General features: G+C 40.8%; 1 protein-coding gene across 8 annotated transcripts; it reads left to right on the top strand.

The window, feature by feature from the left end:
• The first annotated feature begins 26,087 nt into the window (after positions 1 to 26,087).
• PLEKHA1 (pleckstrin homology domain containing A1) lies at positions 26,088 to 65,894 on the top strand. 8 transcript variants are annotated; one of them, XM_075717382.1, is made up of 13 exons: positions 26,088 to 26,108; positions 41,845 to 42,005; positions 44,715 to 44,771; positions 46,280 to 46,325; positions 48,439 to 48,536; positions 51,124 to 51,255; positions 52,915 to 53,058; positions 54,066 to 54,134; positions 57,759 to 57,823; positions 58,665 to 58,728; positions 59,973 to 60,062; positions 61,218 to 61,258; positions 63,421 to 63,680. In XM_075717382.1, the coding sequence occupies exons 2-13, from the start codon at positions 41,865 to 41,867 to the stop codon at positions 63,644 to 63,646; spliced, it is 1,173 nt and encodes a 390-aa protein (XP_075573497.1). In that variant the 5' UTR covers positions 26,088 to 26,108; positions 41,845 to 41,864; the 3' UTR covers positions 63,647 to 63,680. The 8 variants fall into 8 exon arrangements, with proteins under 8 accessions (XP_075573497.1, XP_075573496.1, XP_075573495.1 ...); XM_075717381.1 differs by having other exon boundaries at positions 61,218 to 61,288; XM_075717379.1 differs by lacking the exon at positions 26,088 to 26,108 and adding an exon at positions 26,473 to 26,501 and having other exon boundaries at positions 61,184 to 61,258; positions 63,421 to 65,894.
• The last annotated feature ends 6,195 nt before the right edge of the window (positions 65,895 to 72,089 follow it).

Raw genomic sequence — 72,089 nt, 5'->3', positions numbered from 1 at the left:
AAGGTCTTTTCCAACCTAAACGATTCTATGATTCTATGATTCTATACTTTAAACAATTACTTCAGAAGTGTTTGACATCCGACTGGGCATATGCTGTGCTGCTTCTGGTAAGGAGACCAAGGGCCTGTCAACCGTCATTGGACACGTCAGGGACAATGTCTTGATTACAAGACACATTGAGGCTGTTCTAGCTGCAGAGATGTCCCAAGGCTTGCCTCCCACTCTTCATCAGGAGTAGAGGTGAGGGGATCTCTGCTCCCCATTCAAAGGGATTGTCCTCAGCTCAATCTGCTCGAGCAGTTAGGTTCTTTACATTAAACGCAGGCCTATTTTTAGTCTTTTTCAACATGAATGAGTGTTTTCGGGAAGATGTATCAGATCTTGCAAACCATGACACTACTCAAAACCCAATGTAGGACCGCAGCGACTGAAGCTTTTGCAAGCTCCTGCACAGGAAACGAGATCTCAATGGCATTTCTGTCTCATTTCTGAAGGAGCCTGGCCCCGTTCCTCTTCCTTTTCAGAACACGAACAATGTGTAGAACGGTATACATATTGCTAATGTGAGCTGGGGTTTTGTTCATTGTTAAGGCAGTGAAAAATACAGACTTTTCACACACTTTTCTTTGTAAAGCCAACAGTTGGCCACAGGCAAATGCTGTGTAAGCCCAGGATGCGCATTACAGGGAAGAATGTTACTAGCCTGGCAAAGTCAGGTCCACAAAAACAATGAAATGACATGATTAAAACTTCCTACGCAATCTTAATCCAGGGCCCTTTTGTGTAAGCATTATAATAAAGCCTTATAACAAATAATTGAAGAACCATTTTTGTTCTTGCATCCCTGCTGCAGAGTGGAAAAGGGTTCAAAAATGAGGTGTCTGCATGTTCTGTCTTCTTCTTGTTGCCTACTGCATCTTGCAATATGCTGTTTAAATGCTTTTTTGAAATCATGATGCTTAATGTCACCATCAGGTTTGTGACAGTTCTCATCTCAATCTTGCCCAGTGAACAACCCAGATGTTTATTAATAATGTACTTTCATAGCAATTTGAGGTGTGAAGATTCAACTCCTCTAAAGTCCTTCCTTGGGGAACTAGAACAGAGGTAAATGAACATCAGACCTGTCCGCCTTCTCTGCTCAGCTGCTGCCTCCAACTTGGGGTTCTTTCGGAGGATTTAGAGGTATGTAGCATTTTATTTATTTCACATGCAACTTTAGCTGACCCCAGTTATGACAAGTTATTGACAGCTCTGGAGCTCTGGACCAGAGGTCTCCAGAAAATAAACCATGAATAACTGGTGACGACGTGGGGAATTGATTAAGGCACCAGGTGTTACCCAGCCTTTTTTCCTAAGCAAGCCTGACTCATGTCCATCCTCTGGGACCGGAACAGGTCCATCCTCTGCAGGGAAACAGGCAGGTGTCACATAGGAAAAAGATAAAGTAATATCATGGAACTGCTGTTCATTGGGGTCATTTATGTGAGGTTGATCTAAGGCTGAACAAGTGTCTTTCTGGGGTATTCTTAACTCATTCTCATGTTTTAATGTGCCTTTGTGTACAACTTCCCTTACATCTAGTTGTGATAACCACACGAGGAGAGCCGATGCTATCCAGAGGGACTGGGTCGTCTTTAGCACATGTGCCATTAGCAGGAGAGTGCACATTCTGGGTTGAAAAGAATAAATGTGGGAAAGACTTGTCAAAAGCACAGCTATTATACAGGATTTCATGCTGAGGAGACAGTACAGATTTATGTTTGGACATGAAACCTGGAGTGAAATTTAGCAGCATGGTTTGGAGGGGCTGGTTCAGAACAAAAGAGAAAGAGGATCTGGGACTTTTCTAGTGACACTGTTGCTGTTGCAATATTTTAAAAGGTCATAGTGAAAAATCCATTTGCTGGATACTCATCTGGGTTTCCACCACAACTCACTGGATGATCTAGCCCACATAATGTAACGAATTTCTGCCTTGGAATTCACATCTGCTCAAGAGACAGAATTTCAGAGCCTTTCAGTGCATTTCTTACTTGTTTTTCCTTAGGCTGAGATTTTTCCAGCATGGCTGCATCTTTCAGGTGGGACACATTATTTGTGTTAGACTTGAGGTGGAATTCAATAAAAACCAGCCAAGCCAGAGACCCAGCGCAACTCAAAGAGAAAAGGTGCTATGAAGCATTAATGCTTATTTACCCTGGAAAGAAGCAATTCCAACAACATGTTTTCTTCCAGAGGTAAGATGAACTTGCTGTTTAACTCCTTTGTTACCACAGGCTGCTGAATTCCCAGGCAATAGCATGGCTGAGACAAATCACCATTTCCTCTTCAGAAAATGGAAGTGGTGTACAATTGTTCTTTTTTCTTTCTTTTTTTTTTTTTTTGGTGGGAAAAACACCTTCTAAGTTCCTTTACCACTTTCTGAGCTGAGCTACAATGGGGCCCAGCCAACCATGACCTTTCACAACGTGGGGGAGGAGATACGATGGAGTTACAGCTCGTTTCTCATTTGTAATGATCCCTTTGCAAAATAGTACCTGTGTTTCCAGGACTCGCGACCGCACACCTACTCGGAGAAGCAAATGATTAATCTTTCTCTTTGATTTCCTTCAGAAGCTGCGGCAGTAGCAGTGTTCAGCCGACCCATAGATAGATAGATAGATAGATAGATAGATAGATAGATAGATAGATAGATAGATTCTTTGCAGTCAGAGCATTTTGATTGCTTTAAAATGCATCAGCAAAAGGCAGCACATGGAAAATTCTGATTGAAAACATATGGGAAGTTGCATCAGAAAGAGAGACCTTTTTCTCTTGCTTTCTGCAGATGTTGATTTGCTCCACTCCCAACTATTTGGGGAAACAGCAGGGAAAATACATCTCGGTTTTTCATCTAAGCCCTGTGGATTGGTAACTTCAACGTTACTGTGATCTCCACCACGTTCTGCCAGCTGAGAGACTTCTTTATCTTTAATCGCGCGTTTCTTATTAATAATTACTCAACAAAAGTTTAGTTATGTATTATTCATAGCGTTTTTTTGAAGTCATTGACACCACCTGCACTTATCTCTGAAAACCAGTCCTGCATCAGCTTTCACAGATCTCTGCCAGGTGTGGGTGTCACCAGATAAACAATATAACTATTACAGTAAAACAATTTTTTACTTTTTTCCCTCCTAGACCTAATTGCTTTAATTATTTACCACTTTGTTTCCTACTAGTAACCAGATGCTGCTTCTTACCCAGTCTGTAATTGTGTTTATTTGTTAATGCCAGAGACAGAAAGAGAAGCTACGGCTCTAAGAGTGGAAACAATCTTAAATCATCTTCAGCCCTGGCTTGCATCTCTCACAGTCCCAGTCATCTCACAGAGGCTATATGGGTTTGTAAATCAGACAGAGCCCTACATTCTCACACCAACAAAAAAATCAAAATGAATCAACTCCAGACTTAGGAAAGAGTGTTAATGATTACAGAAAGCTAAATTGCCGGCAGTACATGTAGTGCAGTTTTCTTTTCATTTACAGCCCAGGCTGCTACAATTCATTAATGTGAACAGCAAAATCTTAAATGTACCTTTCTCCTTTCAGTTCACAAAGAAAATAAACGTCCAATTTAACAAGGGTGGTTTACGCAATTTAATTTTAAATTTTAAATTTTTCTGCCCACAAACAAGGGAAAAAAAAAACAAGAAAAAAGCACCAATCTGGCAAGAGTGGGATGCCCAGTATCATGATGCCTGTGCCAGCTGCTGCTCCTTCCAGCGCAACAGGAATAGACGGCTGCAGCCTGTGCCGCTGGATTTATAAGCACACAAAGCTTTTTATTTCATTTCAAGCATTCAGATTCTGGTTTGTAACAAAATAGGGAACTCGGATGCCAGGCTGGAAAGCCAAGCAGCTGCAGAAGCTCCCTGTGCAGCAGGGCTGAGCCCGGGCAGGGGGCTGTGGCAGTGGGGCCCCGTGGGTCTTGGCGGGGGACGTGGTGCAGGAACGTAGCCTGAAATCACCTTTTCTAGCCACTCTGTTCATGCATTTGTCACTCCCTTTCAATCATTTTACTTGCATGGGATCAAAGATCCCATCTCGCAGTGTTTGTTCTAACATTAGAATACCTTAATAAAGACATTATTTTTCACATGTACAAATTTCTGTGATTTTTTAAAAAATTCTCTTGCTTAAAAAATTGTTTCTTTTCTTCCCTTCCTCTTCTTCCTCCAATATCGCTGGACTGAGGTGAGCAGCAGATACTACTTAGTCATAGTTTCAGTGATAGTTTGGTAACCTGGAAAGCCTCACACCACGAAGACGATGCGATTCTCAGTTAGGTATGAGAAGAAGCACTTTGTTGCGGTCTTCAGTTTTCTCAAATCCTTACATCCAGAAGAACTAGTTGCCCTCAATTTTAGAGAGTTTCTAAACTTGTTACTCTTTTATGCTCCTTCCAGAACATATACACCTTGAGCTGACAGCAGTACAAATAATTTCTGGCCTTAATATTAAAGGTTTAAAAAAGACAGAGACAGACGGAATGAATAAAGTTTTAAAAACTTTCCAAACCATTTGTCAGATCACTTTTTTTCGGCAGCAGGAGGCTGGCAGCCGTGACCTGTGCTGGGAAATGCTTAGTGCACCAGCGTGCCCTTGGTATTTGTAGGCTAATTTTTGTTTTGAGTATAACTCTTGACTCATGGAAAAATAATCTAAGTGTTTTGGGCTGGTCCCTGACTTGATCTTCCTTGAATTAATGACTGTCTGTTTCAAAATAAGCGTAGAGAAGCTCTTATGATAATGTTTTTATCCTCTTGCTCTCTCCCTCGCCTGCTCTTTGAAAGGCAGAAGTCACTGAAGTCAGTTCCCAGCAGCTGTTCGCTATGTGGGTGGTTGGGCTTTTCCAGCGAGCAAAATTCAGCCATCAGCTCTACCAGAATCCTGCTGCCGCTCCAGCACTGCTGTCTCCAAACATAAAGTGACATTTCGTGTTAAGAATTAATGCTAAGATGCGAAATTAAATCTGCCAGCTTTAACCAGAGTGCTACAACAGTTGCTTTAGGCAAATGGCAAACATCCCTCTGAAAATCAGTACGTTGGGAGGCACATACACCAAACAAAATCTAGACAGCTAAATTTAGTCGGGATAGGAAATTAGCTTGAGGTTAAGTAAAGTTTTCTGCTACTTTGTTTTGTTTTTAGATTACCCAAGAGATGTTTCTTCCTGGAAAGGGAAATAGGACAGGGATACATAGCTGTTTTTCAATCCCTTCGTTTACGTGGACTCATTTCAAGTACGTTTTATCGTGTGTTTGTGATTTAAACCTTACCGGCTCCTATTTTCAGATGGAAAGATTCGAAGTACCAGCACCAGCTCTGTGTGCAGCACAGCTCCTATCAGCACCTCTATCCTGGGCAGGGGGGCACCTTTCTTCCAAACTCTTACTTACTCTGAACAGAGGAGGACAATATAAAAGTTTATTTTAAAAAAAAATTCCTTTGCACCTAGTAGTTAGAATCGGTATTTCTTGCAAAATTATATTCCAAAACAGATGAAAAATTACAAGCTCTGCTATGTAATGTCTAAGCCAGAGGAGACAGAGGTCCTCGATCCAGCAACTCCAGCCAAAGCTCAGTAAAATCTAACCCACAGACTTTCGGGATTCATATTTTATCATCTACCCTAACATTTTTGCTTGGGTGTCACTTTGCTTAGCGAGGTGCTTCTAAACCTAAATCCTGGAGCTAAGCAGCCACAACTGGCTGTGTGTCTGTTTGCATACATCAAACCAGATCTATAATTTCTGATCTTTTTCATTGAAGATACCAGTTTTCTTTGTACACACGTAATCTTTTCCTACTTATTTTGCAATAACCAGGGTAGAAATAACTGTAGGAAAGCATACAGTTATAGGTTTATTTATCCAGGATATAAATCTTGTTGCTTAAGCGAACACAAACTGCTTCAACAGTTGTTTAAGCAAACATGAAGGACAAGGTACGCTGGAAAGGACTCTCAGAACGCTCTGAAAGTTGGGGGCTTGGTGGGGTTTTTTTTGTTTAACCAGACTATACCATCACTTCTTATAACTGCTGGGGAGGTGATGGGAGAGGAAGAGGACCCTCAGCACTCGTATAAGGAGGGGGTTTTTTTGGCAAGCCTGCTACCTGCACTGCTGGGCAGCCCTCGCAGGGAACTTGTACTCCCAAAGCCTCCGGCAGCCCAGTCCCTGCAGCCCAGGGGTGGCAAAAAAATGTGCACAGGGGGAAGCTAGCTCTGGCTGGGCCCCTCCGTACCCCGTCCCCCTTTGCTGGAAGCACAGCTGGGTGCAAATCCATAGGGAAAACTGGTGAGAAACTGCTTCGGTGGCACTGAGTGCTCGGAGACTTCCAGAGTTGCGGCAAGCCAGGTTAAATGGCAACAGAGTGGAATCTCCCTTGGAAGGCTTCTATTTATTTATGCTAAAGTTATTCTTTCAGATGAAGTGATAGGTATGTACAGTTTCAGAGCAGGAAATACCGCTGTCTTAATAATGCTGTGTGTAGGAACACAGGGTGTTAGGGCAGCATCGAGCTGCACAGGCAGCTGTTGAAGCCAAACTCTCCCCCTGGCACTCTTGCAGCTGGAAGGCTTGGAGGACATCGACTTCTTCCCAGTGCTTCGGCTGGCGGGGTCCTGGCCAAGCATCGCCATGCACTGAGGTGGAAGCATCCTTTGCAGAACAGAAACAAAAAATGTTGGAGGTTATTCCTTGAAACTCAGATTACTGCTTTTTGTATAGCATCCTTACAAAATGCCGTGAAGCCCTGGTAAGTTCTGCGCCGTGTTGTGTCAGAAGAAGGATGTCAGAAACAACCTCTGAACTGCAAAGCTTTTACTTTCCTGCTGCATGTATGAAATAGCTTTGGTGGTGCACCTTGGGCTATAAGGTACCCTCTAAATGACGCTAAAAAGTAGATGAGGACAGAAAGAAAGACATTTTTAGCTTAGTGGATAAACTATTGTTATCCTTACATGCACTTCATAAATTTTTTTTACTTTCTGGAGGTTTCTGAAGAGTGCACTATTCGAAACATCCAGCTATTCCTTCTGAGACCGAGTGTGTTCACTGGCATCTTACAAAATGCTCACTGTATTTAATTATTAATATATTTTCAAGTATCTACGAGTTTTTTCCACTCTGCAACATGTGCAAGTTCACCTCTCAAAATGGTAAGATGGAAGATGGAGCTGAGGGTCATCTTGGCCATGACACCTTTCCACTGCCTCTCTCGCCGACCTCCCTCAGGACCCTTGTTCTGACAGTCTGGTTTCATCACAGCGTTTTACCCCATGGCTCCTGATTAGGCAAGCTGAGGATGCTGCTTTTAAAAAGGAAAGGAAAAAAATAATAAGCAAGCAGAAAGTGATTGCTGAAATTAGACACTGAATCAGAATTGCATTATGAATTTCTTTTGCATGTTCTGGCTTAGCAAAAAGGTCTGTCCTCCATCTCCTTGGATCTTCCATAGTCCTCTACGCCACTGGAAAATGCCATTACTAAATGGCACCATTTTGAATAATTTTCTTTGTAAGGTGAAACTACTTTCTCTTCAGCCAGAGAATGGTGATGGCACAAGAGACCGCAAAGATTTTTCCTTGCGAGTTGTGAGATTTGGTGTGGTGTTTGAACAGGTACGTAAAGCTGAGAAACAGAAACAATATGGTACAAGTTTCAAGATTTAGCGTGCTTTTCAGAAGGTGCCAATATGCTACATGTGTAATGTGCATATTTCTGGAAAATTATGAATCACATACTTTTTTCCTGTAAAAATGACAGCTGTTTTCTAGGATGTCAATCTGTAACTCCTTCCAAATAGCAAAACAAATTAAGCAAGACTAGCTAAACTGGTAGGGAGAATATTTTGAAGAATGGGAAGTAGAGCAGATTGCATCCCATTTTGCAGTGCATCTGTGATGGGGAAGGGAAGAGAGGCCGGCTCCATGCCAGCACTGTGCGGATAACACGGTCCACGCGTGGCACTGATGCATGGCAACAAACGTGATTTACCTTCTCAGACACCAGTTCACTCTGGTGGTGACTGAAAGGGGATTTTACTAAGTATGCAGGCTTCTTCAACATGCCATGCACATCTTCCTGTTGACTTTCCTCCTGTGCACGTTGGATTAAGGCTGCAGTACATCAAGCGTCTACAGCAAAGCAGGTGAGAGCTGTTTCGGTCCAGCTGCCAGTTGGCAAGGACCTTCCAGCAAACACTTTCCGTCCCCCTGAGCGTGAAGGAGCCAAACACCAACAGTCCCAAAGAGCACGTGTTGTACAGACAGGAACAAACTCATATATACTTGAAAAAGCCTTCATGGCCTTTGCTACAAAAACATGTTGCGTGTTAGTTGCTTTGTGATATTTGCCCTTATTATTGAGATTATCTGGTACCAGTGTTTGTCTTCTTTAATCATCTTTTAGGAGCCAAATCACCACCAACAACAACAATTCCCATTTAGGAACTCTTCTTTCAGGTAGAAGCAGTTAAATATGAAGCTTCATCATACAGCTTTTATGTTGGAGTAAGAATTCCCATAGCGAAAATGGTGTTTCTGCCTGTTTGTAAAATTACCTTCATTTAAAGTAGTAATTTGATGTTGAGAAGAAAGGCAATTACAGCAATCGCTCTCTGTGGTGCAAGTACATTCATGCTTTTCCTGCCTTCTGACTGCAAAGACAATATTTACATATGCATACAAATCGTATCACGTATTCAACTAGCACCAGAACTGCAAATATTAAAACTGTAATGATATTTTGTTGATATTTTAGACACTTGACGATCAGGAAATGCCAAGGCATTGATAAAACAGCTGGTTGTTAGGTGTTTTGCAGGGCCCATCTTCAGGAATTCACTTTCTGAACATCTGCGGACATTAAGTGTCAGTAAATTTATTTCGTCGGCCCCTTCCTAACGAAGCCCCGTATCACCTAACAGGGCATGACAGAAGAGATCCATCCTGGTACTCAATGTATTTTCTAATTCTTTTCTTCCTGAGGAGCAGGTAATGCTCTAGGAACGTAAAGAGCAGCACAAAAAGTACCTCTGCCTTCGGTAGCAAGTTGCGTGTTGAGATGCTGATGGAGAAGATTATCACAGTACTCATGTTGCCATTTAATTATTCACTTTCCTGTAAAGAGTCTGGCTTTAATTAAATGGCAAAACAAAGTAAGAACTTTTCTCCAAGCCATTTTAAAGTGCTCACTTCCTCCTCTGTGTTCTGCGGTTTATTAGATTTGAATGAGTAATGGGGTGGTTTCATTTGTTTAGTAAAATTAAAGTGGTCAGTAACAATTTCCTGTCTAAGCAAACCGTGGGCCGATTAATAATATTGGTGATGGTGGTGAACAGGGTTTTTTGCAGCACACAGGTTGTGCTGCCGGCCTGCTGCTGCTCGGGGGTTTCCAGAGCTGCTGGTACTTACCAGGCTCAGTCTCAACCCTCACGGAGACAAACGTTGTGCTTGCAGGGCTGGGCTGGCACAGGAGAAATTCGAAAGGTGCCGTCGGAACTGAACACCAAAGCAATGTGGAGGAGATAATGTTTTGAACCAAAATTGATCTTCCTTCTTACCCAAACATTTAATAATTTGCATTTGCAGGACCAAGTCTGGGTGTGGTACGAGCACTGGAAGCACCGGTGAGGTGTCCGGCTTGGGAACGTGCATCAATCATTTGGGACAGTAGAGAAAGTGTTTGCCTGTTCCTCTCCGATGTGTTTCCCAGTGTTGCTGGCAGGGAGGGCCATCCCTACCAGGGAATCCCTTTACTTTTCACAGAAACACATTCTTGTTTAACCTGCATGTAGAGATTTTGCAGAACCACATGATCCTGGGTCAAAACTCTACAGCATCCCATGAATTTGAGCTAACAGCAAAAATAGTAGGGAAATGAAACGCATTGTGCAAACCTTGGCATGGGTTTCAGTATTCTTACTCCTGCTGAAAACACCTTGGAGAACTTTATCTCTGTTCAAACCTGAAAAAAGCCACATGTAACCAGGGGCTAGAGTCTCCCAACCTAAATTGCAATTACCATTTGACACAAACTATTTACCAATTAGGTTTCCCATATGCATTACCGATTTTTGCCTGAATTTTATTCATTGCCTCTTCAGAGAATCAGACACACAAACCGGTACTGATCAGCTCACCCAAAATCTGGAGTAACACGATCCTCTTGCAAAAGGCATTGGGAAAAGAATGAACTCTACTGCAGTTATTCTTGCTATGTCTAAACACTGATGTGGTATTCGTGGCAAGTAAATGCTTACTGCACGTAAAAGAGCTTGGACTCTGATATGACATAAAAAATAAAGAAAAAAGGTATAGTCCATGATTTTTAAAATGTGGTGGCAGACACGGAGTACCAGAGAAACATCAGGCTTGTTGCAACACCTATTGAGTCAATGACAAAAATGCTGTCTCCGATTATTGTTGCTCAGTTGACGACAAACACAATGCCTTTGCTATTAGTAGGCATATACAAGGGCCTGTCAGCACCTAAGACTTCAAAACCCAACATTGCCATCCGGCAGTTTGTTTAAAGAGCTGATTCAACACACTGCTGGCAAGGGTTTTTTTGGTTTTTTGCTAGGCTGACTTCTTCAGCCTTTGCCCGTTGATCCTCACATCTACTTATGACCATGAACTAACTTCCTTCTAGAAGCTGCAGAGTGTTTCAACAGTCATGGTTAGCTATACAGTTGACCAGCAGAGATTCTGTAAATAAAATACTTTGTGCATCAACACCAGTGCTTTCTACAAGGGATGGCCGTGCATGTACAGCCTCAATGAGAATCTTTCTACCCAAGGTTCAGTTTTGGATTATTTAAGTTCCCTTAATTTTTACTGAAATTGGTGTCAAAAGGAAATACTTAGCACTTCAAAGAAAATGTTAGTAGCATGTGACTCAAGCCCTCATGGAAAATGCTAATTGGTTATCTCAGGAATGTAATGCACTGAAGCAAGGTTTTCGGCTTAGAAAAAAATAAAATTACTTCTGTGAAAGAAAAAGCACATGCTAAGTAGATATCCGTAAAAAAACTTGAAAAAGAAGCATACTTCTTTCCTTAGTCATACTTCCTAACGCAGATAACACCAAGCCTTTGCACAGAAAGGAAGTCAGAGAAATGACGCTGTTCCACATGAACAAGCAGGTTGCGTGGGCGTAACCGAAATCAGAAATTACACTAATAAATAATGTGTCTCCTCTGACAACCCAAAGTGCTCTGCAAATGTTATTTCAGTTGAGCAACAGAGATGGGCAAATATTTTACAGTTTCAGAGCTGAAGGTTCAGAGAAAAGTAACAATGTAAGTGTCTTGCTTGAGGTGAGACACAAGGCTAACAAAGAGCAGGAACGGTACCCCTGTATTATGACTTGTAGTCCTGTGGTCTAACCACCAGACAAGAAAGGGCTTATTAAAATTAACAGTGTTAGAAAAGATTATGCTCCCCAGCAAAATACCAAGTTCCTGTGAAGACCTGTGAATCGCTTGCGTAGCTTTTGCAAGAAGTTATTTAAGAGACACCGTCTGTGGTGTCAGGACTTTTGAATAGTTACTCAGAAGTCAAACGTGTTTCTTTTCACCTTGTCTGCAAAACTCAGATTTCAGGTATAGATTACACCCTGTCTGCCTCACGGCAGAAAAACAAAGTGCCTAGACTTACCCCTTCCTCATTTAAAAAGAAACTTGTCTCTTTGCTAAAAGTTCAAAGCAATGAGATTGCAGCTATTTTGCCAAACCAACTACTTGGCCAGGAGTCATCTTAGAACTTTAAATTACTAATAAATTAGATCAGTTCCTCCAGTATGGATCCTGGTTTGGGTTTGGGCGTAGGTGCTGAAGCATGGCTACCATCCTTTCCAAGCCATGTGACACAAGCTCGTCTTCTACCTCCTTGAGTCAGTCAGTCCTAGTGTTTCCTCTCTTGAAGAAGTGATTTTAGCACCTGACAGGGCTGGTGAAGCTGGAGCAATCAGTTTAGCCCACTAATCATGTCTGCAACAGGGTGGAAATAAACAACTGCAGCCTTTCCTCGTGTCACGCTCATTTGAAGGGTAAATTGAATCAACAGCCCATTTCCATTACCCACAGGTTCTTGCTGAATACTGGCAATTTCTTCTGTATTAGGCATGGGCTCAGATGACAAAACCTGGCTCTAGATTATAGGAAGAGAAAGTTTGAGGGTGTTCATGTCTCAGCTCTCCTGCAGTTCCACACATGTTTTCTAATTTCTTTTTGATTGAATAATATTTTTCAAGTGGGCGCTAACTTTACAACAACCATGGATGAGCCTAATCTGGACCACTTGTGCAAGTGTTTTTGCAAATCCTTATGAGTCTACATGCTACTCTGTGCCCTCTCAGACCCTCCAGCCCATGTCCCTTCCTCCTACCCCACTTCTATACTTTGTATTTTAGTGCACAACTCTTGGCAGCCTCTGGTGCCTGCAGGTCTGACTTCTTCTGCAGCCACCCATGCAACCCTGCTGCTTCCAGAGGGGACAAAATACAGCCTGTTTCACAGCAAGGGATCTTGTTTAATGCCATGAGATCCACACCTTGGCTATAAATTGTTCTTTCCAGGATGACTCTATTCCAAAATTTCTGCTTTGCAGCTGAAATATTGTGCAACGTGATTATATACAGAGAGGCAGGCTCAGGCCAGAACTGATGCAGCAGTGCCATCCCGTACCTGGGTTATGATTAATCCTGCCTTTTGGTGCATGAAAGTTTGGCTATCAATCTCTTTCCCCTCTTCTTCTACTTTAATAATGGCAGAGACACTAGCTGAGATATTCTACGGTGCCATGAAGGATGCCCATTATTTATTTAGAATAAATGAAATGTGGTTTAATGGCGCGTGTGTTGGCCTCCAAGCCAGTCAGCAGGTTCTGGTGTTCCGGGCTTCAGTGTAGATGCTCTATAATCAGGGTCTTCAAATGAAAATCAGGGTCGACTCTTGAGAAATTTAAAAGCTCATCTTGGCTCTACCCCTGGCTCCACTGCTGGCTGAATTGCAGCCTTTTGCCTGACTCTCCCATCACATGAGATGGGAGAAAAATGGGCTCCAGCTCTAGATGAGTTCTCTATTCCTGCTGGATTCCAGACACAGGGCTCTCAAAATTGCATTTCCAGACAGGCGAAGCCTTGCCCATGGGAGCCAGAGCTGCATTCTGAGCAAGCATTTCCCACACACAGGGAGGGGCACTGTGGGGGAACTGATGGATGCGTCAGAATAGTGTTTGACCCTACCTAAAATCCGGGCAGTGCAGCAACTGCCCCCGTGCCGGCCATCACGCACATTCCGGGGGCAGGTTTTGCTCGGCACTGGGCATCCCTCCCGTGAATATGGATTGGGATGTCTTAAGGGATTTAAGCTTAAACTTCAGTGTCCCATGGCTCGCCAAGTTCTCACTGTGCTCTCCAGCAATCCCACCACCAAGGGGATGGCTCAATGGTCAGAGATGCAAAGGAGCATGTACCAAAATGAAGCCACGCCACTGGGGAATAAAGTCACGTAGCTATGGGAAAAACATGTGTCTGCGAAGAATTCCCTTGACTTTAGCACACACATTCTGCTTGTTATAAACTGACTTTTTATATAACTTGACCTAACAACATCTGCAAAATTCTTGCCTTTTTGAAACAGCTATGAATAGGTCACTGTTTATTTCTGATTAAGCCTGATTCATTTATCATTCTGCTCAAGCTTTCATTCCTGTAAATACATTTACTCTCAAAATTCTCAGTATTTAAAATCCATGTTTTGTAGTAATTCTGAGGTCAGGAAACCAGTCTGCCAAAGACCATGTGCACATTTCTACAGCATAAAGTTTATTTTTTGCTGGCTAAAAAAAAGAGGCAGTGTGCCTGCACTAAATCACAATTTTGAAAGGAAATTTAAGGCAATCATTTCTGTAAAAGTTTTAGCAGTTAACACTGGCTGAGGATTTAAGTGTAAACTGTTCCTAGACACAGTTCAATAAAACCCCTGTTCAATTAGATGTACAATTATAACATTGACATATTGTACGAAATGTAAAACATTTAGGGATAGTCTTTCGCAGGTAAATCATATAGGTAGTAAGCTCCCACGCTCATGCAGATAATTTTTCACTTGTTCTTACACAGAAGGCGATTTGAAAGTAGAATTAAGGCTAAAATACATTTTGTCAGAATTCAGAGCCCACTGGCTAATTAAAATCAGATTTGGCAGAGCCTAACAAATCCTGAAGATAAGGACATCCCTGCCCGTATGATAAAAATTGGCAGGGGGTAGGGAGGAGAGACGTGAGTTGGGATGCTGGCGGAGAGGACACATGGCCCTTGCCCACGGTCCTGCCTGCTGGGCAGCTGCCCACAGCCCCGAGCTGCCCCAGGGGACGGCCAGGAGGACATGGGAAGGAGCTGGGAGCCTTGCAGTGTGGGGATAAGGGTCAGACACAAATCCATAAGGTTATTACTTGGCTGTGCAGAGAACAGCTTGTTTCTTCGCAATATTTCCGCTCGAGGCTTTGACCTTGTGGTTTCCACGTATTTCCCAAATTTCATTTCCTGCAGCGGCACCAGGTGACCCCAAAAGCTGCCCCAGGAGGTGAGCTGCAGGTTGAACCTGCTGCGGGATGCACACGGGGATGAGCCAGGAGCTGCTCCAAGGGCTCAAGGGACCGGGTAATACCCAGCCCCAGCCCCAGCTTGTGGCCATTTCGCAGGTTTCTGCTCTAGCTGCTGTGAGGCCAAGCGACCGCATCACTTCTCCAACTGGTGCTGGACTCATTTTGGCCTGACGGTGGAGGTGAAAAATGAGTTGCCTGTTCTCTGCCCAGCTGCACTCTGATCCCGTTATGATTTCATCGGTATTTCTAGAAATCTAGACATTTCCAGAAATATCCGACTATGTAATCTCTTCATGGCTCTTCAGCAACCCCACCGGTTCCTACCACTCAACCTGTTTGTTAAAATTAGCAAAACATTACGTAAAGGCTAAGACAGTTTTCATTCGTTGCAATTTTGTCATTTTGTTGTTGTGTTGAGTTCAGCTAAAGGGTGTTTTAAGGACCACAACCTAAACTAACCTTCCAAGGAAGGTCTGTGGGCGAGGGTGGGAAGTTGCAAGAACCATGAGGTAGCTGCTAGGAGAATGCAGACAGATGGAGACATTTCTCTGTTTGTAAACAAACAAACAGCCCGACACCCAAATAGGGCCAGTCTGGTGGAAAATATCAAAGTCATGACCTCCATCAAATGAAAGAAAACAGATTACACAGCAGCAGTACTCGACATTTTCCGTATCTTTGGGTACATCGTGCTGGTTTTACAAGGCTATCCAGGGGAGCTGAACTGAAGTGACCGCTTTAGGTTCCAGTGAGGCTTTTTTTTATTTCACCATCACCATCTGAAAGGGGACAACCCAGTCTCCCATTTGTTTTTGTTTTCTTCCTGATAATCACCTCTGGTTTTATGTCTGCTCCATAATTTCCTTTCTTTTTTTTTTTTAACTTCTCCCTTTTATCTTCCTTTCCTCTCCTATTTTACTATTTCCGTTTACTTTTCCTCTGTTCAGCTCTCCAACTCCCTTAGAGCTCTGCATTTTTACTCCTTAAAACTAAGTCCTTAATCCACCCCTGTTATTTGCACACACATTTGTTCAAGCATTTGAGCTTAATATGCCACTTCTCATTCACTGAATCATATTCCCCAGCTGCAAACAGGCCCATAGCCTATTGCAAACATTAAAAAATAGATATTTTAAGCTAGCCTTTCCCATGGCTGAATTAACTTATTACAGACGATAACTCAACCAGTTTCAATTGCCTAGCCTTACCTTTAGTTCTGCTGAGTTCTGCTGAACAGTCCCATTACGCTACAGCCTCATTTATATCAGCCAAGCATAGATTGTAAGTGCCACATGGTTTTGGCCACAGCATTGAAAAAATAAACACTTATGATAGCATACTTCTAATTTTGATTTTGGATGCCTCGTTCCAAGTGATGGCGTTCGGAGGTGAGCTTCAGGAGTGGGATATTTTCCAATTTTGCAAACAGAAATCCTTTTTGCACACCTGACCTTTCATGCATCTGGATTTGTCGTGGTGATTTAATAAAGTCGGTGTATTTGTGAACAAGCGTGCAGCCAGGGCATCTCTGTTTACCTACTCTACGAACCTAAACGTGGTGACTTGGAATTGTACCGTAGCTCTTTCACAGGGTCTCACCGTGGTCCCAGACCTTCCTGGGTACCTGACTGCTGCACCACTGCTCAGACAGCAGTGGAGATGCTCCAGTGGGAAAGTCTTCGTTGCCAGCAACTGGGGACTTTCAACCCCCTTTCTCCAGCTGCCCCCGGACACCCACCTCTGGGATAACGCCACCAACTTGTACCCAGTGGCCTCAGAGCCTTCCCTGCCAGTAATCCATTCCCTACCCTCCTGGCAGTGACTCACTGCTGTCCATAGGAAAAAACGGAATCACAATCCCAGCAACTTCTGCTGACCCCATTTACAGCCTGCAACACAAACACAGGCGGCAGACCAAAGCGGAGGTGGAAAGCTGAGCTTTTCATTAAGCAAGCATATCGTAGGACCCCGGAAAGGAAGATTTGCTTGCGTGCTGCTCGCTCCGGCATGCCTGTGCGTGCTCGTGCTGCATTCCCGAGGGAAGCTGGGTTTCTGCGGGGACAGGAGCCGGAGCCGGGACGGGAGCTGCGTGGGAAGCCAGCGGCTATGCTCCTTTCTTTGATAAAGTGGTGGCTGAGTCCACCTATGAGAGAACCACTTTTGCGGTCTTTGTTTTGGCAAGGCTGCTCTGGAAGCATAAATTGAGTTTCTTGCTTTGTAATCTGGGGTGATTTTAAATCTCTTTCCGCTTTTTGAAGTTAGTCAGAATAATTAAAATTGTGCTGGCAAAGAGGGGAGGCGATAAGTAGCAAAATCGAAATTTCAGGCTACAGGCAGTCTGCATGTGCCTGGGATCTGCCTGATGAATAAAATGAAGCCAAAGGAGTACAGGCTAGCGGGGTTATAACAGCTACGGAGAGGTAAACCCAAATTATTCCTTTGCAGAAAAAAAAAGAGAAGAGGTAACATTTTGCCTCTTAGGGCTAGGAACCATGCAGATAAGGTGGAGCCCCTTGCTTTGCAGAGGGACAGAGCCTCTGACACCCTGCTGTATCTATAGGGACAGTATGGGAGCTATACGCACAGCGTACTCGGCCCCCCAAGCTGAGGCCAGCCCGGCCAGAGACCCCCCCCATTACAGATCTCCCTGTTACAGACCCCCCATTACAGACAGCACCTCCAGGACGGAGGGCAGCTCGGCAGAGGATGCAGCTGCGCTCCTCCCTCAAGTTCAGATCTTGCTACGAAGACAAAGCCTTGGGGGAATTCAGAGGGTGGTTTTTTTTTTTTTTTGTTTACTTAGCTTGTGGGAGTTTAATGTTTAATCGTTGCAGAGGAGAGAGTGGGTTAGTCATATAATTGTTAGCCATGATTTCTGCCTTTTTTCCTTTTGTCCTTTGTTCTTCCTTATCACAGCTCTTGCATTTTGTGGACTAAATTGGCTTCCTCTCACAGCCTGCTGGCCCTTGATTTCTCAGTAAACTGCAGTTTTATAGCATTCACAAGAGTCTCTTCATTTAAACAACACAAATTAAGGGCATAGGAGCCAGGGGCAGTTGGTGCTTAGGGGGCTCCCTAACCTTGAAGGAGGAGGATGCTTCCCCAGGTCGGGGCTGGTGCCCATGGCTGTGAGTACCGCCGCTCCCGCAGATCAAAGAGCCAGCTCCGTACCCTGCTCCCAGCCTTCACCCAGGAGAAGCAACGCTGAAATTCCTCAGTCTCCGGCAGCGATAGTTGCTGATTTCTCAAACGAAAGAGGCGCAAAAGGAAAAAAAGACAGCATAACTCCAAGCAAGGGAACCGTTTGCTGTTAAGCAACTGGGACACTTTTTTATCCACTAGCCTCAAACTGTAAAACAATTTAAGGACTCGGAGGTTCGTAGATAAGCGTGCCATTACTTGCAACTCCATAAGGCAACCCCGCAGGCCTGTGCCCTAAGGGGCAGGCTTGTGCCCTGGCGCGACTCGGGGCTGCCCCGCAGCATGGCTTCACCTCTGCTCTCTCCCAGCACGTGCCACAAAAACCAGCTGCTCTGTTTTGCCCATCCGTTGTTCCCTTAGAAATGTCAGATCTGGCCATGGTCTGCCACTGCGAACTGCACTGCTACACTTCTAAGGGAGAGCGCCAAATTTATTGAATGATTTTGATTACTCTTGCTGGTTAATAATTAATTACTTCAAAACAGGATCATAAGATACTCCTGTTGGGTTCTTATTGCTCTTAACAAAACTGAAAGATGCTTCTAACAAAACTATAATGCAATTAATCTCTGTAGAAAGAAAGATATGCATCTTAATTGCCATCAAATATTTATTTTACCTTTTTCCCCCTGCATCAGCTCTACCTTACTCCTTTCTAACTTTAATTCATCCTTGTGTTAGTGGTTCATAAGACATTATTTAACATCTACAGAGGTATTTTCATAGTACTGAGGTCATTCCCGGTCAGACACATGGCCCATGCCATTACAGTTGCTTTTAAATATTTCTAAGGTGTGATGAGCCTAGAATAAGTCGTTTCTCTTTTCTTTTCCCCAAGACAAAACAGGATTGACAGAACCCAACATCTTTTCATCATTAATATCAGAATTGCACTCAGTCATAAAGAAAAGATTGACGCATTTCATAGCAAAGCTGTCTACAGAATAATAATAAAAAATCCTAAACTGTCACAGAGCAGCCCAATACACCTTCTGGAAATGTTGCCTTTCCAGATACCAGGGGAAACAAAAATCCAATCCACTTACTACAGAATAGGCTCTCTACCTTTGAAAAAAAAAACCACCTGGCTAACTTAGATAAATTATGGCTGGATGAGCGCAGTACCTTGACGGCAAAGGTAACATTCGGCATAGGAACAGCCATCAACATCTGTCTACTTTAGGATGACAGATTGCAGGGAACAGAGACGCCAGCGTTGTCACCGGCTGAGCAGAGGCGCAGATGACCTGGCAATGCTGCTGTTTACACAACCCCTTGAAGCTATTGCCACAACCTGTGGAGCTGGTTTTAGCAAGAGTGGAAAATCTGTGGAGAGAAAGGAAATGCTGAAAAGCCAGACAAGCTAGAGCAATCTCTGGAGCAGTGCTGGGTGCATTGTCAGTTAAAGAATTTTCAGCAGCTGTTCCATTTCATCCATACTCAGCCCTGGGTGTACTCGTTGATGGCGACAGGACTTCAAAAAAGGGCTCCAGAGAAAAATTGTTATCTCCTAAAGCATGCTTGGGGGCCAAGAAGGAGATAGATTGGCCCAAGAAGGGCCATAATTGTCTCTGTACTCTGTGGGGCGTACTCGCTGCGCCCCAGGCACAGTGGCTAGTATCGCTGTGCAAAACCCCGTTCCCGTGCTCGGCTTGGTGGGAGCTGGCTCCAGCTCCCGCTCCGGCTGTCTCCCACACCAGCAGTCACCAGTTCAGGGTGGCTTCTGGGCAGGTACTGCTGGCCACAGGGGATTTTATAGACAATGCCGTAACTGCATCCGTTACCATAAGAACATACTAAAATAGCCCTATTCTTGCACTGACTTCAGTAAAAGTGTAAATCCTAGAGAGAATGGAATCAAGATGCAAGTATTTTAAGTTTGTAAGACCTGAGCTGGGCAGCTTTTGATGAGAAAACATCCACAATCGGTTTACATCAGTAACCCGTTGTGTAACATGCACAATGTGCGAAGACTTTCGCTTCCGATATTAAAAATTAGAGCAGTTGGAAGTTACAAACTCTGAAATTTGGTTGAGTTCAGGACCAAATTTCTAGCTGCTTTAATCCCAATGGTCAATTTTAATCTTTCCTCCAATGTAAATCAAAAGTGACTTTACTGAAGGCAGCAGAGTTTGCAGGATGACACAAAGGGAGGTATAAAAAGCAAATGATACTGGAAGATACTGGGAGCTCCTCAGAAGCAATGAGGTAGGAAAAACGGGGATTGTCCTAGAAGGATGACAGGCATCTTCTGCTCAGAAACCAACCTGAGACATTATGAAAGAGTTTTCTGAAGGAGATGTAAAACAGCACTCCAGGAACAACCTAAGAAGGGACACCAGTGGGCTAAAAAGCTGGAATTTGGGAACTTCACCAGAACACATTTTCTAAATCTGAACATTCAAAGATTTTTGCGTTCCTCCTACATACTTTGAAATGGTAACCAATGCTTCTATTTTCCTTTTTAAATGTAGGCACAGAGTTGTAATTTTTGTTATCTATTTGAAGTTGTATAATGTAATATCATGGATTTTATAGAGATATCCTTACCTTTTAATAAATCTTTAATAATTGCTTCTTGCATTTTATTTTCTGAGCTTAAAAGTTACAATGTTAGTTGTTAACCAGGGTCCCCATACACGTCAATCCTTGTACATTTTTTAATGGCCACCAGTATCAGTTACCACCAATATCACACAGCCTCAACCTGCTGCTTGGCAGAACCAGATGGAGAAACCCAGAGTGCCACCACCAAGGAATTCCCCAGCATGGGAAATATTAGCCACAGCTAAGTCAGAAGGGTGTGCCCGGGGCAGGGCATTTCAAAGTACTTTGGGATCTTGCTATAACTGAATGAAAGCTTTCATACTTCCATCCGTCATGGACCATGACTTAGACTGTCATTCCAAGACTCTGAGTTGTTACGGCAAAGTATAATGTTGTGGTTCCAGGCAAAAGTACAAATGAGAGCAGCTTCAACCATCTGTTTCGCTCCACACTACACTACCTAATATAAATGTAAATGATCTCTGGAATATAGTGCCTAGTGAAAAATTAAATAAATAAAATAGTGTATCTCATTACCTCCATCTCACTTTCTGTGTGCTCCAACAGAGTATCACTTTTTCTAGTACTGAATCATGTTTACACTGTTGCATACCTCCACATGTAGACCTCAAACCCTTCCAAAGAGGAGGTGTACGTTGCTAACCAGCATCTGGTGAAGGATATCTGCTGAAGGAAAGGCACAGGGAGGCTGCGAGCAGACCAGCATCACATCTGCGACGCTGCCAAAAAGCCAGCTCACGCGTCTTGACCTTCTATCGTCATCCCAAGACCACGATAGCACTGTGCGCTGGCTGTGCCTAGGGTACGCCGCTGCTGAGCCCAGCGACAGTAAGAAGCAAAGCACCGTCCTGAGCTGAGTAAGTGACTGCAACAACCGTGCAAGCTGAAAGCCCTCCAGGCGGTTTGCATGTATTTCAGTGCAGAATACGCCCTTTTCTGAAGAAGATTAAGCTCTCGTCTTTTAAGTTTTGGAATGAAAGAGATAGTCCTCAGCTGAGAAAAAAAAATCAAACTTTTTATTACAGAGACAGTGTGTTTTAAAGACAATTCACCTTTTTTTTTAAGTGGAAGGGCTCTGGACTAAAATAGAATAAGGAGGAAAAAAAGAGCTTTTTGTTTTTCAGTAATAAACTTTATCTCTAAAAATTATGGAAGAAAATTAGAAATGCACTGTTTGATAGAAACTGAAGAATCGTCATATAATACATTTTAATACCATGCACACAGGAATGAGGAAAACAACTGCAAAATAAGAATATTAATGTCCTAGTGCTAATGAGCTCAAAGTATGTAAATACGACTTTCAGGGAAATAGAGTACGTAACTCAAAAGGCTGAGAAACTACTTCATCACTGTGTATCAGTACTTACACAGCAGTTACATCAGGGTGCTTTTCTACCTTGGTATCAAATTAACAAGATCCAACAACTGGAAGCTGAAGCTGAATGAATTCAGCCTCCACGTGAGATTAAATTTCCAAGCTCTGTCAACATAATTTTATCAGGAGAGATGAAGTTCTGGCTCTCACTCAGAGGCTTTAAAATGCATATTGTAAATACACTTTAAAGCTGCTTCTGAATTAAACTCTCTGCTTATACGTGCAGGGGTTTTAATGCTTCTGCTCCTTTCTTCCCCCTGGGAGATGTGGAGGCATGAAGCTTGTCTGCGTTGCCCTCAAGGTGCCCATCACACACAGAGTTTTGCTGTAAGGCGATGATTGCAGGGAAACCTCCTTCCTCAGTGCTTTAGCTAACTGCCTGCAACCATCCAGGGGACATTTTGCCTTCACTGCCCGTTAACTAGTGATAGCTCGGGGATCAGTGTTACCTTCTCAAGCTTCAGAAACTGTCCATAACTGGAGGTGAACAAGGGTGTAGTCCCAAGGTGGAGAAGACAACCTTTTTTCTTAGAGTCCCTCTTGCTCATGTGTTTGCAGTCACAGCCATTGGCAACCCTGAGGTACGAAGGGGGGTTCTTCCCCAGGTCATAGAATCATAGAATCGTTTAGAATCATAGAATCATAGAATGCTTTGTGTTGGAAAGGACCTTGAGAGATCATTGACCCCAACCCCCCTGCAGTAAGCAGGGATTGAACCTGTGAACTTGGCGTTAGGCTGGAAAGACCTTTAAGATCATCCAGTCCAACCATTAACCTAACATTACCAAGTCCACACTAAACCAGTTAAGGGTAGACTAGACTAAACAATGTCCCAAAGTGCCACGTCTACCCATTTTCTGAACTCTTCCAGGGATGGTGACTCCACCACCTCTCTGTCATACTGACAGGAACCTTGAGGAACTTTTGCCTATCTGTCCATTATGGTAAATACTTCAAGTAGGTAATAAATATTACCTAATCAATCCCGTGTCATTGCAGAAAACTCAGACATTCATCCTCTGGGATAAAGCTTTCCTTGGTTGCTAACACTGGAGGTGTCAGCAAAGTAACGACCTCGCCTGATCATACATAGCCCCTTAGAAAAGTCGTCCCACTGAGTTCAGTAACACCCCTCAAAATAGTGCACAGGAGACATACTGCATGTGGATGGAATTTGCAGTACTGAACCCATAAAAAAAAGAACATAGTGAAAGCATTTTGCTCTACACTTAGTAATCCACTGGTCTGCCTTTTTCCTGTTTTTCACTGTAACATAACTGTTAGTTTTAACAAAACCGTTTTGTCTAAGGCAGAATTAATTTCTTTAGAGCAATGAAGTGAGGTTTTGTTCACAGTGCTTTATTTCTGTGTATGTATAAAGTTGCTGAACTTCCTCTGCTGGATAAAATTATCCATCATGAAAATACAATTAGAAAAGTTAAAAATTGGGATATTTTGGACTTGTTGAATGTTTCTGCTTCGTTGCCAGGACATGCAAGATGTGTATTTATATATACAGGGTATATATGTGATATGCATATTTATACCTGTATGACTTTATATTTTATATATATTATCTGTATACATATATAGAGAGATACATATTACTCCTTCTGGTATTACTGTTATACACATATGTTCTTCTGGGAGTTTCCATACCTTGTGACATAAACAGGTGTTCTTAAAGGTGCATATTGCTGCAGGTCACCCACCAAATGTTATTTATTATAGACTCGATTTTGAATAACTGGGATCCCAGCAGGAATTGATGTCCAAACTCTCTTACCTATTTCAGCGATGAGAATCACAAGCCGCTCCTGAGTAAAGGATTGGTACGGATGGGGCCTGCCAGTATTTTTTCCCAGGCAAGAAGGCTGTTTTGAGAATACCTGCCAGCTTTTGAAAACTATGAATAGAGACAACTGAAGAGGAAATAAGTGCCTGTCTCATAATTCTGCTGGAATATACTGGGCTCCGAGCCAATTTCTAAATTGAAATCAGTGGCATTCCATGGGGCAGAAGGCAGTGCAGACTTTATTCCTGAAAATGTTTAGATGTTGCAGAGTAGGTAAAAAATAGATTCTGTCCTTCGTAATCTTTGCATGCCTACTTTGTATTGCAGAAGAATGGGAAAGTAGCTGCACGATCTAATCACTTCACATCTGAAGTTTACCTGTTTGTCTCCGCAGTTTCTTTCAACTGTTACATCTGCACACTCTGCAGAAAGGAATACTGAAAATATTGAATTGCTTCAAAGTCAGTGAGCTCGGCTGAGCTTTAAGTAGCCTGTGGAGCAGTACAATATCATAATGCTAGAACTATGAGCAGCACCCTACTGAACGTAAGTTTTGCTTTAAATCGAGGCATTAGAGATGACTATATTTATGTTTCTATACACATAAGGTTGTCCTGGACATCAAAGATTGATGCCTAAATGGTTTAGCCTGAAGACATACCCTGTTGCACTGTCTGTGTAATTCAGGGGGGAAAAGCTGCATCGGTGGCAGCTGACTTCTCCATCTCACACTGGTCAATGGCTGAGCTCTTCAACTTTTGGTTCCCCACATACATATTTCATGAACATACTTTTGTGAACAGTGCAACTTACAGAATTTGGCTATTTTTAAAAGTTTGTATCACAACTTAAGCAGAGTTCTTTATATACCCAACTGTCTCCTCACTAAATTGCAAACATGGGAAGAATTAGGCCATCTCAAAAAGAAGGTTGCAGTAGTCTTCTGTGATGGAAACTACGGTAAACTACAAGATGAGGTTTGCTACCTGATTCCAATAAAATATATTCCCCCTTTTAAATGTAATCTTCTCCTTTTTTTTTTTCCTTTTCCTGAGTCCTATTATCACAACGCTTGGTTATTCAAACCTTGTTTGGGAGACAGGAGAAAGTATCTGAAAGTTAAGGCATATCAGACTGTAGACTGCCATGGTTTTCATTTGCCACCTTCTGCACGTGCGTTACGAAACGGCTTTTGATCGCACGGCTCTTTGATTGCAAAAAGAGCAGATCGTTTCTGCAAAGGGCTCTTCCACACGCGCTGCGATGGCAGGCCACATCCTGCAGCCGTTTAATGAGCTGCCACAGCCACGGCAGTTCTGTCAGCGCGAGAAATGTCAGATCAGGACCTAAGCGGGGGAGGGACACGGCGCTGGCTACCGCTAATTGTCTGACATGAACTCCAGTAGAACACTGTTAAGTGAAAATCATCAAAAAAAATGTATGAATAATTGTGAATGGAGTCCAGATTGAAAAGCTTCTGGCTCGTGCAGCTGCAGAGTGTGTGACCTAGCCAGGGTTTGATAGGAAAAAGTTGCCATGGGAATGGTACGGCATTGTTTGCGGCTGACTTCAGCCTTATTGTTGTGCTCTGATTACAGCTTTTGTTTCGCTGCGAAGTACGGTTGTTAAATGCCAGCTTGAAACAAAGATGCATTTACATCCAACGGCTGAAGTTCAAGTGATTTCTATTTTTAGAGATATCACAGCTTTAAGCTAGGAAAAAAAAAACCCTCTTATTACGATTTGGGAAAGCGCTAAGCATTTGAGTTTAAACATAGTATATGCTTAGAAGGCGATTCCCATTAAAATCGGTTAAATATCATTACTGGAAATTGTTGTTTGTGCCTAGAACCCCAGTGAGCCATGGCTTCGAAAAGCTTTGAGGCAGCACCCGAGGACAGGCCGCCCGCGAGAAGCGTAGGGGAAGAGCCCCCACACGCCCAAACCGTTCATTCCTTTTCCGTGGGTCCCTCTCCATTACGCTCCATATTAACATCAAACTAGCTGCACGTTCGAAAAAAAACCAGCGCTGCAGAAAACAGGCAGGGTCAGCCGTACCCGTGTAATGGCTGGTTACTCTGCGCGGGGGTACGTTCAGCCCCAGCTCCCCCGCCCGGGCACCACCAGGCCCCGCCGGCCGGGCAGCACCAGGCCCTGCCGCCGCGGAACTACAACTCCCGTCAAGCATTGCGCCGCAGGGCCGCGCCGCACCCCCACAAACTACATTTCCCAGAGGGCCCCGCGGCTCGGTACCGCCCCGGGGGGGGGCACGGGCCTGCGGCGCATGCGCACGGCTGGAGCGGGGCGGGGGCCTCGGCGGTGTCGCCGCGGTCGGTGGCGGCGGCGGTGAAGTTTCTTGGGCGGGAGAAGGGGGCGGGAAGCGAGAGGGCCGGCCGCCCGCCGAACCGGGCCGGGCCGAGGCGGGAGGGCAGCGCGGCAGGAGGCGGCGGGTCCCCGCGCGACCCGGCTCTCCTCACGGGGGCTCCCGGACTGCCCTGGACTCCAGTAAGTGCCGCGGCCCGGGGGGGCTGAGGCGGGGCGGCGGGGCTGAGGCGGCGGGGCTGCCCGAGGCGGCGGGGCTGCCCGGCCCGGCCCGGCCCGGCCCCGCGGGGAAGGCGGCCCGGTTGATGCTTTTCCTTCCCTGCTTGCCCGGCGTTTGAGCGGGCAGGGCACGGTCCCGTTCCCTCGACGCCGCTGCCTTTGTGTGGCTCCTCGGTCGTAACCGCTCCGTGCCTTTCCCTTCCCTCCTCCTCCTCCTTTTTCTTCCTTTGCGTTTGCCCTCGAAGCCGCCGCCTTGGCGTGGGGGCTCTCCCCGTGTTCCACCTCGGGGGCAGTGCACAGGAGGCCGTGCCATAATTGCCCTGGTAAAACAGTCAAGGCTCTGTCACATCCCCAGAGGTAAGAGGATGATCTCATTACCCGTAATGTGTTTTTTTTTTTTTTTTTTTTCTTCTTCTCTCTTCTTCTCAACTTCGGTCTTCGAGCATGATGGGAAGGAGCGATCTTATCTGGGCAGAGCCCTGCAGTGATGGTGCCGGGGAGGGTGCGGGCTCCCGGAGCACCCCGCCTGCTCGTCGGGCCGCCTGCGCTCGCCCTCGGTATTGAAATCTCAGGCTGCAGCTTCAAGGAGAGCCGAGCGTGATTGGGACAGCCAGCATTTGATGGCTCTTTTGCTTTTAGCTTTCGAAGGCGCTAGTTCTGAAGAAAGCTGTTTTGGAAAGCTGTTGCCCGTGCTAGCAGCGCGAGTCTGGGCCTCTGAGTTGTGTTCTAGCTTGGTCGTAACCCGGGCTGGTTATTTACCGAAGCAAAGTGTCTTTAAATGGATAACGTGACTATAAATGGATGTTAAACTGTAACTATTATTGTCATACTTGCAGTTTTTAGCACGTGTAAAATTCGAGGTGTGCATTTGATGTGCTACTGACTTAACACGGACTTAAATACCCTATGTATTGTGCAGTTCCCTTAGGTGTAACTAATGCATAAGCTTCATAAAAGGCATTAGATTATTGCATAAAATGTTTGCAAACTAACATCAAGAGGACAACAGTTTCTCTTTGGGGAACAGGCTCCTGTTTTGAGGGCTTTTTTTTTTTTCAAAAAAGAAAAAGTCTAATTTACACTAATCAAGGTACTATGTTAGTTTATAAGCAAGCAAAAAGAACAGTTTATTTTCAAGTGGGGAAACAGTTATTAATTTGTTAGGCTGAGCATTATGAATTAGGCATGAACAAAATGGTGTTGCTTGTTTGAGTAAAGCTGAGAGGAAGAATTGCTTTTTTTTTTTTTTAAGATTCTTAAGAGCTAGATCTCTCCATGCTTCACCTTCTTACAAAAGCATAGTATTTTTAAAGAGACTACTAGACATCCCTGTGTATAGTAAGCTGAATGGCATCAGCTTTTTTTCTGCCTTCTGACAAGTTGATTACTTGACTAAAAGAAGCCATAACGTCTGTAAAGATACATTTTCTGTCCTCTTCCCATTCCCTAGTCCCATACATGACACTGGAAGATAGAGCCGTATTTGATGATACAGTTTGGGCCTATGAGGTGCCAGCAATAAATAGCTTCTTGCTGTTGAATCCATCAGGGTTTAGGTGTGGGTTTTTTTTTTTTTTCTTTGTTCACTTCCTTTTTCTACTTGGGCTGCATTTATTATGATGCAGCACAAACACAGTCTTTACTGAGTTGGAGCTGTTCATGGCAACTTTGGCTGGTTGCTCTATGATGAGTTACTCTCTTACTGAATTTACTATACTGCACTTTTAAGGATGGGGTTTTTTAATACTTTTGGTTTGAAAGTAGTTATGAAGCATGATGAAGTCTTGTATCAGTTTATTTCACGACTGAGCTACAGGTGCAACTTTAAAGCAAATACGGTAGTCCTTGAGAAGGTCTATACATCCAATTACATATAGGAAGACTTCTTTATTGCTTGCTTTCATGAGGCTCCACATTGGATAAATTCATAGGACACTCGCTGCATTCTAGTAAGTCTTAACAGTGGGTTTGGAACAGTGGACTTGCCTTTTAGGTCCCTGCAGTCTTATCTACTACTGGTTGTTATTTTTACTTGAGAGAGTCACACAAGTAACAATACATAAAACTGTCAGGCATGTAAAGCAGGGAAGTGTAGAAGTGCTGTTTTCCTGTTTGTCACATGAATAAGTGTTAAAAGTGGGCTGAAATCTCTCATGGTAGAGAAAGATTCTTAGCCTGGTTGATATTCAGAGGAGAGCCTTTTAATTCAGGCATAAATAAGCACTGATGCTGCAGAAAGTGATAATTCAGGAGATAATACATGGGATTTTTGTGTATCCTAGATATCACTGAATGCTAGACTGCTGGAGACAGCTTTGCATAAAAAGTAAAACTTCGTGTGACTCTCTTGTGTTCTTTTTGCAGTTATTAAACATTGCAATTTTATTTTATAGAATCATAGAATCGTTTAGGTTGGAAAAGACCTTTAAGATCATCCAGTCCAACCATTAACCTACACTACCAAGTCCACACTAAACCAATCAAGGGTAGACTAGACTAAACCATGTCCCGAAGTGCCACATCTACCCGTTTTTTGAACGCTTCCAGGGATGGTGACTCCACCACCTCTCTGGGCAGCCTGTTCCAATGCTTGACCACTCTTTCTGTGAAAAAATTTTTCCTAATATCCAATGTAAACCTCCCCTGGTGCAGCTTGAGCCCATTTCCTCTCGTCCTATTGCCAACTGCATGGGAGAAGAGACCAACACCCACCTCGCTACAACCTCCATTTTGTTAGTGTGGAAAATTTCATTTCGAGTTAGTAAGTTGTAAAGATGAAATTTATTTTCTTAAGCTATTTCTGTGTTTTATAACTACAGTTGGCCTCATGTTTCATTGTATAGCTATGCATTTCAAGGGTGGAAATAAAGAAAAAGTTGCACAGTAGGTCACTGACAGGTATATTGCAGTGTTTAAATGTTTCAGAGGAGCAGATGCTTTCATACAAATTAGAGAATAGACAAAAGAAGAACCAGTGTATGAATAAAGTAGGAAGCATCGTAATGCTTTTCCTCCTCCTCCTTTCCCCCGTACTCGTTCTTCCTCAGGAGTAGTAACTGAGTGACAGAGAGAAGACGCGCGCGCACGCACGGGAAATAAAGAAGGCGCGTACATGAGGAAAAGACCCGAATGCAGGAAAAGGCCTTGGTTTCTCCAGATAGCTGTGGCTTATTTCAGAAGACAAGGAAGCTATATCAGTAGGAATAATAAAGGGTGACTGTATGTCAGAGTGTTAGTGTAGAAGAGAGGAAGTGCAAAAGTCAGTTTTTATTGACTGTAACAGATTAGAAAAAACTCGAGGACATTACCGAAATGTGAACAGATCTCTGCTTGTAATACAGTCTCCAGTGTAGCATTGGACATAGCCCAAACTGCCAGGCCTGCAAAATTCTTAATCTATTTTAGTAGATTTAGAATTCCATCGATGTCTTTATTACTAAATGTTCCTGGTTATTTAAGCTGACAGCTATCATAGTAAATGTATTTCCTTCAAAGTGCAGCAAACCAGCAGCACTGGGAAGTGAGTGCACATTGTAGGTCAGAGGTTTCCTTGCATGCCGTGGTATGCACTTTCTTGTATCTGGCTGTAGGTCAGTGTTTGTCTAAACAGCTTGTGATACAAGGGCATGTATCTTTCTTGCAAGATGTTTTGGGTTTTTTTTTTTTTCCCCTGATAACTATGAGCCATAGAAACAGTCTTAGAAAATATTTAATGAGGTTTGGAGCCAAACAAACCTTTGTGCAGTTGTATAATTGCATGAAAATACAGGATAGTAACTTACTTCAGTGCCAAAATATGGGAATTTAGGTAACTGGCTTTAACATAAAACATTTTTACAAAGTGGAACAAGTGCTGTAGATGTCACTAGGAGGCAAATAGGAAACTAGGATACAAGAAATACAACCATCAGTACATGTATTCTTTTGTTTTTGAGCCTAAATGCAACAAGACATGGCTAGAAGTGTTGCTCTCAATGCTTTATAAAATTATGTAAGAAACATAAATATCAAAATTCCAGTGAGCTGATCTGACATATAGAAATAATGTAGCTGCTTTTTAAAAATTACCTGCTGAAGAGGTCAGAGTAACAAGTATGGCTCAAGTTCAGGCTTTGAAGTTACACTTTAATGCACAGAATGAAATGAATTGGAATGGGAGATATGGCTGAACTGTTTCGAAATCTTTTCTCTCTTAACCCTGAGCTCTGAAATTAGGACTTTGAGAATTTGTAGGTCTAAGGTCATCTTGATACATGCTGTAGACTAGATTTGAGAAACATTTAGATAGGTGTTTGTATATGGCTCAGATTTATAAATAACACCTTCCTGTTAGTGCTAGGTAAAGCAGCAGGGTTTTGTTACTGTTGAGGAAGGAAGCTTGGTTCATTGTCTCAGCACTAAGCAGCATTTTCTTCCTCCAGGGACTTGCAGAAGCATCTAGAATGTGTAGGTGTTTCTTTAATCTTGGAGAAGGAACTTATTAAGCTTTCTGGTGCAGAACTGTATGAGCCACTTTTAACAGATGTTATCTGCACAAATAGGGAGTTGCAGGTCTGGTAGACATTTGTGGCATTCAACAGTTTAAACAGTTTTCAGGTTTGAACATATGCCTTTGCCTTGAAAATCTGAATACTTTCAGGTATTTTATGTAGAAGAAAGGTGGTTCAATGGTGAGGTTGCTGCTCTGGGACTTGGGAAACAGGTTCAGCTCACTGTGTTGCCAGAAGCTTCCTGTGTGGCCCGGGACAAGCTGCTTCTGTGTCCCTCCATTCTCATACTGAAACTGCAGAGCAGTAGCAGCTCTCGGCATCGCAGAAGTGGTACAGGGATATGTCAGTCAGGTTTTGATGGGTTCAGGTGCGGTGGTAACATGGGGCATAAAGCTCCCGTATGCTAGGAAGGAGAGATCCAAGAGACTGCCCAAGTTTAAAGCTAGGGGTAAGCTCCAGGCAGAAGGAGTAAAATCAGAGGGGAAAAAAAAAGTTTTGACTGGAAATCTCTTGGATCAGTTAAAAAGAGAGAAAGCAAGTCCTTAAAAATTTAAGGGGTACTGCATTGCTTTGTTTACTTAAGAAAGTACAAACACAATGCTTAAAAAAACTTGAATGAACCAGGCAAAATTTTTCTATTATGATTCTGCCACACAAGGCGCAATAGCAAAGCTGTCTCTGTTCCTCTGTCGACTGTTCTCTTCTTTGGAAAACGCTTTTAATTCTAGGTAGTCATTACATCCAAATGTTTTAGCTATCAGTTTTGTTCATTTGTTCTGCTGGCATGATAGACAGAATCTCTTAAATTCAGTCTGATTTATTATCTTTTCCTGTGAAAGAGGATGAGAAAAGATCGGCTTGTCTACCTCCCCACTCTCCTGAGGGGGAAAAGAATTTGCAGCCACCTCCAAACAGCAGTGTCTTTGGTAACTTTATAAAGCCAAAAGTATTTCGGATTTAAAATCCTTGTGGTGGGAAATACAAGATGGTGTTGTAATTGCTATAAACTGAAAAGGTAGACTAGACAGCAATTATCAAGCTTTGCAAATGTGTTTTCATTGTCGAGAGTCAACACTCCCAGGAACAGTCTCTCTATACTGGCAGGTGATAAATTCATTAGTTTAGTAAGTAATTATTTTGATGTGTATGCTTTCCATGAGTGCTTTGGTACCCGCCACATTTACATCCCATGTCCAAGAAAATATGTTTGAACTTGTTCAGACTAGCGACTTAATTAAGTGTTCTCCTGTTAAGCGCTAAAACAGTTACATGTTGGGTTTGTTGTAAGAGCGAGCAGTCCTCTTAAAAGTACACTTCAAAAGGTGTTGTTAAATATATTGGTTAACTCTTTAGGGAGGCTTATAATAACAGATGGAAACAGGCCGTACTAATAATTCATCTGGCAAGTTTTTTCTGTAACTAGTAGACTCAGTGCCTGTGTCTGCACTAGTGCTGCAAAGTTAGATAGCAGCGCTTACAGGGTGTTCGTGCTTCAGAAGTGTTCCTGCTTATTCAAGGCTTCAGGCTTTGGTTGTTTTTTTTTTTTTTCCCTCATTAACTTTTTTTTCCTTAAATCAAGTTCACTGTAGGTGCTGCAATTTATTTATACTTACACTGCCTTCCTAATTTGTGCTGGTGCCCTGATTTTTGGGTGGAGAAGCAGGATTTCTTTAGGAGGTCTATTTGTTCCCTTCTTGGGGGAGGGCTGCCGTACAGTATGTGGAAAACCAGTCTGTTGTATACTCATGGTAAGTTCAGGATTTCCAGGCATGTTGTTGCACATACACAGGACTTGGCGATTCTGCTGGAGTATTTCCATCTCGCTGTGTATAGGTCAGGCAGGAATCCTGCAAAGTGCCAGGAGCCTGGTGACTTCCTGGTAGTATTGGAATTACTCTGTAGGTGGAGCATTGTAACTCCCTGTATGCATCGTAATTTACGCTTTGAGAAACACCAGTGTCAGTGCAGAACAACAGCTGTGCAGTAAACTGGTATTTGTGTCACTGCACAAATAACGAGGAAGGGTGAAGAGGAAGGTTAACAACCAGACATGGCCTGTACCTGACGTGAGGACAATTCCTTGGGCTCACGGCTTGCTTCCATGGAGGAAGGCTGCTGGAAATGAATTGTGTGAGAAGTTATGGTGAAGTATGTGCTTCAGGTGAAGTGCTAGCTTGCTGGCACTATGCTACAAAACCTATCATTGCAGATAAGCTTTTGCTTTATGGGATTTCTCTCTATGTCAGGTGAGACTTTTGTTAAATACATCAGAGTGGGATTTCATTTTCTTAATTTAAGAAGTGTAAAAAAGCTGGGGGGGGAAGGTAATGACCTGAAACCCCTGCCATTTGATGGGAGCTTCATTTTCTCCTCCCGCCGTGGTAAAGAGGAGCTGGCATGTGTTCTGTAAATGAGTATTGGTTCGCTGACATGAGGCAGGCAAAGCCTTATTCTTCCTAAAGAACTTTCACTAAACTTGTGCTTACCGAAGAGCTCTGAAATTAGTCCTAATCGCTGTGAATCCTTGTGTAGTAGTAACATGACTGAGAAGTCAGCTAGATTCTGGAGGAAACATCTAGTCCTCGCGGTAGCAGGAATTTTGGACCCCATAGTGGCTTGTACAATGAACTGAACGTGGTCTCTACTGTCAAGTCCCACAGCATTAAACTAACAGTGAGGTGAAATCTTAATGGCAACAATTCTTCCTTCCCAAAGTATTAATGTAGGTGAACCATTGCATTTTTTGTTATTCTGCATTGAATTTGCTAAATTGGTTCTGTAAAATCACATTTGATTGTTGGTGACTTGCTTTGTGTGCTTTGGTTTCATTAAATCTTTTTACATTTTTAAAAAAGGTCAAACCAAATATTCATCTGATAGTGTTCTTTTCATTGTTTGATACTTTAAATGTATTCGGCTATTCAGAGCTGGCTTTAGAGTGTCTTAAATGTATGGTTTAATGGAATTAGTCTGAATGTGATATTCTTGCATTTAAATTTGGAACTTGCCTTTGGATCTGTATGTAAAAGGTAATATTTTACTACTGCAACGCTCTTTAAGTTTCCCTCCCTTTGGCTTCTACCCAATGTTTTCAGCACATTTTGGTGCTACTAAGGCAGCTCATTTTTAAGTAGTACTTTCAAAATTAATTTAACACACTCATGTGCATGCTGCTATTTCTTTAACACTCTGTGAAACCTGTAGAAGATATTTTCAACTTGTTAATTTCCTAACCAGCTGGCCTTTTGATTTTTTGCGTACTTCACAGGAAGAAGGTGTATGTTTGATTGTGCTGCTGAGTTTGTACCCAAGATTCAGGTGATAATCAGCAACATTGGCTCAAAAATGGCAAACTTTTTTATTTTAAACCAGCCTCACCTTTTTGTATTGAACTTCCTCAGGTCAAATAAGCTTCATCAGGATTTGTAGTTTGATGGAGAGATAGTCTTAGTGCTTCAAAGTCATTGGGATGCTTTTGAGACTCCTGCCCTTTCATATTAGAAGTCAACTTTGAGTTGAATTTGAAATAGCTGGCAGTATTTGGAGTCTGAGTTCTCAGAGTCGTTGGCCTAGATGAAACAGTTACTAGTAATAGAAATTAAACAGGTTTTTTACTAATGAGTAACTAGTAATAATAAGTAATCCTAATAAGTAATGTGCTTATTCCCTGCTTAATTTTTAATTTGGTTTAGTTGTCATGAGTGGAACAATTTCTATAGACTAATGCATGTAAGCATTTTCAAGAACAAGGATCTGATTTGTCATATTTGGAGTTTTACAGCACTTAAAATTTTGAAAAGGCCCGTAATAACATTAAAAATAATTGTAAATAATAATCAACTCTGAACCTGCATTATTAAGCATTCTAACTAGTCTGTAACTGAAATTAATAAGCTTTTAAAAATATGTTTTGAGATTGTATGAGATAAGTCAAAGTGAATTGGTGTGACTATATTTTGTTTTCCTCTGTTGTACTCATCCCTCTGGTTAAATCTCATTTTGAGTAACTTTGTGTTACCTGGACTTAATATGAAGTGCTGAAAACTGTACTTCTGACTGTTGTAAAAACCTTGTGTTATTGATCATATTCTTTCACTGTCTTTTAATTTTGTTATTTTACTTTATTGCTTTCTAGGCTAGTCATCACTTATAAGTTATTAATAGATTAATGCCGAGAGTGTCTTTTATAACGGCCTCATTGCACAGGATGCTTCCTTTTATTTGTGTTAACTTAGTGCATTTAGAGGGACGATTAAAATACTTGTTTTAGCTAGGCAAAAAACATTAATAGGTGTGTTTTTCTTGTTTTGGCTGTCTTAAGAGATTAGTGATAGAGGAATTTTGCATCCTGCGCAGTGCATTTCCTCATTTCATCATATCCCAGAGCCTTTGGCTGCTATTACAAATACCTTAAAATGGAGGAAAGGGATTAAATTGAGAGCATGACACATCACTTGCAGAAATTCCCGCAAAAGTTTTTGAGGAAGTACCGCAGAAATTCCTGCAAAAGTTTTTGAGGAAGTACCGGTCTGTTCCATGGTGGAACTTGTAGATCAGTATTTGAAATAGGCCAGCGGATGATGGATTCGGGTAACTTCGAAACATTTTCCTTAGAACCCCAACCTTCCCCTAAAACATACTGAAATTTTTACCTGGACAAAGGTAACATTACTGCAGTTTAGCCTAAAGGTTAAGAGCTTGCGCATGGATTGATGTCGTTGTCCGTGGTGGATTGCGGCTTTCTGGCGAGCAGCGTGCCTAGAGCTGAGGGGCAGACCGAAACGGCTGTGAAAAACCTTAACTGCTGATGTAGTAGGGAGGCGGGGGGTGGTCTGGGTTAATTAATTGCATCTTTTGTGGTTAACTTCATCTCAGTTTCTTGGTTCAGTTTGAGCCAACTGTTTCTCATTGGCATATTGTACCAACGGTCTTGGGGTGTTGGTGGTTTTACTGGATTCAGTCTGTACTGAAGGAAGGTATATCAAACGATATACTTCGACGCATTTCTGTTGTAAAATGTATATTGTTAATAAATGTTGGTTATATGTGGATGTTGAAAGCACCCAAGATTAATGCTGTAGCATTTAAGTAGTAGATAGTATGGAATAAAATTATAGTCATTTGGCTTAGAATCATAGAATAGTTTGGACTTGCTGAGGTGCACTGGAAAAGAAGGGAATAGTTGGCTTCCCCTGATTTAACAAGTCTTCCTGGAAAACAGCAGATCAGATGCGTTTTGAAGACAGTGATGACTGAGTAAGACTTAAGTGCAAGGTGAGACTGCTAGTTTTGTTAGATGATTCATCAGTGCAAATGATGATTCTTCTATATTGTGGCCTGGTTGGCAGTTGGATTAGATGCTGAGGGAGGGATATATTGTTTGATATGCCTCAGTCTGATCAGGGATAGGAGAGGTCAATGCTACTGGTACTTATTTCAGTTTTTTTAATTTTGAAGACTAACTTCTTATGCTTAGGAATTCTTTTCCAGGTGAATACTGGCCTTTTGCAGCTGCTTTTTTTCCTTCTTCTTGACCACTTTAGAGAAGGAATCTAAATTTAGCAGTCAGCATATCCTGGAGACTTCCAATTCTCGTTTGTAGATGTAGTTAAAATGTTGCTAATAGTTTCGTATGCAATTCATGTGCATGTGTCTTCTCTGTTTAACAGAAGCATACAATGTCTGTTGTGCCCTCCAGAACAGAAGTGAATCAGTGAAGGATCTTTGGGAAGTAGCTCAGCGTGTCATTTTAAAACAGTCCATCCTAAAATATCTTTGGTTGTTGTCAGAATTGTACCCAAGTCATTTCTCCAGTTCCTGGATTAGTGTTTTTCTGTCATGTTTTGGGTACTTAGAAAATTGTGGCTTTAAGGGGTTTGTGAAAGATGAGCAGAGACATTGTCTTTCAGCCTAAATTATCTATATGGTGTTCTGCCTCTACTGGAAGGTTTTCAAGGGGTTGAAAATAAAGATGTTTGAAGAACTGTCCTGGATGTTGTTTAAGGTTTATGTGACTTGTTTTCAGAGGCTGTTCTGAGCTGGTTGTCTCAGGGTTTGGGGGTTTTTTTTGCCCCCCTCTTCTTTGTTGTCCTGGATGTATGCAAGAAGGAAAGCTTTCATTGCTGTGTTCTTCAAGGTATAAGCAGGGTAACTCATCCCTTACCCTTGGGAGTCAGTAAATGGAGTAAATGGCCAGTAAAAGAGATGACCAACTGGAGAGTGGCTGATTTACAGCAGGAAGCTGATAGTAATTGCCTAGGCAAAAGCCAAGAGCGCTCAATAATTAAGCTGTCCCTGGAACTGCAGGAAGACTGGAGACTGCTGGGGATACTGCTTACCTTCCCTTTGCGGCGATGGAGCTGGTTTAAATAGTAGAGCTTAAAAAGGGGGGGTGGGGAGCAGGGGTGGGCATGACTCATGGCATCATTTTATATTTATCAAGTGTAGTTTTACAAATGTTGTTCATCATTTCATAGGGATGAGTAAGTAGTAGTGTATGTTTTTCAGTATTCTTAGCTAATAGAAAAAGAACCCCAAAGTCATCTCCTGTGGTAAGTTAAATCCAAAGTTCAAAATGTCCATATGCTAATAGAGCAGGAAGTAGAAGTGTTACTCTAAAGAAATATAATAATAATAATAAAATTATGCACAAAGCTTGGGGAAAACACATGTAAAATAAAGCTAAAAGGTATTAAGGAGCAGTGCTCAGCTTGCTGTATTTCTTGTTCGAGCTTTCATGTGGATAGCGCAAAGCCTATTGCACGGTCATTTATTCATACGAAGTTCCACTTTCTCTAGTAAGCCAGTGGTCTGTGGTTTATGCCTGCTTGTGGAAATCAAGCATTAGCTGTCAAAGGAGACGGGGCCATGGAAACGTTACCTTGCATGCCACTTTAATAGTCTTGTATAGACTTCGTACTTGAAAATACGGAGGCTGCAACCAAACTGTAAAGGGGGTGAACTCAAGAGCAGGTGCTGGTGTGAAACTAAAAATAGAAATTAATGTAGGAGAGCTTAAGCAGTTTGTTAGAAATGGTTAAAACGAGATGCTTGTGTACCTCTGCAGGTTCTAGTCGTGCAGTCATGCATTTACAGTTACAGACTGGGAGAAGGGGATCTGTGATTTTTATTTATAGTGGTGCCAAGGAGGCCAGGCAGCCTTCGGTTTGTGATATAAATGTTGAGGAATGTTGGTGTATGGTATACCCGAGGGGAAACGAGTGGTGAGAGGGGAAATCTGAGAGAAGCTGGGCTGATGAGGTATGTACCTACTTAAATTAGTTCACTGCCACTGGAAAGAGGGATGTAAGACTTCAAAAATAAATGAGACCTCCTGTTTGGATTATAACACAACCCTCCAAGAAGGAATTTTAAGGAGCTGAGAGTTTTCTGAATTCTGACATATGAGTGTCAATATACACCACAAAATGGGATTTCAAAAATATTTTAGCTTCTGGTGGATTATGGCGAGAGCCAAGAGGAAATGGACCACAGGGATATTTTTTTCTGAAGTAGCACTATGTCATTGACCCATGTCTCCTCCCTCCCCTACTCCAGGGAGGGAAGGCAAAATAAAATGAAGTTGTATGTAATCCATTCTAGGTTTGAAGCCTTCAGTTTTTCTCTCTTAAGAACTCATAATCTTTTTACAATATTTGATTCTAAAAGTGCACAGGAGAGTTATTACACTGTTCTGTGCTGCAGAAAATAACTAAGTGTGCAGTAATAAGAGCTGCAAAATGTACAGAGACTTGAAGATTCTTGTTTTATAGTGGCCAAAAGTAATAATTTCATGAAAAATAAATCATATCTATGTAAGACAGGATCTGTATTCTGAAGACACTTCTAAGCTGAAGTTCTGGTGAATCATTAGGCTGGTGATCTTCCAGCCAGATTTCTTGCGCTGAAGGATTAATGTTGGAGTTCTGCAATTCCTTTTATGAATCTTTAGAAGTAATGTGGTAATTCTGTCTTCGTTGCTTTTTTGGTCAATCTGGAGTTGCCAGGAAGGGTGTTGTAGCGGTGGTTTTGTCGTGTGTGTTCAGTTGCTTTAGTAACTGAAGAAAGGCGCAAATTAATTTCTTTATGTGCACTACAAATTGTGGTTCATTAATGAACGCTGAATAGAATTGGTATTAATTTACAGTGGAATCTTGCCAAGGTGTAATATGATGGAAGCAGACTTTTAAAACTGGAAAACAATTGCATGATTTCATGTTTGATTTCAATTTTATTATAAAGTTAGGTTTTTTTAATCTCTTATTTTTTTAAGAGCATCAGTCTGGTAGATGTAAGTAATCTGTGAGGAATGTTGAACTAATCTGAAGAAAACAGCAGTTATACAACGTAAGTTTTAAAATTAATGGTAGTTTATCCTGTATTTTCATCAGAGGACAAAGGAACTGCAAATAGTAGTATTTTGTAGGCGAGAAATTAGCTAGTAGTACTTTGAAATAGAAAATCTGTATGAATTTAAAGGGTTTTCTGTGAAAATTGGTTTATTGACAAATAAGAGAAAGCTTCTGAATTTTGTCTTTTGCCCTGGAAAAAAAAATTTAAACTGTTGGAGTAGTTCAGCTTTAGCTAATTGTATGCTCATAATGGAGCATTATGAGTATCCTCCTTCAGTTTTTCATAAAGTTTTTTTGAAAGATAGATGCTTTAACATCCTCTTGGTTTTATTCAAGGATTCTTAATCAGTTTGTATCTTGTTTCAAAACCAAGTTTTCCTTGTTTCATTTTCTTCAAATCTGCAGAGAATAAAGCTTAAGCCTGCTTAAACAGGAAGCCAGACAGCAATATTTGCTTTTTTTAGGCACAAGGCTTTTCTGGGCTTCATAAACTGTTGATACTAAGCTGAAATTGTGTCCCGGAAGTGCTGTATATTTTGTTGAGGGACCACCTGGCGCAATTGAGGACAATCCTGGTAAATGACAAAGTTTTTTAATTCATTGAAATGAAAACAATGCGCGATGCCAAGTTCTGCCTGCTTAGAAGTATAATTTAGAGGATAGCTACCCTTTAAGCTTGCCCCTAGCTACAGATGTGTTTATAGTGAGATGTTACTTCAGTGTAAGTGATCCCAAGAGCCAGCGCGTGAGTTGCTGATGAATGCTTGTTACCATGATGATATTGTCTTAAGAGTGCTCAAGTGTTTGTTTTTGCTGTCACTTGTAACTGTACCTCGGTTGCAGAACACATCTTAGATCTGTGATATTAAAATTGAGGAACATGCCAATAAAATTTAGATTACCTTAGTAAATTTTGGTACTTTATTGACGAACAATCCTATGCCTTTGAAGATTTAAACCATCATTGCATACCTTAAATATGGAGACTCTTTACCTTTTGGAGGTGGAAAGAAAAACACATCAGTCAGGTGTTTAATGGAAGGTTTATACACATCTCATGTCCTTGTAGCTATATAGAAAATGTCTTGCATCTCGAGCAAAAGTGTGTTAACTTTGTAATACACAAAAATGCATTTAACTTTAGAATTAATAGCTTATATTTAAAATAAAACAAACCACTAACATTTTTAGTACTCCATCATCACTATGATATTGCAATCTCTTCAACTTGTTGCAAATACTGCTGAATTGAGATTGTTAGATCTGGATCCTGATGCCAAACTTAATGTATCAGACTTGAGTTCGCACCAGAGGATTAGTTTGGTGTTGGGCACAAAAGAGGTTAGTTATTTTACAGATTGACGTAAATGACTTAAAACTGCTTACTAGAAATTCTTCTTGTACAGTATCCAAATCATGATAATAGATTTTAAAAAAAAAAAAAATCTCAAAGTGGTTGAAGCAAAATCTGACTAGTATTCTAATTAGTCATATAAAAGGACAATTGGAAATACAAGCACATATCTACATGTTTGTATATCTGATCCCCAAAAATAAATATATGTTTATCTGTATATCTGATTCCCCAAAACACTTTAAAATGTGCCTAACCATATATCATGTTTTACTGTCGTTTATCAATAGCTAGCTACAGATATTTATTAGGTGTCTGTCTCATTGTGTGTGTGTATAACTATATTTAAATCGAATAACTTTAAGCAAGGAAATAGTAAAGGAAAACAATTTCAAGAAATATTAAAAAGAAACTTGCATGTTACACAGTGAAAGCTGGAAGATGGTATGAAAAGTGTGAAGTGCTTAAACCTTCTATGTCTCATGTTAATATTTTTGGATATGTACTATTTCCGAGTTTTGTAACAATGTAAAGAAGACTGAATTCTTTTTTCCTGCTCTGGGAAAACTGGCATCAATGTGATTTTCATCGTATGTAAATGTTGGGTTATTGCCATTTTTAGATGAGCATGCAAATTTATCTTTGGTCTTACAAGGCTGGCTCTTAAGGTAAAATGACTGTCCTGTAAAATAAAAGGAAGCAAAAGAAAATGATGCAATAGCCTGCAGTAAGACAGAGCCATAAAAGGTGAAGCAGGCAAAATGGGAATAGGTGGTCAGCAGTACAGATTTTTATTTCTTTTTTAAGAGCAAAACATAAAAAGGCAAAAAGAAGGCCCAAAACCCAAAACAAAAAAAAGCCTACCACCCTCAAACTGAGTGCCACGTGGATATTGAGGATTTCAGTTCTGGACTGGGAAGTGTGTTCACATCTCTGTTACTGCACGTACAACTTCATTTTGACTACTTTAATATATAAGGATGAAAAGATGTCTGTTCTTAGACATTGTTAGACATGAAGTTCTTTTTGTAGGGGAAAAGAAAAATACGAACTATGTTCCTAAAAGCCTTTTTGCTGAATTTGCTTAAGCAAAATATGAAAAATCATGTTGGACAGTAGAGCTGCTGACAAAGATCCTTTCTTGACCATGAAAGGCAATGTCAAAGAAGGAAGTGTAAACCTAGTTGTGAAGGAGAATCTTTAATTATTCTTTAGCGATCTTGTAAAAGCTAGTCTTGATGGTTGTCTACTATTTACCAGTTTTACAAACCACATCTTTGCACTTAGGGTGTTAGATATCCTAAGCATATGCTTCAAAGAAGTAAGAAAGACCTAAAAATTCAGTGGTGGTGGTTGGGGGAAACAGCTACGCTTCACTTACTCTTCTGTAGAAACTTCTTTAAGCTACTAGCTGAAACTGCTCAAAATGTCATGGGTAGGCACAGAACAGTCTTAAAATTAGTAACAAGGAACTTTGCTTAACTTCTGTGCTTTTTGTTCTGCAGTGTGATGTTCAGAGTCAGAAATGCCTTATGTGGATCGTCAGAATCGCATTTGTGGTTTCCTAGATATTGAAGAAAATGAGAATAGTGGGAAATTTCTGCGGCGGTACTTCATTCTGGACACACGAGAAGACAGTCTGGTATGGTACATGGATAACCCACAGGTGAGGTGTTTTTGGCAATAATTATCTGGCTTCTATCAATATAAACTTTTTAGATTTTCAACAAATTTACTTGAGAAAATGGGGGTTAATATTAATTTACGGACCTGGAAGCTGGTGGGGGGAGTTACAGAATTGAAATCATTGTAAATCAGTGTCTCCTCTTTGCTAATAAGTGCAGTATTTTAAAGCAAAAATAATTCATATTTCTGTTTAAAACATTACCAATTGCAGCTAATAGTAAAACATTAAAAAGAACTCAAACATCAGTGAATTGCTGATGGGAGAATCGGGGATCAGATAGGAATCTGAATTTGATATCACAGTAAATTAGTTATTTGTTTTGAATCATGATGTGCTTGCTATATTTATTTTGTTTTCTATCAAGTGTCTTGAACGTGTATTGGAGGTTCTGGCAGGCACTAGGTAGTGCTGTATAATATAACCAGATGAGCCAAATCACATACTAGTTTCATTATTTCAGGTCACTGAATTCACTTTTAACCTGTGTGGCAGTCTGTAGTTTTCCTGGCATTGCTTGGGTCAGTTAGCAGTTTTATGTTACTTTACTTCAACTGAATCAGTCATTGAAAAGCAATTTCTAATGATGCTTGCAGTTCCAATACAGCGTGAGTGGTACGCAAATGTGAAAAGCTTGTACCCATCGTGATGGAGAGCATCCTTTATGTAAAAGTTAATTTTACAATGCACATGCATCAATGTGTTTTCTAGCATAGGGGAGAACAGATAATTGCTTCGCGTTTGGGTGCAGAGACTGTGAAAGCGTAGTATCTAGGTCAGCTGACAACAGTCTTCCCGAAGAACATTTGTGTACCATTCTGCCAGGAAGACCACAGTTAAAATGCAGTAGAAGCCTGCTGTTCAAAGAAACCAATAAAAAAAACCCAAAAACAACCCCCCCAAAAAAAACCAACCAAAAAAACCCCCAACCCCAAAACAATTAAACGATGTGTAGTTCAATGAATGTGACTTGTGACTGAAGCACTCAGAGGCTCTTAGTGAGGAGAAAAAGAAATAATTTCTGGAAATAAGAGACTTAGAACGTTTGATCTCAACAAGTGATATGAAGCAGTTCTTTTCTTCGGTTTCTCCTGTGATATAACCAGGGCATGTGGGCAAAAACTTGAATTGCTGTAGAAATTGCAGTTCATCGGAAGTTCTAAGACTACTGATACTTGCAGTGCACACATCTTAAAGTTTTTAGTTTAGGCTTTCTTTTTTTTTTTTTTTTTTTTTTTTTTTTTTATGTTTGAGTTCATGCACAAATGAGAGGGTCCCTTGCAAGGGGCAAGTTGAAGCTTCTTGATTTTCTTCCACTGCTGCTTTAATTTTGGAACTAAAGAACTGCAGAGCTTTTATAGAGCCACCATGTGGAGACCATTCTTAATCCTTGAAGTGATGAAACTCGGCGTATAGGATGAGTCTGTGGTGTGTGCAGAACTTCACTGGGCCCTTTGTTGCTGATAGAAGTGCTCTATTCCTGTCTGAAAATCAGTTCAGCTGTTCAAAGAAATAATGCTTTTAAGTCCACCATTAACCACACATTATTATCCTAATATAAAGATTATAAAACTGCTGTATGCTGGTATCAAAATCGTTCTGATGAAGTAAAACGTGAATGTATTTATTTGGACAGAGTGGGAAGGCTTTTTTTTTAATTTCAGTGTTACCAGTCCTATAGTAAACCTAACCTACTTCTTACCTTTGAAATATGAATGGAGTAGAAACCAATTATTTGTTTGTCTTTCTGACTCTGTGGGTAGCGTTAGGCTCCTCTTTGCCATGTGGAAGTTCATAAGGCACTACGGAATAATGAAGAACACTTTAGCTGGGGAAAGGATCAGCAAGCAGATGCAGTACCATTCTTACGGTCTCCAGGGAGGCCTGTAGTGGGAAGAATGATACTGTAACATGAAGGGCCCTTTTGAAAGTAAAAATTGTAATGGAAAAAAGTATATGGAAAACAATGCTGTATTTAAAGGAATAAAATCAGGAAGACTGTTTCATCAGAAACAGCTAATAAAAAGTTAACCATGGTTTGTGATGCACGGTTCTTCAACTGTTGTATTACTAGGCTACTAGCTGATTGTGAATAGTAATGTAAATGTTAAGACTAGTGTGCTAAGCAAGGATGTAAAAACAACGGACAGCTCCTTTTTGGACTGTAAATATACTTAGGCTTAACTGCAACTTTAGGAATTATTGTGGTCTTTCCCTGCAATAGCTTTAATATTAAATAAGACTCTGATTTTTCAATCCGTTTTGGAAAATGCGTGGGATGGCCTTTGAAGTATCTGACATAATAGATGAATGTCACTCCTTGTCCCTTCCACCTCCCCTGGTCAAAATACATAGGACGCCAACATCTGTTAAGGAAAAAGTGTTCTTTCCGGATTTCCTGGATGCAGCCCTGCAAGAATCCTTTTTCCTCTAGTAAAATACATAAACCTCTGAAACAATTACTATTTGTATTGTTTCTAGCAGTCTTTCTGTTTTTAGTTGATTAACAGATGTGTGTATAATAAACAAGTAGTTTAGATCCTGTTTCAAGTATGCATTGTGTATTGTCTATAAAAACACGTAGGATTTTCTTTTTGTTTGTGGAATTGAGTTATTTGCTTTTTATGCATAAACACTGACTGTGATATGAAAATAAACGAGTTTCACTTTGTAACATATGATCTGTTTCAGAATCTTCCTTCTGGATCTCCACCTGTTGGAGTTATTAAACTTACCTATATTTCAAAGGTAAGATAATATGTAAGACACTTGTTGCTAAATTTTGGTGATAACTACCAAGGGCTCCTTTTGAAAGCCTCAACTTTAGACAATTTTAAAGCCCTTTATGTAGCGCATGGGAATCTTTTTGCTTGTGTGCTACTCGTGAACTTAAGGAAAGTGTTAGCAACACTTCAACAGTATCAGGTTAAAAATAAGAACAGACTAATTACTGTGTTATCTAGGTTTGTTTTGTGATTTCAAATGGCAGCTCTTTGTGCTGCATAGTGTTAATATTTCTGAACTGTATGTTTCAGTTCTTTATGAGTATTTGAATTCCAGTTCGTCTTGGAGAAAAGACAGGCCATTTACAAAGTGGAAGATAAGTCTTTGAGTGTGATAATCTGCAAGTAATAATGATCTTTAATAGATAGAAAAATTTCTAGAAAATGTTTAGTTCATTGCAGTCTATATGCACTCACTTCCAAATATGTCTGAAAGAAAACTGTGAACTAAAAGTTTCCATGGTTAAATTTGTAGCAGATACTGCATTAACAAATAAGTGGAGAAAAATGATTGACATTCTCTTGTCTTTCTGCTTGTTTCTCATCCTTCCTTTCTTTTCTTGTTGTCATATTGCATCTTCCCGCTTTCCTTGGGTTTTTTTCTGGTCCACCCCCGCCCCCCCCCCCCCTTGTAAAAGGTATCATTGGTTCTGGTTATAGCATGAGTACAGAAATGTCTGTGGAGACCTGCTTTGTGTCCTTCCTGGTTTCCTTCTTCTAGGCTTACTTTGCCCAAAACCTCACAGTTGTCATCTTAAGAAATCTGAAATCTTGTTTCTGACTTTTAACGGGAGCAGGGGTGGTCACCTGTGCCTTTGCACCTGTGCGCACCTTTGAAGGCTGCTTAAGCGTGCCTCCTGTGCAGATGCTGTGTCTGACTTTCCATAGTTCTTCTGGTTACATAGTACGTGGGGTTTGTTTCTGGCCAAAAAAGAGGTTTTGATCTGAGAGACTGCTTTGCCTTCTCCCCCACCCTTGATAGAAGTGCTCTATAATGTAAAAATGTCAACGCCTCTCTCAAAACAGGACACACGCTTCTCTCTTCCCCCAACACTGCAACATTTGAGACACTCCTGAAGAAAAGTGGCTATTATTCTTTTTATGTTAATGAACCAAAATACAACTGATGTCCTTGACAGTATGAAATGTCCTTGATTTTTTTAGTTCAGTTGAGACACAGAACTTCAGAATGCAAGTAGAAGTGTTATGCTTTCAGATTTCAACACTTGTCTGGTAGTGAATCCTTAAACTTAAGGAATAGGAACATATGGCTCAAGCTGTCTTAGCATAGGTTGCACATCATGAATGGAATTTTATGTAGTATTTTTTGTTACATCTGCATATCTTTATACCTAACAAGCTTGCTATGCTGCTAATCTTCAAATTCAGCCACTTGAAAGAGAAAAGAAATTGTGATACCTGATGTATATTTTGTATGCGGAGTGATATTTATAATCTTAATTTCCCTACTAGGTTAGCGATGCAACTAAGCTAAGGCCAAAGGCAGAATTCTGTTTTGGTAAGTTCTTGCATATGGCACGTGCATCAAGTACATTCTTCAGAAATTTGAAACAAAGCTAATGTTCTGCAATTCTGTTAGTAGATACAGTTGGTAGTGTATTCTTAAAAATAGCTTGTATTCGCTGTTTCTTTTTTCGTATGAGGGAAATGTTGGCTTCTTCATAAGGTGTTTGTAGCTTTTCATATTGCAGTTTAATGAGGAGTAGGTGAGAGCTGTTTTTCAGATGTTTGAAATTTTTGAGGCATTAATAAGCTAATCAAAAATGATGGGTGTTTTCAGAAATATGGCATGCCTGTCAGCTATGAAGACAAGTAGTTTAGGTATTTTAATCCTTATTACTGATAAAGGAGTTGATATAAGTGACCTAGAAGTACTGTCAGCCAATGCTCTTACGTTAAATTTCAGCCTCTATTGCTGCACCGAAGAAGGTACCCCAAGCAAATTCTTTTTCTAGGTTTATTGATACTTAAACTTGTTTAAACTTGAGTAAAACTTTAGATAATCATAAAAGCCCCTTATGGTCTTTTTTTAGATTTTTCTTATAAGTAATTTGTCCAGAATTTACTGTAATTGCAGATTTTTTTGACAAGCGATTGGCATCCACAAAAATATGTGCAGAGACCAGACTCAGCCTCTGCTCTGTTTATGAATAACCATTCTTTATGGCTGCATTCACGTAAGAGTTTTAGCTCAGATGAAGGTACTGAAAATGCCTGAAGGTTTTATGAGAATTAGTTAAGGTGTCCTTTGCCATGTGCGGTGTTGTACAGGCCCAGAGAAGGCAGCTCCACCAGACTTTTGCAGTCACTGTGGTGGAGCTCGTGAAACATTTGGTAAATCGCCCCTGTGTGTATGGCTGCAGGAATTCCAGACTAGTACCTGGCGTGTCAATTCAGTGCCATCTACAGATTCCTCTGCACATGCATGTGTAGAGGTGTTCGTCTTCATCAGTTGTAAAGTTGCTCTTGTCAGTGGGCCAGCTCTAAAAAGCCTTAATTATCCAAGATGCTGGCTGAAAGCTTTTAATGTTTCTGATTTATTAAAACATTTCTGATAATTTTTAGAGGAAAAAAATTACATTTATTGTCTTTTTATTTAACTACATGGAGTTGTTGTTTCAGTCAACACATTATACAGTTCTGTATTTTGAATTTATATTTGCATCTAATAATGTTTGCTTCAAACCATCCACTTTGGGGACAAAAATTACGGAAGAGTAAAAAGTATCTGTTTCTGGCATGTGTTTACTGTTAGCGATGACCTGAAGAACTGTTACGTTACAGGTAGAGCAGCGAAATCTGTTCAGACTTTAGCTGCAATGTTTCAAAGTTCTGGGAAGGTTTCAATCAATGCTCGCCTTAAGACTGATTTCAAGATGAGTTCTTAGAATGTGTGAGAAAACTAGCTGTGATTTTTTTTTTCTTTTTTTTCTTTTTTTTCCCACTGTTAGACAGAAATATGTTTGTCCTTTTTGCATAAAAGTGTGCTAGGTAGATATATAAACTCACTAAAAATACGCTTTCTCTGCCAAGTCACTAAAATGAAGCTTTTATGTTCTGGTTGTTTTAAAGTTGTTTGGTCCTGAGCATCACATACTTAGTAATCAAAACTGATTTTTCCACAAATTGGAAAAAAAAAAAAAAAAAAATTGGTGGTCATAGTCACATTAATGAGTTTGTTGCAAAGGATAACTGGTCAGAGGATTAAAAGGAGAAATTGTAGAAGTCCCCAAGTATAAAACTTTGTTGCTTAGGAAAATTGAGAAAAGGGAAATGGAGCTGTAGAAAATTCTGATAACATTCAAGGCTTTATTTGTATGTAATAAAAATTTTTTAACAAATTCTGTATGATGCTGTTTAAGTGGAAAGCTAAAAAAAAAAAAAAAAAAGAAAAGAAAGATAGGATTTCTTTTTTTTTTTTTTTTTTTTTAGAATAAAGCAAGCCTGTCAAGTGGATGTATGTATCTTAAGATGACTTTCTAAAAAGAAATGCAGCAGAGAGCTTAAATACTTCAGCTGGATTTTCCATCTGAAATCAAATCTTTTTATGATGGTGTTAAGTTCGCACTTAAATGTCAGTGTTTTTAACTTTTCATAATGGTTTTTAACAGTTATGAATGCAGGGATGAGAAAATACTTTCTACAAGCCAATGATCAGCAGGACCTAGTTGAATGGGTAAATGTTCTGAACAAAGCTACCAAAATCACAGTAAGTGGTTTAGTTGATATTTAGTAATGCTTTCAAATGGTGACTGTCTCAAGGTGCTTAAATGTAACCTTTGTCTCCAGTTTTTATACTAGAGTAGTCTTTTTATCTCTACAATCAAGTCTTGGCTTGGCTTTCCAAGGCTTGGAGAAACTGTAAAGAACTCCCCCTGAACTGGAGTTTATTTTACTTTTTGCTTTGAAAATTGGACAGAAATGTGATTATCTTTTTTCATTATAGCATATGATGGTTTCTAATAATTTAAAATTAACCATACACATTTTAATATTAATTGAAATATCCAGAAGACAGTTGCAAGTAATGAAAGGTACACATACATTTGCCTGGTGTCAAAAGTTTTCTTGAAGTATCACTAAAATAATGAGCACATACAACATGCCATGTTCCAAAAGGGCTCTCCTGACTTCAAGTAAGATCCATTAAAAGAAACATTAATGCTTTCTTCTGATAAGTGTTAAGTTACTTTTCTGGTTTGTACCAGGACAGCTTGTTATCGCATGATAGAAAAACTCGTGTATTACCTCAGTCTTTTCAGGAGGCAGAAGTTACGGTTTTGTTTTCTCTCCAGTTTTGGGGAAGTGATGACATGAACCGTTTTGAGAGCATACCCTTACAAAGAAGGGGTTCTGAGCATGGGTGCACACATTTGTATTTGTTGTCAGTAACTTTCTAATTTTTAGGTTATCTAAGAATGTTTCTGTGAGTTGTTTTAATGTAGCCCTTTCTTTGGAGTTATAAAAATGTTGCTACTAATAATAAATAAAAAAACCAGAAATGTAAAGCCTTCTCACTTGGGTTTTTCATAAGGAGGACATGCCACAACCAGGGTTGAATTGTTTCCAGTTCAAGAAATAGGGTGAATAAGGAATTAATTGCATCAAATCAGAATTCAGTCTGAAAGCTATTTGTCATATGTTTAACTTGCATTCCGAATGGCTTGTGAAATCATTAGTATTTTTTGTCTTTGAAGGAACAAGCCTTTGAACTGTAAATCTGTTCAGAGGTTATTTAGTATGGCCAATTATTTAATCAAATAATAAGATCATTCAATTATTAACTTTCATATGAGCATTACTTGCTGTAGCTTGTAACCCTCCAAGATTCGTTGCATTTTTTTAGTACTCTGAGTGCTGATAATTTCAAAATAACTATGAACCTTTGCAGTCTAGCACATAGTGTACCTATTTGAGTACTGTTTGAAAATGCGTTCGTATGAGAAGGTGTTTGTGGCTTTGGTCCGTGGCATTTTTAAGTAGGAGTTTGTGACGGCTGAAGCACGCATAAAGCTGTAGCTATAAGCCCCTTCTCTTGAAAGGTCATGATCTGTGTGCGCCAGGGAATGTCTTATCTTTCAGCGCCGGACTTGGCTGTGAATGCAGGCACCTTTGACCTGTGCTCGCAAAGCTGGGCGTTGTGCAAGGCTGAGGGGATGGTGGAAGTGAGAGGATGAGCCTGACGCCACAGCTGAGCAAGCTGCTGAGTGCCACCTTCACCTGGCCAGCTGTCCTAGGCTGCTCTTTCTGCTCTCAGGACTGTTTGTGCTTCTTTGCAGGCGGGTTTTTTGTAAAATAAGCAGTCTTGGGCATAGGAACTAGAGTCACAGCAGCCTATAAAGTAGCTTTGGTTTTGTGTAGATCAGCTCAGTTTTGAGTTTTGAATGTGCCATAGTCTTGTGTGGTACTTCACTGTATGAAAACAATTCGCCTGTCCCTTCTTTCTAGAGGAATTTAGATGTCCTGTGTAAATATCCAGTGGGTTGCTGGCTAAGATATTTTGGTGTGAGACTCTTGATCTCTCCTTGTTTAAGTCACTTCAAGTTTACTATAGTAATATTAAGGGTGAAAGGAGATGATAAATGAAAATGTCTTAGGTAGCCAGTTAGTGCATTTCTTAGGTTACAGATGTTTACTTCTTGCACAGACTTAGAAATTTGAGACAAGGTTTTAGATCAAAACACTTATTGGTGAAATTAAATTCCTGCGGTGTTTTGATTCCTTTAGTTCCACATTTGAGAGAATTAGGTAATAGTTAATGATAGTTAAAAATAGGTAGTTAGGGTCATTTTGGACAGAATTTAGTAATATATAGGCTTAATGGAGGCAGTACACACAGTCTTTGTGCCAGGTATTGGAGCATGAGTATGAATGTCATACTGGTCAGGCATTGTTTGACGAAAGTCTCAATACTGTAGCCCTGTGTTTACAGCCTTACTGTGCTAGCTCTACAGGCACTGGTGCATCTCCAGTGTAAAGCACTTGTTACTATAACTGAAAGCAAGTGAAAAATAAAGAACCAATTCTTGTACATATTAGCAGATCAATTATAGCACTTAGAGCAAAGCTGGGAATTGATTTTTAGATTTCAGGACACCTGGCGAAATGTCTTTATTGGCACCAGTTTTCTTCTGAGAACTAGAGCATAGCTGTTCCAACAAATTTTCATGTAAGCTATTTCTAGCCTTTTACAATTAGAGAACATTTGTTAAATCCTGCTGAAGACAAATTAATGTAAGATTAGGGCTTTTTTAGGTCTTCATAAAACTTATGTTATTATCATATTCCACTTTCAGGTACCAAAGCAGTCTGATCCTCTCTGTCAAATGGATAATGCAAATCGTCAAGCTGAAAGCCCAGGTGGAAAGAAGCAAGTCTCTTACAGGACAGAAATTGTTGGCGGTGTTCCTATCATTACACCTACCCAGGTAATACCCTTAAAACAAGTGGGCTGTTATTCGATAGAGGAAGCTTTACTGTTTGACAGGTGAGAATAGGTTATGTATCACAATATAGCTGTCAGCTTCTCACCTTGCTCAGAGGACTTATACTTTGATGTGCACCTTAGTGATACTGACTGGGGTTTTTTGAGGATTTTATTCCCTTTATACAAGATTACAGGGAATTACACGAGACTATAAGGAATTACTTGAGTATTGAGGTTTTGCTCACAGGTAGCGGTTAGTATGCTGAAAACGTCTTTTTGTGTGTGAAATGAATTGGTGTTAATAATGCCAAAGTTCTGTCTTTTTAACTGCCAGGAAAAGTGGGCAAAAAAGGAGGTGATTAAGTCAGCTGATCATATATACACTATGTTATTAGAGGTAGTAAGGATGACAGCAGATTAAACTGTTGCAGAAGGGCCTTATGAAATGGCATGTGTGGACAAATGAGATGGCAAGTGAAATTCAGTGAAAATAAATGTGATGTAAGGGATTCTGGGTAAAACAATCCTAGTTTTTATAGAAAATACTAGATTGTGAAATAAGCATTTCCACTTAAGTGAGAGGTAAGAGTTACAGTCATACTAGGAAAACATCATCTTAGCATTCAGTAATAGTGGAGGAAAAACCCCACAAATATTAGGAGTTACCAGAAAAAGAATAAGGAGCATAACAGAAAACATGTTTGTTGCTGTATAAATCCTGTAAATGACCAGACCTTGATTACTGTGTCCAGTTTCGTTCTCAGCTTAAAAACTAGAACTGGAGGGTTCAGAGAAAGATTTCAAGGATGGTTGGTCCACATGGAATGGTCTCCCTGTGAGGAACAATTGAGTAGGCTAGGACTCCTCCATGTGCAAAAGAAAGAACTAAAGGAGGATGTAAGAGCTCTACAAAATCATGATTGCCCAGAGTGGATGGTGTAAACTGTCTTTTCGAGTATGATAGCTATGGGCTTTTAAACAAAGCTAATGGTGTAACCTGGTGAAACAAAGGGAAGGAGTTCTTCTTTCAGTGAGTAATAAAATGTAAGGTACTCTTGCCAAAAGATGGCATGGATGCAAGAAAATTTCCTGAGTTTGAGGGACTGGACAAGCTTGTGGAAGAAGAGTCTATGCAGTGTTAAAGATGTAGACCTGTATCTCTTTCTGGAAGTTCCCTGAGCTGAAAATAGTTACAGATTGGATGAATACCATGTAAATGACATGTATACACCTGAACTGCATTTAAAATGTTGGTGAATTCTGATGTGTCTTATGGTCCTAGAAAAGCTTTTTGTTTGTTGTAGCCACCTCTAGTGTTTTGCCCTTCAAGTCACGTTATGGGTTTGCACTAAATACATGCATGTATCTTGGGTTTAGGTCTGTAACATTCTTCATTGAGTCTCTGTCAATATTGTTTGAGAATACTCAGCACTTGCTTAGTTTAGTTCCTAAATGGATCTTGCAAGTACTCAACCAAAGCCCTTGGAGAGTCTCATTAGTTGTCTCAAAATCAGCTGAAGTATTTTATCCTTTCAGACAAATTGGAAGTGAGATTTGTGAGCATGGGATGATACAGTTATTTCATATTATAACTAGTATAGTTCTTCTTTGACCTTTAGAAAAAACTGAGAGTATTCTCAACTTTCCTGTTTTCTTCTAGAAAGAAGATCCCAGTGAGTGCAGTGAAGCAGGTGATAGGAATTATTTGAAACGGTCACAAAGTCACATTCCTTATTTTACTGCTAAGCATCCCCCAGATAACGCTATTATCAAAGCTGGCTACTGTGTAAAACAAGGAGCAGTGGTAAGTATTTGAGGTCAGTGTGTTTCATTAATCAAGAACAAAGGTCCTAAGGTGGTAGTTGTACTTACCAAGTAGATGATTAAAAAAAAAAAAAAAAAAGACGTAATTACCATTAACTTTAGCACTACTGACAATATCAAGGATGGCTAAAGATAAAACTTATCCTCCAGTAGCATGTAATTTATGTCTGTATTACTTCTTTTCATTACTTTCTTCAGTGTTATGTTGTTGGAGATGTTTTGGAGAGAAGTTGTGTGGATAGAGACTTTCACGTTATGGTTAGTGCATGCAACTAGGAGTTGTTCCTTTCTACAGTTATGTAGGGATCCTTATTTTGCTTGCTAGAAGCATCTGAATTAAGGCAGAAGTTCCATGTCTGCATGCCTTTTAAATCACTAAAATGTTTAGAAAAAGCTAATTTTTCACTTCGGAGGAAGAATTGTACAACTTGTCACGCTGATTAACAGAAGTGGAACAATTCATATGATGCCTTGCTAGAAGAAGAGACATAGTTCAGATTAAGCAAGATATGCATGCTTCGTGAGTTCTCAGACTCATTTTATCTTGGATGATGATGCTTCTTCTTGTAACATTCCTTTTTTTAGTTAAAAATAAACTAGAAACCTTTAATGGGCTGTCTTTTAACATTTCTTCCTGGGTGTCTGTGTTGCTGAGTTGCCACAGATTCAGTGGAGATTGAAAAATTCTTGCAACAGAAAATAGTAGCTTCCAGAATGTTTAAATTTTAAGTAAATTAATTAAGTTTTTAAAAAAATAAAACTGCGCAGAGTCTTGCAGAATTATTTTGGGGGCACTATATATATATACACAACACATCTAAATAAATATATGTAACAAAAATTATAAATATAGGTTAATAATTATAAATAATTGTACAATATATATTATAAAGACAAACAATATATATAATATATGAATAATATATAACATGTAAGTATATTTGTGGTTTATATGTAAAATATATAAATATTTATTTTTCTTAACAGATGAAGAACTGGAAGAGAAGATACTTTCAGTTAGATGAAAACACAATAGGATATTTCAAGTCTGAACTGGTAAGTTTCCGAATACGTGTTATTTCCCAGTGACAGTCGCAAGAAAATCTAAAATATGCTTGTGTGGTGGGTTGACCCTGCCTGGACACCAGGTGCCCACCAAAGCTGCTGTACCACTCCCCTCCTCAGCTGAACACGGGAGAGAAAATATAATAAAAAGCGTGTGGGTCAAGATAAGGACAGGGAGAGATCACTCACCAATTACTGTCACAGGCAAAACTGACTCAACTTGGGGAAATTAGCTTAATTTATTACCAGTCAAATCAGAGCAGGATAATGAGAAATAAAAACCTAATCTTAAAACACCTTCCCCCACCCCTGCCTTCTTCCCAGGCTCGACTTCACTCCTGATTTCTCCACCTCCTCCCTGCCAGCGGTGCAGGGGGATGGGGAATGGGGGTTGCGGTCAGTCCATCACACGTCTCTGCCACTCCTTCCTCCTCAGGGGAGGACCCCACACATTCCTCCCCTGCTCCAGTGTGGGGTCCCTCCCACGGGAGACAGTCCTCCACAAACTTCTCCAGCATGGGTCCTTCCCACGGGCTGCAGTTCTTCACGATCTGCTCCAGCGTGGGTCCCCCGCGGGGTCCCCAGCCCTGCCAGCAAACCTGCTCCAGCCTGGGCTCCTCTCCCCACGGGGCCACAGCTCCTGCCAGGAGCCCACGGGGTCCCAGCCTCCTTGGGGCGCATCCCCCTGCTCTGGCGTGGGCTCCTCCCCGGGTGCAGGGGGATCTCTGCTCCCCCGGGGGCCTCCATGGGTGCAGGGGCACAGCTGCCTCGCCAGGGGCTGCACCAGGGGTGCAGGGGAATCTCTGCTCCGTGCCTGAAGCCCCTCCTGCCCTCCTCCTGCACTGACCTTGGGGGCTGCAGGGCTGTTCCTCTCGCATATTCTCACTCCTCTCTCCGGCTGCAATTGCACAGGGTTTTTTTTTCCCTTCCTTCCTAAATATGTTACCCCAGAGGTGCTACCACCATCACTGATGGGCTCGGCCTTGGCCAGCGGTGGGTCCGTCTTGGAGCCGGCTGGCATTGGCTCTGTTGCACATAGGGGAAGCTTCTAGCAGCTTCTCACAGAAGCCACCCCTGCAGCCCCTCTGCTACTAAAACCTTGCCGTGCAAACCCAATACAGCTTGTATTTGAAAAATATGCTGTGCTGCTCCTGCAGCTCTTAACTCTGTACTGTAATAACTTTTCATGATTGGGAAAGACAAAAAATTAATAGGGTGGACTTCAGTCTTCTGTTTGGAACCTGTCTGTAGGACACTGAAGAACAGTAAGAGGATATATTCTACAATCACCCTGATTTTTGTATTAGTATCTCCTGTCACTTTGTAATCACATATAATTAATTGTGTTCTTGAAACAGCTGCTCATTATGTGGGGAGACAAAACTGTAATCTTGCAATTCTTAGTTTAAAGTTAGATTTCTGTGGTGTTTTATCATATAAATGATGGGACCTTTTCCCACACACTTGTTTCACCAGGGCAGCCAAGACAGGCAAAGAACTCTGCTGTTCAGAAGCAATGCTTACAGAGTTTATTTCCATTTCATGATCTTGCTTCCCCACTAATCACTCTTCAGCCTTTTGACCAGTTTTGACCAAACGTTAAGTGCCTTCAGGCTTCATTTAAAAATGAAGTGGCTGGTACTGGAGACAGTCTGTTTTCCCCAAAAAGGAATACCACACTTAGAAAACGTGAGAAAATCTGTACCTAAGGAATGAAGTCTGAGTTGTAGAGTATTATAAATGAAGGAAAATTGAGTTTACAGGCCAACTGTAAGTTGTAAAATGTCAAGAACCCAGGCTGTTTCTGAAGAGAAGTTTTGCTTTACTTTTAATGAGCTGGAGTTTAATAGCAGGAGTTTGATCTTGCATCATTATCTTTGTTAAACTGTCAGCATAACACTATTCTGACTCATTGCCTATAATAAACCCTCTATTTTTATTTAAAAAAAAAAAATCTGAGTGCAGATTGCTCACAAGCGAATTCTAACTCAGTGAAGAATTGTACTGTGTGAGAGTATCCTAGAAAGATGGTAGAAATGCATACGCTTTTGGGGTTTCATCATGCTCCTTTCCAGTTTTAACTATTTTGAACAGTATGAAATCTTGTAGTGTACCCTATTCTTCAGGCTAGTATCCCCTTGCTGCAGTTTGAGGAAGGTACTGGACTGACCAGCTGTCAGACAACAGGGAAGTAGATCCTGCTTCACAATTTTTACTGAAATTAGGTTTTTTCCATTTTAAGAGAGTCATCCCTCTTCAGCGAAGTAAGTACTGGAGAGACAGAGAATATAGTGTCCTTTTATTGGACTATAGTCGTTAATCAAAGAATTCCATGGTTAGGAAACCTGACCATGGTAATCATGTTTCATATAGTTTTTTTAAACAATTAGGATCTGCCTTGTCTGAACCATACATGTTGGAGAGACATTTAATCTGTATTGGAAAGAGCAAAACTTTCATAGAGCACAGCCCACCAAGAAGACAACACCTGCAACAACTTAACCATATGTCCATCAGACTTTTATTTATCTCCTACAAACACAAAAAGGGTAAAGTGCTCTCTTCTGAAGGTTTCAGATGGTGAATGATTTCTTTCAGCCACGTGTGGGATCTCCGTTTTCCTAACAAACTCCTCTTTCTAATGGGAGTAGTACAAAGACAGGAAAAAAAATTCAGTAGCGATTGTTTGTCATGCCTTTGTGGTTAAGAAGGCTATGGCATGGAGGTCGTATTCAGCTAGTGGAGCATCTGACTTCTGATTCTGGAAAACTTCTTTCTATTGGACTTCAGTTCCCAGTAGCTGTAGTCTTAAGCTTGTGGATAAAGTAGTCATTCCAGAGCCGACTGCTTTTGTTTTGTCTATAAGCTGAAACCAACTGAAGTAGTAACATTGTAACATTGCTTAAAGAAAACACATTAGGAGGTAAAATCAGTTGTTGGTTGTTTGTGTTTTACTGCAACAACCACAGGAAAGTAATAGTGTGTATGACATTACGTTGTCATGGCAGAAGTGAAAGTATTTGTGTTTGAATGTTCTCACTTTTTTTCCTGTTGTGTGAAACTGTGACAGAATGGTAACACTTTTGTTATGGTAACAGAATTTTCATATGCTTTAACAATACTTGCTCTTGTACTTGCTCTTGGTAGGGTTGATTTCTTTGTATTATTTTTAATTGTATTGAGTATAGGATGCAATTAATCTTATTTAAAGCCATGTCATGCAGTACCATTAACAAAGCATCTGGTATTGTAGCTTTTCATAGCAAATGAATATAATCATGGTTTTACTGAAATAAGGTGCTTGAGGCCAGATTAAATTTTCTGATCTAGTTAGGGGAAGGGGACAGGGGTGGTTGTCTGCATTATGGTAAGGTAAATGAGTGTTTTGGGGTTTTTTACTTCTTGATTTTGCCTCCTCTTTGTTGCAAGTGCCATGGTTGGTTTAATACTTGCAAAAGCAAATTAAATTTTGGTTGATGTCACCTTTTGCATAATTGACTCCCTTGAAAGTCTCATTTACATAAGTCTGCTGCTGTCAACTGTCCTGACCTGTAGCTTTTTGACTATATTCTAGTTGTTACATATAATCTGCTGATTTTTTTTTTTTCTTTTCAGGAAAAGGAACCTCTCAGGGTTATACCACTTAAGGAGGTCCATAAAGTTCAGGAATGCAAGCAAAGGTGAGGAGGGGAGAACTGGCGTGGTTACATGGGATGCAGTACACTGCTTTGTCATGGCTAGACTGCTCATTGGAAACAGTGGAGAACTTTTTAATAACTTCAGTTGATGTATGCACGTGTGATAGTCTAATTTAAAGGACAGCAAGTAGTTTTGTGCATAAAACTGGGTTTGAGTGTTCTGCATTAGATTGTGTTTCAAATTAGTAACATTCAGTAGAATGTAAATGCATTGGACAAGGGTGGAACAAAGAAGTATCATACAATCACGAGTTAGAGATGCATGGGTGCTGTCTGATTTGAAGCAGCAATTTTAGGAGTCTCTGCTCTGCTTATAGAATCTCTAAACCTTTAGAGGACACTACCTCATGCTAAATGTCTGAATTTAGATGAGAACACTCTTCCTCCTGCTGTTTCCCTCCCACCAAATGGCTATATACTAAAGAATTAATTGCCTTGGTAGGGGTTTTTTTTAGCAGGCTAATGCTTAGGACAAATACTTTGTGAGACATAACAAAACATAAATAAAATTTTACAGAAATTTGACTAGAACAATAAATATTTTTAAACTTAACATGATATGGTTTAGAATGTTCCAATTAAAAAAAATATATATAGTAGCACGCATGCCACTGATAAACTAAAGAGTCTTAGGACTAAAATAAGTAAGAGGTGCTGGTTTTCTTTTTCGACTTGGTATTTACAAAAAAACCAACAGTAGAGTGATAAAGAAATGCAAAGGTCTTCAGACAACAAATGATCTGGTTTTCTGAACATCCTAGAGTCTTTTTAAAATAGAAAGTTGTGCTTGCTGTTGAAGCATTTTTGTGTATTTCATTTACAGTGATATAATGATGAGAGACAATCTCTTTGAAATTGTAACAACTTCTCGAACCTTTTACGTACAGGTAATTTCTTTTTTAAACTTGGGGCAAAATCAGGAGACTGCCATAGTCAAAGCAAAGAAGCGCTGCTGTTTTGCTTTTTAAGTTGTATTTAACTGCACTATGATTTTCAGAGGGAATGTGATTTTCATTATGTTTCAGAAAGATGTATATAAGAAATATTCCACATAACAGCAACTGTTATGTTGGTAGGGTATGAAAGCAATAAACAATAAATCCTAATGTGATTTTGTTGGCATTCGGGTCTTCAAATTTTGTAGGATCAACTCAGTATTTTAAACTTCTATTCTGAAGTACTGATTTTTTACGTATTGAGTTCTCAGATTCGAGTTAGTTGCCACATTAAAATAGCTACTAAAGCACAGCACCGTGTAGATTTCAGTACCTATTTGGTAATATGGATCCATATGCACTTTATTCACTGCGTCCTTACCATGTTATCTTTTAAATATTTGGATATAATGCAAATCACAAAGACTTGCTTTTCCTAGCTGTGTGGGAATGGGATGCTTGTAGTACTGGAAATAATTTTTGAGTTTCTCTCGTAGGATCAGAAAGGCCTGTATAGTCTAATACAGGCAGCGGTGCCAGATGCTGAGTTATGAGCTGTCCTGTAGCTGAACATAATTAAGTGACATGTTGCAGATATTTCTTGCTGGGTAGATGTGCTAGTTTATTAAAGTTGCAACCTAATTAGGAGACAGCTTTAGCTTTTTATCTGTCTTTATCCCAGATATGTGCACCCTTGCTATTCACTGTTAATCTATTGCGTCTTTGTTGGATTGTTGTGCTAAGTCAATGTACAGCTGACCCCCCCCAGAGACTGATTTTTATTTTACTGTAACTCTTTAGTAAATACCTCATAGAAGTAAAGTGCAACAGTGACTGCAAAGTACGGAAGTTATGTCATTGGCCAAAGTCTGCTAAGAAGGGTCAGCAGATCTCCTGTAAGAATTTCTGTGGGCTCTTTAATTTTTTTGGTTGCTGAAAGTAAAAATTTGAGTCTAAAGTATGCAAATAGTATAAAAATAGTTATTTCTTGCTTATTATTTTATATAACTATATACATATAATAGTAAATTCAGGGTAAAATTTTCAGAAATGTCTGGGTTAAGAAATGGAAGTCCCTGTGGCTTTAAATAACACACTGCTAAAGTAGGGTGAGGCTGTCATTTTAATGCAGATGGTCAGGACACTGGGAAAGTTGAGAGTTGTTTGTTAAATATAACGCATACTGTTTGATCCAGGCGGACAGTCCAGAAGACATGCACAGTTGGATAAAAGCAATATCTGGGGCCATTGTAGCACAGCGGGGACCTGGAAGATCAGCAGCTTCCGTATGTTATTCTGAACCTCAGAGAAAATGTGATTAGTTGATGTTCACTTGTGCACATGAAGTTCTAGCTGTTTTTTCCTTTCGCCTGTCCTCTATCCTGTCCTGTAGTAACGTGGCATCTTTGCATGAACTTTCATACAGACTGGCATAAAATGTTTTGTGTCTTTAATTGAGCACTTATCTTAGTCCTCCGTGTATGTAACTTTATGTGCATTGTATTGTCTTGAACACATAGATAATGCAAGCGCTAACCTAGAAAAATTCTTCTGAGTTCAGTATGATCTTTGGTCACTATGCTGCTACCAGTTTGGAAGTAAAATTGAAACTTTCTAATTCCTGCGAGGTGTTTCTGCTAATTGCTGAATTTTGCAATCAAATGACAATATCCTGATTTGGTTTTAATAACTCTCTCTACTAAATCATCATTCTGTATTGTTGATAGCTTATTGTATATGCAGATACAGATTTGGATTTAAAGTAACTTCTCTGAGAGCTCTCTGTTTGCATGAATTGGTTTTTGCTGTTGGAAACGTAGTGTGGCCACCATCTAGCATTACTGAACTGAGGCGCTGTGACAAATCTTAATATATATTTGTGAAGCTATGTGGATGCTGACATTTCATGTATACTTGCATTTAAACTGTATTGGATGTTCAGTACAAAGCACATTAACTTGTGAATAGTGAAGGTTCCTGTAGTCACAGTGTCTCCAAGTATGTCCAGATTTAACAAATGGAATACTTTACAGTTCAGATGTTCAGATGTTGCAAGCTATGGTTTTTCACTTTCTGGCTATGGGATGTTTTGTAAAAAGCTGAATATATCATTACCCCCATAATCTGAATTCTAATCATTTAAATCTGGCTTTTGACTACACATTTGATACTGTGTTTCTGTTAACTCAGTCCAAGCTGTCAATTACTTTTTGCAGCTGGGACCTGCTTCATGCTTTTAAATAAAACTTCCTATCATAAATTTTGTTTCTTTTGGGGGGAATGAAAATAGGCAGATAACTTTTCTTCATGTATGCTTTTTTTTGTGGGGCTAACTGAGCAATCTAGCTATTACTGTCTGCATCACTTCTTTCTTTTTCCCTCTCTTCTCTTCTTTCCCCAAGTATAGGTTACTCTAATCTTAGCTTTGCACTGTGTTCCAGATGCGGCAGGCCAGAAGGCTGTCGAATCCTTGTATACAGAGGTATACATCAAGAACTGGTGAATGCAGCACGTATGTGGGCTCTCATGTAAACTTGCCTTCTTAACAGAGGGCTAGGACTAAAGACTAATTTGCACTATAAAAAGCTAAAAATAATGCTACCTGTTGTCATTACCATTACTGAAAACTAACTCATAAATTATATCATTCACTTACAGGTTTGCACTGTTTTTTCTTACTTTTAAAATAATTGGAAATTAAAAATGGCAAAAACATGTATCTATACTTCAAAGCATACTATATATTTAAATGTAAGTTATGTGATGTCATTTTAATAGGAAAGTATTAAAACTAATTTGCATGAGAGTTCATATTTCCATTTTACTTTACATTTTTTTGAAACTGTGCAAAAGCAAAATTAAATTTAAGCTACCCACAAACTAATACAGATGCGTGCACACAAAAAATGCACGTCATAACTCTAGTAATTGAAAGGATAATATTGTAGCCTGATTTGCATGGCTTATAAGTCTCTGCATGAAATTATTAGTTCAAACGTAGAAGCATTGTAATGTATAATCGGTACACTGTTCAAAGCAGGACACCTTAGGAGTAATAGAGCAGCATAGTCTCTTAACTGTGAAATTGCAGTCAGTGTGGGTAGTAAAATCTGAGTATCCTTCAGTTCAGTTTAGCAAAAGGTTTATTATAAAGATCTTGTCCTAATATCCCTTACATTTATCCTATTTGTTGAACTCAAATTATTAATACTAAGAAGAATAGTAGGTAAATCACCGAATCATATGTTCTCCTAAAGCGAATGTTTTTCTTAAAGTGGAATATCAAGTCAGGTATAAAATAAGGCAATGTAAATAACATGAAATACTTCACTGAAATTGAACACAACTGAAGTTCAAAAAAAGGTTCACAGCTCCTTCACCCAGTAATATTACTTAACTTATAAAAAGAAATACGGTAGTACTTGGCAGAATCCATTACGATTCAATTTATGAATTTGCGTCATGGCATTCTAAAAGAAACTTGGAAAACTGCTGTGAAAAAATAAGTATTTCATTTAGGATGTATATTTGCATCTTGGACACACATCTGTGATGGGTTTTTTTGCTAACAAATGTGCTTGGAAAGTGACTTGGTTTGCGTACACACGTGGGTTCGCAGGTTTCTTTGGTTCATGTACTAACACTGGTGATGGCAGAAGTGGCAGCAGCTGCAGCTCCTAATGCATGCAGAGTGAAATACTCACTGCATCCCTGCACATCATTTTGATCATATCACTTCACGCTGTATCCAGCGCTGGTTTAGATAGCCCTGGGTATTTGAGACGTTCTTACAGAACTGACAGATACAATGCAGAACCTGAGGAATTTTTTGTCCTGGAGATACAGCTGTAGGTCAGGCAGGATATTCTAGGACATCTAAAATGGCGCTCTGTGCCTATGCTTTAGATATCTAAATCACTCCTAGGTAGTCTGGGAACTTGTTTCTATCAGTAAGTAAATGGTAGAAGGTTATTTTCACAGTATCAATCTTGTTAGATTGTTACGCAAAGTTCAACAGAATGGCAGTTAACAATAACAACCACAAGAAAATGTCTTGACAATTAGAAGGAATAGCTTAAAGATCAGTTTCTTTTCTAGGTCCATTAACTTTGGAAATTGTTATACAGTCTTGATAGCATGAAACAGTTAGTGGTTTTGTTTGGTCCTTGGGACAAACGGGGGAGATTGGTCCCCCAAGAAGAGGGAACAGTAAAATGTGCATTACTTCAGGATTTAGGATATGAGTGCCTGATGTATATGAATATGTTTGAATACATTTTTCTCTTGGAAAGATGTCACTTTCAATGGCCTTTCAAGTGTGTATCTTCAAAAGGTTACTAAACATCTTAGTAAAATGAGAAGCTTCAATTTGCTTGACTATATTATAAAGTCTAAAGAGCTGCTGAGCTTCATTTGAGAAATTTAATTTTCTCAAATGAAGAAACTGATGTTGCTGTCACATCCTGCTGTAAGCTCACATGTAATAATATACTGCCTTGAGAAGGCACCTGCCTCCTGCTGCTGTGGCTGATGCTTCGCTTTGTGTATTTTCTGTCTTGATTTTTTTCTGAGAGTGAAATCTGAAACTGCATCTTTCCAATATGACATCAATGACTTCATCTGACATGTGCTCTTCTTTTCCAGGAGCATACCGAGTCTTCTTCCGAACCCAACCATGCTCTCCGTTCTGCCATCCCAGCCCCAGCCACCTCACATTCCACAGCCGCTCACGGCAGCCCTCTGGCCCCAAACCCTCACGCCAAATACCCTGCCTTGGAGAAGCGAGGATTTCACGAATCTTTTACCAAGGCCAAGCCAGGGAGCTACAAGATCCAGGTTGTCACTCCAAGAGAATCAGCTTCCAAAGTGACTGAACAGGGCCTCTCGGAACCCCAAAGTAAAAATGACACTCAGGAACAGGATCTTGGCCTTGTGGATCTGGATGATGCAAGCCTTCCAGTTAGTGATGTGTAGTGATGGAAGTGTTTGGAGAATGATCCATTTGTTCGGTCCTCTAATTTCCTTGCTTGGACTTTTAACCAAAGAAAATTGTAGGAAATGAGAACAAAAAACCGGAACACTGATTTTTATATATATGTATGTGTGTGTTTCTGTGCACACATGTGTATATATAATGTGTTTGTATATTGCCTTTCAGCTGAGGGTCAGAAATGGACCTTAGCCATTTTCTCAAAGCCTGATAGTAAATCACTTACTAGGGAGGGGCCAAACTGCACAATTTAGAAGGAAAAAAAAAAAAAAAAAAAGAAAAAGACAAAACCAAGAAAGTACTTCTGCAAGTAAGCAAGGTACCAGCAACTTTTCATTCCCAATCTGGCAAATTTACTAAATTTACAGCTAATGCTATATTGTGGAGAACTTCTTGCCAACAAATGTGATTATTTAATTTCATTCTGAGCTACAATAAGATTTTAGGCATAGATGAAAATTGTTTCTCTCCGTGACTTTCAGATACCAGGAAATGCACAAAATGTTTTTTCTGTTCTTTAGGATCAACAGTGTCAACTGATTTGTTATCAAAACAAGAATTCTGAACACCCTTGAAATTCTAATTATGGTGCTGTAAAATTTCCACTTATATTTTGAATAGTCAGCCTATTTTTGATACACTCCTAAAGGTGGGTTATAACTTTTTGCACATTTGGATTTTAATGGACTGCATGTAATGGTGTTTTGGAGGGGGGAGGAGAGAAATTGGACTTTCGAATTTGGACACCTTAGATCTTTTGAACTAAGTAAGGTTTATATCTGTTACATTAGGCTTTGCAGCAATTACTTTTCTTAAATGTCTAAACGTCTTGTTTGATTACTGTTTTGAGAATGGTTTTCCTATCAGTGCTTTGTGAACAGTTCTTGTTTCTATGGTGATCAGTGGAAAACCTCCTCGTTTTAGTTTTGTCATTATTGGTACTGAACTGTTCAGTCATGCAGTTGTGGCCTGTAACTTTTGGTGCACTAATAATCTTAAGTGCCTGTGGTTTTTTTCTCACATTGAAACACTCTTGGCTTAGTTATGTACACAAACCATTCTTAATGGTTTTGAATGTTGGCTTGGAGTTGCTCTGAATAGCATAGTTCGAAGCAGCTATTTAAAATAGAAAACTTATGCTAGGGATACCAGTGTTCTGGTATTGCACCTACTAGCTGTGCAATATATGTTTTTTAAAAAAATTAGTATTATTTGTGTACACTGTGTTATGGGGCTTCAGTGATGCAATGAAAAGAACCTTTACATTTCAAACGTTGGATTAGACTGAGTGTGTACTTTTCATCGGTTTTGAAAAATGTTGCTTTAATCAAAACCCCACAAATATCTTATGCTGCTGCTTATTGTGATTCAGATTGTCCAGCTTTGTGAATACATTGTTGTCTGCTGTAACCTAAGTTACATATCATACAAGTCCATCTTCTCTCCAACTTCCAAACTGACTTCCTGCTTGAGAGATATGGATGGCTTTACCACAATAATTTGTTGATCCAAGGATCATATATAATTGGTGTCATATAAGAATGAAATGCAATCTAATTTCAAACCTTAAATTGTATCAGCACCTTCTTGTTTTTTTTTGTCCATAAGCTAACCACTGTCTTAAGGCAGTGGCGTTTGTAAATTACTGGTTTTGTTTGACTTTAGATATATGTGAAAACTAGCACAAAATTGGAAGCTACTGTAAATGTCTGAATTAGTATTTTAGGTTTTAATGTCTATAAAGATAAAACAATAGCTCTTTAAAAGCTTATTTTTTCACGAGTACGTTCTGTGTGGAAGACACTGCATTGAAATATTTTTACTGTACTCTAACATCTGCAATCACTTCTCTGGTACAGCTTTCACACTGCATGTTCATTTTATTCTGTCTTGGTATTGGCAAGGTTACACATTGGGTGGAGGTAAAGCAGCTCCATTATGGGACTTACTAAAGGCAGGGGGGGTGAAGAAAAGAACTACTGTTGTAGTTCAGTAGCAAAGGGAAATCTTTGTGGCTGGTAATTGTCAGGGTCTGCTATTTATCAATGCTTTTATGAATCTATGAAAAATGTTAAATTATTGTAGAAACGGTGTAAATATGTCACCTTTAAAATTGTCAATAAATCAGTTTGGGTAACTTAAAATAACATCTGACTGAGTTTCCTTGCACCATGCTAAATATTATATCAGAACAATAGATTCCTTTTTAGCATGTAAGAGGTCAGATTATCTCTTATCCAGCTATAATGTCGTCTTAATTCTTCAAATCTGATCAGGTTGTGTAGCCTAAGAAAGAAATCGAACAGAATGAGATGTTTTTCTTTTACTGTTCTCAGTTTCTTCTGTGGAATTTTTACATGTTATGCAAGCGAAGTCAGTTGGGTTGTTTCTTAATCAATGGAAGGGAAGAGACGATGCATAGTAGTGTCAAGCATTTGGAAACTCTCGGGCACCGTCTGAAATGGGGGGAGGGAACCCAACAAAATGTAACATTTATTTTTCTGGCATTATGGTGTCACATAACAAGGTTTCTCTCTCAAAAATGCTTTCCTGAAATAACAGCACCTATGACATCTGGAAGCACCTCACTATCAGTACAGCAGACAGTATGATCACACTGAAGTGACTGCATTTCTCAAGTCCCTTTTTCCCTTTTGTGAAGCGGCACGGTTAATTGGTCTGTCTCCACAGTATGCAAGCTTCGGAGAAAGAATGGTAGTTGAATAAGATACTTTATATAGGCTGTACACAGTTACCCAAATTCCAGTTTGACTGTGACATCTTCTGACTGAATTATTCCAGGTATGTACACATCTGCAGTTACCCTGGTATCAAAACGTGCATGTTATTGCCCCCAGCATTTTACTACGTGACGTACGACTTCTAGAGGAGTCTCTGCACTGAGTGCCTTGAAGCTTCCATTTTAACCAGTTGCGCCACAGGTCAGAGCTGGTATGAAATGTGTATGTAATTGTACCTTTGGTTAGCCCATCTCCATTTAAACTAGACATTTTCAGCTTTATCATAATGTCACTAAGTTCCAAAAGCAGCTTGATTGCAGCGGTATGGACTTGATGTTTCGGTAAGGTCATTGGTATACCAAGTTAGATACTAAACAGACGGACCCAGTCTTATAATACATGGCTCCATGGCTGATGTCACTGCCACCGTTTCGGGTTTTTTGGTAATGGGATGGCCTACATGGCACCAGGCTTGCTGGCATCAGATGGCATTCACCTTTCTCAAAGAGGGAGGAGGGTCTTTGCTCACGAGCGAGCGGGGCTCATTGACAGAGCTTTAAACTATAGACTTGAAGTGGGAGGGGGATAATACCAGGCTTGCCCGTGACAAGCTGTGGGATGACTTGCCAAAGGTAGAGGGATGGGCTGCTAGCGACGGCCCTCAGCCTGCTGCTCTGAGATGTGCTGGCTACACTGGAGCACATTTCAGGTCCTACAGAGATGAGCCAGGGGCTCCTGAGGTAATAGGAGCCAAGAGGGAAACACCAGTGAAATACCTCAAAGGAACGAAGGGCTGTTCCTCTAAGAAGGTGACGTGGCCAGCAGCCCAGCTGGACTGCCTCTATGACAACCTAGTTGCCATTACTGAAGCTTGGTGGGATGAATCCCGTGACTGGAGGGTGGCTATCAATGGCTACTGGCTGTGTAGAAGGGACAGCGAGGAAGGACGGATGGAGGGGTTGCCTTCTACATCAAGAAACGTATAGTGTGAAGAGCTGTCTCTCAAGAACAGCCATGAGCAGATTGAGAGCTTACGGGTAAGAATTAGAGACCGAGACAACAACGGGAAGCTTGTCATTGGTGTCTACTACAGGCCTGCCTGGCCAAGGGGAGCCTGCTGACGTAGGGTTCTTACTTCAGCTACAGGAGGCATCGCGCTCGCAGGCTCTCGGCCTGCTGGGGGACTTCAACCACCCTGAGATCTGCTGGAAAAGTAGCACGGCGAGCTGTAGGCAATCCAGGACACTCCTGGAGTGAATTGAGGATAACTTCTTAAGCCAGGTAATAGACAGCCCTACCACAGGGGATGCGATACTGGACCTGATCACCTCAAGTGAGCTAATGGGTGATGTCAGGCTTCGAGGCAGCCTGCACTGCAGTGATCATGCACTGGCAGAGTTTGCAGTCCTGAGGGATATGGGTCAGGCAAAGAGTAAAGTCAGGACCCTGAATTTTGGGTCAAACTTCCAGCTGTTCAAGGAATTAGTCAGTAGGACCCCCTGGGAAACTGCCCTCGGGGACAAGGGAGCAGAACAGAGCTGGCAGATCTTTAAGGATGCTTTCCATAGTGTGCAAGATGCTCTTGATCCCCATGTGTAAGAAATCAGACAAGGAAGGCAGGAGATGGGCCTGGCTGATTCAAAACCTGCTGGTTGAACTGAAGGGCAAGAAGGAACCACACAGGCAGCGGAAGCGGGGACAGGAGTCCTGGGAAGAGTACGGGGACACTGCCTGGTTGTGTAGGGATGGGGTCGGGGGGGCAAGGTGCAGCTGGAGCTGAACGTGGCAAGCAACACAAAGAATAAGGGCTTCTACAGGTATGTCAGCCAGAAAAGGAAGGCTAAAGAAAGCGTACCCCTGCTGATGAACACGACTGGCAAACTGGTAACAACAGATGAGAAGGTTGAGGCACTCAACAACTTCTTTGCCTCAGTCTTCACTGGCAACCTCTCTTCCCACACCTCTTGAGTGGATGGACCTCAACACAAGGACTGAGGGAGCAAAGTCCCTCCCACTGTAAGAGAAGACCAGATTCGTGACCACCTGAGGAACCTGAACATACGGAAGTCTGTGGGACCTGATGAGATGCATCCCAGAGTCCTGAGGGAATTGGCTGATGTAGTTGCCAAGCCACTCTCCATGATGGTTGAAGAGTCATGGCAGTCAGGTGAAGTCCCTGATGAGTGGAAAAAGGGAAACACTGCACCCATTTTTGAAAAGGATATAAAGGAGGACCCTGGGAACTACCAACTTGTCAGCCTCACCTCTGTGCCTGGGAAGATCATAGGATAGATCCTCCTAGAAGCTATGCTAAGGCACATGGAGCACAGGGAGGTGATTCAGCACAGCCATCATGGCTTCACCAAGGGCAAGTCCTGCCTGACCAATCTAGTGGCCTTCTATGAGGGAGTGACTGCGTCAGTGGACAAGGGAAGAGCTACGGATGTTGTCTATTTGAACTTCTGCAAGGCCTTTGACACAGTCCCCCACAACATCCTACTCTCTAAATTGGAGACGTACGGATTTGATGGGTGGACTGTTTGGTGGATGAGGAACTGATTGGATGGTCATATCCAGGGGGTAGAGGTCAATGGCTCCATGTCCAGATGGAGATCGGTGACAAGTGGTGTCCCTCAGGAGTCCATATTGGGACCAGTACAGTTTAATGTCTTCATCAATGACATGGACAATGGGATTGAGTGCACCCTCAGCAAGTTTGCAGATGACACCAAGCTGAGTGGTGTGGTTGACATGCCTGAGGGATGGGATGCCATCCAGGGGGACCTGGACAAGCTGGAGAACTGGGCCTGTGTGAACCTCATGTGGTTCAACAAGGCCAAGTGCAGGGTCCTGCGTGTGGGTTGGGGCAATCCTCGGTATCAGTACAGGCTGGGGGATGAAGAGATTGAGAGCAGCCCTGCGGAGAAGGACTTGGGGGTGCTGGGGGATGAAAAGCTGGACATGAGCCGGCAATGTGCGCTGGCAGCCCAGAAAGCCAACCCCACCCTGGGCTGCATCCCCAGCAGCGTGGGCAGCGGGGCGAGGGAGGGGATTCTGCCCCTCTGCCCCGCTCTGGGCAGACCCCCCTTGCAGCCCTGCGCCCAGCTCTGGGCCCTCGGCACAAGGACACGGAGCTGTTGGGGCGGGTCCGGAGGAGGCCACAGAAATGCCCCGAGGGCCGGAGCCCCTCTGCTGCGGGGCCAGGCTGGGGGGGCTGGGGGTGCTCAGCCTGGAGAGGAGGGGGCTGCGGGGAGGCCTGAGTGCGGCCTGGCAGTGCTGACAGGGGCTGCAGGAAGGGGGGGGCAAGCTTTTTAGCAAGGCCTGTTGGGACAGGACAAGGGGTAATGGTTTTAAACTAAAAGAGGGGAGATTTAGACTGGCTATAAGGAAGAAATGTTTTACAGTGAGGGCGGTGAGGCACTGGAAGGGGTTGCCCAGAGAGGCGGTGGAGGCCCCATCCCCAGAACCATCCCAGGCCAGGCTGGACGGGGCTCTGAGCACCCTGGGCTGGTTAAAGCTGTCCCTGGCACTGCAGGGGCTGGGCTGGGGGGGCTCTGAAGGGCCCTGCCCACGCAAAGCATTCTGTGATTCTAATCCATGTACAGCAATACAGTTTATCTTTCCTAGTAATAAATGTCAGAATAAAATGCAATTACTGTCTGCAACTCAAACTCATTTAAAGGAGCTGAAAATACCATTTCAAGTTTATTTATCACATCCATCTCTGCTGTTTAGCTTTCAACTTTTTTACCCTCTAATTGTTTTCACAAAAATCTTAAGTTATTTTTCACAGCCCATTGAGACCTGAACTGTGGTCCCTGAAATGACTCGGATGCTCCGTCTTACTACGTGCTGTCTTGCACGTTTTCATTTGCCGTGCACTTGCTGTTGCCCCTTTACTGAAGAGGGAACTGAATTATTCTTTATGGTTATAGATTCAAACCCACCACACTATAATAAGAAAATTGCAGAAATTTAACTGCTAAACCTACAATCCACGTGCCTGAAGGTAACTGCCAAAGAGTAATGGTCCAGAATATAGTTTAATAAATGGGTTTATGCCTTAACTTCATGGAATAACAGGATGTCAGCACCACCTAGAGGTCATGCTCTAGGTTTTTAAATGATCCGAGTCAGACATTTACTTTTGAAGTGTATTTCTGAATCTTAAAAATTGGTTTTGAAACTCCAGTTGTTCGGTCACTGGACTACTCGAAGTTTTTTTTTTTTAAAACTCTTGTTCCTTGTAAGCTTTGAATAGCAATGGCAGCAAATTGGTTGATGACAAAAAAACTGCCCTTTCTCCCTGCTGTTCTTGTTTATGATACCAGTTTACACCCGAGGAAGCTTAGATGTTATAGGAAAAAAAGTGAATAATCTGTTAATTTGTCCAGTGAATAATGAAAGTGTGAGGCCACTCGTGATGCCACTGACTGTGGAAAGCAATTACAGGCAATCGGAGTATGATAAAAAACAGTTGAAAAAGAAGAGATGGAAGAACTGACACTTCGGAGAATGCGCTTTTTTGTACTACAAAGTAGCAAAACTCAAACCACAGCACTAAGGAAATACATCCACGGTAAAGAACTGATGTTCTCCTGTGATAAACCAGTACAAGAGAAACCTACTGCTAACAGCAAGATATTCAGTCTAAGAGTAGCCTTTTCTGAATGAAAAGCGAGTATGTGTTAGATGATTGTATAAAATGTGCATGCTGAAAAACACTAATTATTGCTTGAAAGACACGTGTATGTCTAGCAACGTAAGGCAGTAACTTGCTGCCTTAAGAGGTCTTGAGCTGAGCTAGTTGACTTTCAATTACTACAGTTTAAAAACTCTGGAATGTACCTGGGAAACTGGTTATTCAGAACGATGCAGCTGGTCAGAAGGACCTTTAAAATGTCTCGTCCTGGTACAACCTCTTCAACTACTGGACTGGAAAGGAAGCATCTCTGCTGCTTCTCGTAGGCAAAGTAACGCGAGACAAAGATACGAGTTTGGAGGCAGACCGGAGTAATCAGGGCTCCAGATTGAAGGATGGGACCTAACCAGTTTGAAATGTCATTCCTTACTCGCTGAGCTGCCATTTTAATCATTTTACTGTTTGACTTTAAGGTTTTGCAATTGCATATATAGGTTCAGAAGTCAAAATTCTACACAGAAATTAGTTAAAAGTGCATACGGCATCACAGAGTATCTCCTGTCATAAAAATGCCTATATTAGTAGAAAATGTTGATATTCAAAGGCTAATTTTTTTTAGGCTTTATAGAAAGTCTGTATTACAATGGATGGAGAAATTAGTGAGCACACCAAAAAGGTGCACTCTGAAGGTGTGGGACAGAAATATTACTGTTTTTATAAAGATTCCGTATTAATTTCAGGTGGGAGAGAGGGAAGAAATCAAAGAAGGGGAAATTTGGACAGGGCATTTTTAGTCTAAAAGTTAAAATGAAATTTAAAAAAAAAATGAAGCCCTCTGTGCTAGGTATAGTTTTACCTTTTATCAGGTTTTTTTAATGTCTTAATATTCATCTGTATTTTGGAGCACAACCTATATAAATATTTGCTGCTCCAAGCCAGT

The sequence above is a fragment of the Pelecanus crispus genome, chromosome 10 (assembly GCF_030463565.1).
Source record: "Pelecanus crispus isolate bPelCri1 chromosome 10, bPelCri1.pri, whole genome shotgun sequence".
Taxonomy (NCBI): Eukaryota; Metazoa; Chordata; class Aves; order Pelecaniformes; family Pelecanidae; genus Pelecanus; species Pelecanus crispus.
This window is presented reverse-complemented; position numbering and strand designations above follow the sequence as displayed.

Excerpts from the sequence above, each read along its gene's own strand:
- PLEKHA1 (XM_075717379.1), top strand. The coding sequence starts at position 41,865 with ATGCCTTATGTGGATCGTCAGAATCGCATTTGTGGTTTCCTAGATATT. Across the intron at positions 44,772-46,279 it reads AACTTACCTATATTTCAAAG|GTTAGCGATGCAACTAAGCT; the intron begins GTAAGATAATAT and ends TTTCCCTACTAG. Across the intron at positions 48,537-51,123 it reads ACAAAGCTACCAAAATCACA|GTACCAAAGCAGTCTGATCC; the intron begins GTAAGTGGTTTA and ends TTCCACTTTCAG.